Source organism: Rhipicephalus sanguineus, chromosome 5 (genome assembly GCF_013339695.2).
Source record: "Rhipicephalus sanguineus isolate Rsan-2018 chromosome 5, BIME_Rsan_1.4, whole genome shotgun sequence".
NCBI lineage: Eukaryota > Metazoa > Arthropoda > Arachnida > Ixodida > Ixodidae > Rhipicephalus > Rhipicephalus sanguineus.
This window is the reverse complement of record NC_051180.1, coordinates 201,089,258-201,161,346: the sequence shown is the minus strand read 5'-3', so window position 1 is coordinate 201,161,346 and position 72,089 is coordinate 201,089,258. Positions and strand designations below refer to the sequence as shown.

At 46.6% G+C, this 72,089-nt stretch overlaps 1 pseudogene; it reads left to right on the top strand.

The window, feature by feature from the left end:
• The first annotated feature begins 19,606 nt into the window (after positions 1–19,606).
• Positions 19,607–30,531, top strand: LOC119395183 (moesin/ezrin/radixin homolog 1-like; annotated as a pseudogene).
• Positions 30,532–72,089: the final 41,558 nt, after the last annotated feature.

The following is a 72,089-nucleotide window of genomic DNA, read 5'->3' as shown; positions in this document are numbered from 1 at the left end:
CGCAACGAGTAGGTTTTTGAATGTGTCCAACCCATTACAAAGGTCTCTGCCATAATTCTTCATCGTCATCAGAGCACAGCAAGCCGACCCAGCCAAGTGGAGCTCCGCCATCAGAAGCCCCAACAAGGGGGATCAGCTTTGGGCCGTCCAGAGAGCCCACGATGCGGCGGTCAGGCTAAGCCTGCCCGTCGCAACGTGGGAGAAGCCCACTGCGCGCTAGTCGCGTCTCTCAGGACTATATTTAATAAAGTTCCACCATCCATCCATCAGGCACAGCATCAACAAAGTGCGCATAATGCCTTACATGCATTTAGCAGGTACCAACGCTCTCCGTAGAATGACGAAAAATGGCACAGTGCCTGCTGCCCTACTTCTCAAAAATTACAATGATTTATAGCGTAGTGGGTTCGTCGCAAATGCACTTGTATTGTTTGCCAAGGAAGCCCATAACCGCATGATCCACTTCCTCGGGGTCTCAGTAAAATTACAATGATTTATAGCATAGTTGGTTCCTCGAAAGTGCACTTGTATTGGTTGCCAAGGAAGCCCATAAGCACATGATCCATTTCCTCGGGGTCTCAGCAAAGTTCTTCGCCCCCCCCGTCTCTCTCCCACGTCAACGTATGTTATACAGCATGACGGGAGAGGGAAATAGCGACCGGGCTTTACCCAATGCAAATTACATAACTGGTGGGCCGTTTAACGATTCCAACCCATTACAAAGGGCTGAGCCATAACTCTTCATCGTCATCAGTCGTCGCGTCAACAAACTGCACATAATGCCTTACATACGTGTAGTTGGTGCCTCGCTTCTCCGCAGAATGACGAATAATGGCTTAGTAAGCGCTTCCCAACTTCACAAAATTGTGATTTATGGCGTAGTGGGTACGTTTCTAGTGCACTTGTATTGTAGCCCTAAGAGAGCTTAACGGGCTCTAGAAACGCCGCTCTTCCAGCTTTCGCTGTGACTGTGCTGCGGGTGCAGCGCAGGCCTGGCGTTTTTTGTTGATATGTGCTCTTTATTTTCGTGGCGTATGAGCAATAAACTTGAGTTGTTAGTCAGCGCCTGTGTCTGTGCCTTTTCTTGTGCCTGTTCGTACTCGTCTCTACGCGCTGTCTTCGCCTCGGTATGAACAACCAACTAGCTCGAAACGTGTTATTCCAGTTCATTTCTAGTGCATCGAGCATTCCTTCCTACGCCTTGCACGATCCGCTCCGCCTGGTACCACTCACCGCAGCTCTTACGTGCAGAGCACGTTCGCTCAGCTTCTGCATCCGCAACAGTCTTGCCCCCTGATATTCTGGCCCTGTTCGGAGGTCTTCCGCCATCGACAGGACATCGAGTCCTTTTTTGCAATCTAATACGGACTGAACTACATAGACAACGGCGCATTTTCAAGGACCACTTGTGGTCGCAGCGGCGAGCCTCGAATCCAAACAGAGACTCGGGGGAGTTATGCCGTCAATTTGGTCGCCTACTGGATCGGACAACTGAGCATCTGTGGCAACTCATCCTCCCATGTCTTCGTTCGCTTCTTTCGAAGAAACCGTCTTCGAAAAGAAACCATGTTCATCTACTTGGAGGAGCCACCGTTCCAAAAGAGGTGCGCGACGTTCTAGCTCGTGGTCCCAAGTTTGCTTTTGAACGAAATTGATCTGCCCCAGAGCTTCTAAGCTTGGTTAGGGAAGTGTCTCGACTCGTTCCTGAGGCTGAAGTAGAACGTTGCGTTTCCCGAGCGAGGGGACGTGTTGTCTCTTCACAAGCCGGCTAACACGAGACTGCCTCTGGAAAAGACAGTGACCTTCCTCAAAGACAGTTGCCTTTTCCTTCTCCCTGCCGACAAGCAAGGAGGCTTTGTGGCTCTACCCAAAGGCGAGTACCTGACCAAAGCCCAATAAGCCATCGCTTCATCATTCGATAAGTGCAGCAACGTGTGCCTAAACAAGGTAAAGAATAGAGCCAAAAAACTGTGTGAACGCCTAAATCTTGGCAAGTTACGTAGTACAATGGAGAGCAACAAACACATATGTTTAGAAATGTATTTCTCTGTCAAAACCCATAAGGTCGATTCTCCGTTTCGTGCCATTGTCTCTGAGACAGGCAGCTGGCAGAAGTCTGTTGCTTCCTTTTTACAAATGCAGCTAAAGCTCCTAGCTATTGAGGACCCTTTTTTGGTAAAGAATGCGGAAGCAGTGGAGAAGTTTTTAAAGGGTAACTGGTGACAAGCCCTTAGTAGGTTTCTCGATTAACATAAAACACTTATATTATGCCATACCTCATGAAGGCTTGAACAGTTGTATCAAGGACTGCATTGACCAGCATGGAGCTGTAAAATTCTAAAATGGCAGTAGCATGTCAGCTGCCGACTTCATAGAGCTGCTTTCCTTTTACCTGAAATCGACCTACGCAGAATGAAATGGTTCGTTTTTTATTCCAAGAATGGTATATGTATAGGTTCGTCTATTGCACCGATCCTCAGTGACCTTTTTCTGGCTTTGCACGTAAGAGCTTTCAAACGAGTTCTTGCACGATGGCATTGTGAAGCGAGTGTTCAGATTTGTCGATGATTACCTTGTAATTCTCGATTGTCGTCTGGAAGCCATCCATTTGGAGGCTCCAAGTATTCTTTCTCAGTTTTCAAGTGTTTTAAACCCCTTGATTGTCATCCACGAACTGCCATCCAATGGTATCATCAGATATTTAGAATTAGGTTTATATTTTACCAGCAATCATGTGTGCTGGGCATTTGAGCCTCGGGCTAACAAACCAATCCTTCCCTTCTATTCAGCCCACTCGAAGTTGGTTAAGCGCAGCATGATACATTCGTGCTTCACCAGTGCTATCAAGAAATCGTGCGAGCACAAGCTAAAAACTGCTTTTTTGAACCAGAAGTGCCGCCTTGTACAGGCTGGGTACCCCACAACCCTCCTATCCTCAGTGGCAGAAACATTGTTAAGGACAGATAAGACTCGCGCGAGAGACAAAGATAGAAAGTGTGCGGTCATTCCCTACGTACATGGCATCTCCCACAACCTGAGAAAGATAGGCAGCAGAAATGGATACACGTTCTGTTTTCAGCTCCTGACCGCTTCTCAGGTCTTTGCAAACGAGTGAATCAGATGGGTCGGATGAAGGTTGGCTGCACCACTAATCATCGCGTCAAGTTTGTGTCATGTACTGAGGCAGTCGTCTATTCTATTTCCTTGGCTTGTGGACGCACTTACGTCCGCCAGACCGGCCAATGCCTTAACAAAAGCTTCTTAGAACATAAATACAATGTGACCGTGCGAATTTCAGGACACCAGGTCATCCACTGCCGAGATTGTGAATGCGCGCCCCAATTCAACAACACGAAGGTATTACGCAGGTCTAGCGATAAAGTGACCCGAGAAATCATGGAGGCCCAAAATATCGTGAAATTACAGGACAGCTGCGTAAGCGCCCTTCAATAGTCCTTTCAGATAAAGAGCTAGCCTTCTTATCGGGGGCTAGATAATCACGGTCCCACTGGTTAACTGATTTGACTGCCCTATCAAGCCTTGCTTCTTTTGCTGTGGCTCTCTTCGTATTGGGTTTTTGTTGATACGTGCTATTTATTTTCGTGGCGTATGAGCAATAAACTTCAGTTGTTAGTCAGCGCCTGTGTCTGTGCCTTTTCTTGTGTCTGTTCGTACTCGTCTCTACGCGCTGTTTTCGCCTCGCTATGAACAACCAACTAGCTCGAAACGTGTTATTCCAGTTCATTTTGTAGTTAACTTCGTGTTCAAGATCTAGATTGAATGTGCCGCTGAAGAATATGTTAGTTTAATCTGCATACAATATAACTTGGGAGAACATGAGATATCACACAGGTGGTTTATATAATTTATGAACAATAGGGGGGCCAGAATTGACCCTTGCAGTACTCCTCTCATGTTTAAGTAAGTGGATACACTGTTGTTTATGCAAACATATTGATGGCGGTTCGTTAGATAGTCTTTTATTAACTCAAGAACCACACGACGTACGCCATATTCGCTAAGTTCACCCGTTCAGACTTCATGACATACCGAATCAAACGCCTTCCTAAAGCCTATGAACAAACCGAGTGAGTACAGTCTATGTTCGATGTTTGTGATTAGTTCATGTTTAATATTAAGCAGAACTGCTTCACAAGATTTATTTTTTGGAAAATCATACTGAGCGTCACTGATCACATTATACTTGTCAAAGAATTTGTGCAAGCGTACGTTTACTGCATTCTCAAATACCTTAGACCTAACAGAAAGAACGGATATTGGCATGTAGTTTGTGGATTGCCTTATATCACCACCCTTGAAGACAGGGCATACTCTCGCTATTTTTAGGCGGTCTGGAAAAATGGCAGTTTCAAAAATTCTATTTAATGTATAAACGATCACTGGAACTATAATATCAGCTACGTATTTTAGCGGAGTTGCCTTGATCTTACAGTATGAATAAATAAAAAAAATCTCATCAAATCCAGCGGCTACGTTATTCTTAATCAGGTTTACAATTTGCATTACTTCCTGTGATGTCACTGCTGATAGTGATAATGAGTTTGTAAGCCCGTAACCTTTTATTGTAACACAGGGAGCTATATTGCTATCGTTTTTGTATTCTGCACTCGTCACAAAGTAATCATTCATCTTATTCGCTGCGTCACTATCAGATAAGGCGCCTGTATTAGTATGAAAACATACCGGTGGTGCTGCTTTTTTCTCCGACATTAGATTCTTAACCTCGTCCCACACCTTCCTACTAATTTTTTATTTTCGTAAACAACTTTTCATAATATGTTTCCCTCGCACGCTTTAAGTCGGTGTTCAACCTATTTGGGTATTTTATAAACTCTGACAATTCCTCCAGGTTCCGTGACCGAGCAAAAGTGTGCTACATTTTATTTTTTGTTTTAATCATTTTCAATAGCTTTTCATCAATCTACGGCTTCCTTGCACGTTTGGGTTTTCGGTTTCGCAAGGTCATTGAAATGCTTCATTATAACATACTCTAACGTTTTCAAAAAAAACGCCAGGCCTGCGCTGAAACCGCCGCGCAGTCACAGCGAAAGCTGGAAGAGCGGCGTTTCTAGAGCCCGTTGTAAGCTCTCTTGGCGCTACAATACAAGTACACTAGAAAGGTACCCACTACGCCATAAATCACAATTTTTGTGAAGTTGGGAAGCACCTACTAAGCCATTATTCTTCATTCTGCGCAGAAGCGAGGCACCAGCTACACGTCTGTACGGCATTATGTGTACATTCTAAAAAGACAGGGCGTGCAAACACGGACACAAGACTTCTGTCTTGTGTCCGTGTTTGCACGCCCTGTGTTTTTAGAATGAATACTTACCAACTAGCTCAGCTCTCTGTTATTATGTGTACTTTGTTGACGCGACGACTGATGACGATGAATAATTATGGCTCATCCCTTTGTAGTGGGTTGGAAGCTTTAAACGGCCCACCGGTCACGTAATTTGCAGTGGGTGACGCCCGGTCGCTATTTCCCTCTCCCGTCATGCTGTATAACATACGTTGACGTGGAAGACAGACGGGGGGGGGGGGCGAATAACTTTACTGAGACCCCGAGGAAATGGATCATGCGCTTATGGGCTTCCTTGGCAATCAATACAAGTGCCCTTCGAGGAACCCACTACGCTATGATTCATTGTAACTTTACTGAGACCCCGAGGAAATGGATCATACGCTTATGGGCTTCCTTGGCAACCAATACAAGTGCACTTGCGAGGAACCCACTACGCTATAAATCACTGTAATTTTTGAGAAGTAGGGCAGCAGGCACTGTGCCATTTTTCGTCATTCTACGAAGAGCCGTGGTACCTGCTAAAGGCATATAAGGCATTATGCGCTCTTTGTTGATGCTGTGCCTGATGACGATGATTAATTATGGCTGAGCCCTTTGTAATGAGTTGGAAGCATTGAACAACCTACTCGTTGCGCAATTCGCATTGTGTGACGCCTGGTTACAGAATACGCGTCGTACGACGCTTGGCGCTTATTTTACTCTTCTACCACGCTATATAGCATATGTTAATGTGGTTCCTTCCCGACATGAAGCCTGTATAGGACCTTTTTGCAAATCAGTTTCAAGCACCGGCATGGCTCAGAGGTTGAATACTGGGCTCCCACACAGAGGGCCCAGGTTCTAACCTAGTTCCATCCCGGCATTTTTTTCTTATTTCGTTTTTTTTTCTTATTTCGAGCGATACTGGTTACGGACACAGGCGGCGGCGGCGGACAACTACGGCGCCAAAAACGGCCGGTAAAATGATCTCATAGCAGCTTTCGCTGTAAAATGCCTCGTATGCTGCATTTAGGTTTCTTTGCTCAAACACGCATGTCCAATCGACTGAATGAATATGTGAGCGAAACACTTCCAAGCCTGCAGCACTAATGCTGCGAGATAAGGCTTCCACTGTGGTTTCGCGTTTTGCTTGCATATTTGGCAGTAAGCGAGAAATTTGTAGATGGTCGCTTACGTCAGCTGTTAGCAGTCCAGAAAAACAGTCTCGAGAACGAATGTTTGTTACACATATGTCGAGTGAAATTGCACTTTTTTCAGTTAATCTTGTGGCTTTCGTAATAACATTGGCGCATGCAAAGGTGTGTATGATTTCAATAAACTTTTCAGCTGCAGTGTTACTCGATAACATATCTATGTTGGCGTCCCCCATTACTACAAGAGGCATCGAAAAGAGACATAGAAAGGAAGGCATGCGCTCCAAATACTAAAAAAAAATCTGGTTTGTTGCCCATTAGCGGTTGATACATTACTGAAACTAATATTTCTGTACACAAACGACATACATTCAATGTTGTTGTTTATTACTGAAAACTCAGACATAATTGCATGCCTTAATGACGTTTTAACATAAATTTCTATGCCACCACCTATACCGCTTGACCGCACGAGACAATTGTATGAGTAACCGTGGAAATGTGGCGGTTTTTCCGTTTCTGTTAGCCAGGTTTTCGTGTAGTACAGTGGCCCATTTTTTTAACCTGAACGCGCGAGCATCGACCGCCAAGTTGATAAGCGCCGTACAACGGAGTGCAGCGGCGAAATGAACGAGAATACGCGCATGCGCGCAATGAGCAGTCTTGGACAGCTGCCGTCCGCGGAAAAGCCTAGCCGACGGCAGTTGCCCACGACTGCTCATAGCGCGCATGCGCGTATTCTCGTTCATTTCGCCACTGCGCTCCGTTTTACGGCGCTTATCAACTTGGCGGTCGATGCTCGCGCGTTCAGGTTAAAAAAATGGGCGGCTGTACATCAGAATATCAAAGCTGTTGGTGAGCGGGCCATACAAGACACTAAGTTGTTGCTCTTTATTTCCAATGCTACGCGTGTTTAGGTGTAGAATTTTAAATGGTTTAGAATCACATGCAAGCGTCTCGTTAAAAGTGGCAACACCGTAAAAGCTACACGCTGTCCATTGCGTATGCGGCACTCTACAAGTACACCAAGAAGACCCCGCACTAGGTTCCTTCGTTCATCTTTTCAGTGTCGCTAAGGTATGCACTCCTCAACACTGGTGAGTTTTTATCCTTCCTTGCAAAGCACTTTGCCTCCTGCAGTCAGCATGAATTTCCATCGTACTTCCTTCTTTCTTTGTTCTGTAGCGCCGAGCAGTTGCTTGCCATAGCGGGTTAGGTGTTCATTCACATAAACTCTGGAAGGGGATTGGAATCCAAGTTTCTTTGCATCTAACGTTGGTTTCCAAGCTTTACTGAGGAAGGCATTTTTTTGTTCTACGGATGAATTATGTTTGATTCCGTCGTGCCGAGCAGTGGGCACGCGATGACAAATATCAATGTCAGCAATTTGTCCGATTATACCAACTGGTTCACCCTCAAGCGGAATGCCCTTAATCTCAACATTGTTCGAACGCTGATAATGTTCCAGCTCTTGTAGTTTGTTTGTCAGTTTCATATTTTAGGCACGAAGTTCTCTGTTTTCTTTCAATACATCCTGTAACTGCTTCGTGTTTTCACCGATGCCCTCAAATCTTTCTTTTAAGCCTCTGATTTCTAGCCTAAGCTCACGCTTGAAATCTTCGAACGCCTTATTAATTTCTTTAGCCATTGCAACAGCAAGCCAACAGCAACGACTATGCAAGCAAAACGAGTGACAAACTGTTCGGCAGCAGTGCACAGTTCTAAAGTATAACAGGATTTTTCAAAATGCCGCCTACCTGTAAAAGCAAGTGCAATATTTAGGTGCTGCTCAGGCGCGCACCAAGGTCGATTCAAATAGGTCACGAAGCTTCGGGCGAAAAACGGTTCAGAACCTATTGCCAACGACACCAGCAAGGGGAGTTATGGGTGCTGCGATTGAAGCGCGACTATGTTTGGAGGGAACAAACACTAATAGCGAAAAACCAAGTTTTATTCAAACGTAAAGCAATCTTTATGTTTTACAAATTACATTTATTTCCCGAACAATATTATGTAGGCGCAATGTGCCAAGAATGTACGACAGTGTTTAATTCTTACGAAAAACCTTTTTCTTAGCGCCCCCTGAAGAGAGGCGCACGTCATTGTCATTCAGTGCAGCCCTTGCCGTGCATGGAAAGGCGCGCTCGTAAGTTCGTCTGCGGCGACACGCCCCGTCAGGTGTTCTCGTGTTTCGCACTTGCATGCGTTCTGTGAATTATTGTGGTGAGAATTTGATTTTGGTGTGCGCGAAGTTGCGAAGTGCGTTTCATCGTTGGTGAACGTGTTGGCTACGGTGTTCAACGGACAACGGCACGAGGCGGCTAACATTTCACGCCGAACGCTTTCCTCGGTACTCGTGGAAACGATGTGGTGTCCAAGGATGCAATAGCAACACGCGTACGCCTGGCGAGCCCTCTCTTCTAGATAAGACACCGGGGCAACGGTTCCGAGTAGTGTGCTTGCTGGATTTTCATGGATCAGTATTCCTGCTGCCCGGTTTCCTTCGTGAACAGGGTTGCCAATGGTGGCTACTTTTCGCGAAATTGGCGAATTTGAGAGGCCCGTGGCGACCTAATATATGAATGGTGACATGGCGAATTTTTGGCGATTTTCGGCCTAGGTCTCCACCGAGTTTTGAATCTTAAGCTCAGTGTCTTCCCAACGAATGAGCGGCAACATTCTCAGTACTTTTCTTGGTTTTAGACCCACGAGTAGAATGTGCAGATCACGCGTCATTCGGTATATCCGTCCTGTAACTCGTGTGTACCTCCTCAATTCATCTAGAGAGATAATAAAACGTTTATTTGATGTTCTGTGAAAATAAGATCAGTGAGTGGGATCCCTAGTTCGGGATGCCATCTAGATGCAGGAGGTAGTGGAACGTCCCCCAGCGACATTCTAGCAAAATGTAAGACAGCGGACTGCCTTGCGAACCGCGAGGGGGCAGTGATTGACTATAGGTTTATGGCTTTAGGTGCTTTAAGTTTATCTGAAGTTTCGCATCTGAAGGGGCAAGACGACGGGTTGGCCGCGTGTTCCGACCATTTGTTCCGCCAAAGCTCCAACAGCTCTGAATAGCTTGGCGACTTATTCACTGTTGCAGTACCCCCAGTTCAGCTCGCAAAGACTATTTGGAATAGCGAAGAGAGGCGGATACTGCGGCTATTTCTGCAATAAAAATTATTTATTGAGGCATTTTTCACTGTTCTCGGCGAGCGTGTGCAATAAAAACAATTGTTATGTAGCATTTTACATAGTTATACAGCAGTAACGCATCGGGTTGACGCGTGTAGATATAAATAACTATAAGAAAGGGTCGGTGATGTCCGGTATCATATTAGTTCACAGTGAAAAGGTGTAAGACTCACTAATGATCTGTTCCTGTAAGAGTTCTGTCGTGTTACTTTCAATAAACCTTTTAATCCTTTTAATTCATATAAGGGTACGTAAAGCTGTCTACAAATAATGCTTTCACGGTTTTCGCCCAAGGTTTATACCCCACTTTTAGCTTCGAAACGAGAGGACAGGGATGGAAGGATATCATGAGCGTTTCGTTCATTCGCCCTTGCGCCACCACGCACATCTTGCGGCTAGTCGGAGAAGCAGCACCATGCACTCCTATGGTGAAGCGGGCGATACGACTGGCATCGAGACACGTCAATATAATTTAAGGGTCTTGGGTGGTACTGTACTGTACGGGGCTATACGTGAGTGGAAATTTTTATTACTGGGTATGCCGCACATATCTGGAATGGCTACTTTTTTGCGAAATTTGTAAAAAAATGGCGACTTTTGGCGACTTTTTGCTCGTCGTTTGGCGACATTTACTCGAAAGTCAGTGGCAACCCTGTTCGTGAACACGCGGTGCCTACTATATTTCCTGTTATCGGTGAGGAGATCGCTAAGTTATCTGTCGCGCTACAATTCGCATGTCTTTATTCGTTACACGCAAGGTTAATTTGTCGGAACAAAAGGCAAAACATAGTGCACGTAGTGTGCGCACTTTTTGTACTTATTATGACATTTGTTGCTCATTGTGTAGGGTGTGTGAAATTGCGTTATTGTTACCATTGAATAAAACTGAAATATCAATATTTTGGCGTGACCAGGCGTCATTTCTTCTCGTTAGAACTGAAGCACACATGCAATGAGCTCTTTAAGTCCCCTGCGCATTTGTGAAGCAAATAAGCGACGCTGCAAACATGAGAGGTACGCTGTTGCCTACTTTATTCACGCTGTGGAAGATGACACGAACGCAGAATAAAAGCTCAGAGAATAAAGTTTCCTGGTAAAACCAAGGCGAATTGCACGACGGTACACTTAAACACCGCTCTTTAGTCACGGGTCGATATTAGTTTAGCTATCTTTGGCTTCACGCGCATTCGCCAAGGGCTTACCAGCTCACCGTAGCGCGAGTCCTTAGCGATCAGGGGCCTAAGAAAAATATTTTGAGGTGAAATTTCGCGCTAATGCCAACAAAACGACGTCAGTTTTTTACCAGATATTGCGTCACATCCGCTTTATTTTTTTTCCGCCGGAAGTGTTCCCTCCTCACACAGATGGCGCTAAGCCCCATGAGCAGCTGATGAGCAGCCATTTTCTGAACGTATGGGCTTCTACGGAAGCTTCGCTACCATTTACATTTACTTTGCGCACACCGCTGCCGAACTGCGTCGAATTCTCGTTGCGCTGGTCCTTTTAAGCCGTCGGCACTTTAGGCAGTCCTCGTAAAGTGGGCGTTGCCTCGTCTTTCATGCACGAACACAGATGATGCAGGCGGCACCCTAGGCTCGTCGCGTAGAACCGCCTTCAACTGAGGTGGGCCGCAGCAGTTCCTTTCGCGGTTCTGAGAGTACTGTAAAAGCAAGCGCAATATTTAGGTGCTGCTCAGGCACGTACCGCTGCCAAACTGCGTCGAATTCTCGTTGCGCCAGTTCTTTTAAGCCAGCAAAACGCCAGCGTTCAGGAAACACCGAGGTGTCCTGCTGTCGGGTCGTCGGGAAAGGCCTGGAAGACTTCTGGTCGCAATTCTGAAGGCACCACGAGAAGGTACTTTGCTCGAAGTGGTGAAAAGTTCTTCTTTTGGAGAACGCCGCTGCGTAAGAAAAACAACGCCAGTGCTCGCTTGAATACTTCCGGAATGAAGGCGGCCTTGCCCTCGAGGTGTTCCATAAGGCCTCTGAGTTCCGGGTCGGATCACCGTTGTTCAGCGAAGTTGTCGGCACCCTATGGTTCCTAAAAAGTAGTCATTATCCTGGTCGTCTTGCGGCGGCGGGTCCACGGAGGCACGAGACAGGCAGTCGGCATCAATGTGTTCTTCTGGACTTGTAAACGCCAGTAATGTCGAATTCTTGAAGTCTCAAGCTCCATCGTGGAAGGCGGCCTGCAGGGTCCATCATGTTAGCTAGCAAACACAAGGCGTGGCGGTCGCTCACAACTTTGAAGGGCCTGCCGTACAGGTAGGGGCGAAACATGGATGTAGCCCAGATGATGTCTAGGTGCTCCTTTTCTGTTGTGGAATAGTTGATTTCTGCCTTTGATATCGACCGGTTATAACAGCTGACAACCCTTTCCATACCGTCGGTGTTCTGCACAAGGATGGCGCCGAGTCCTACGCTGCTTGCGTCGGTGTGGATTTCCGTATCGCCTAATTCGTCGATATGCGCAAGGATCGGAGGCGTCTGTAGGCGTCGTTTCAATTCTTGAAATGCTTGAACTTGCAAAGTTTCCCACCTGAATTCCACGTCGGTCTTCGTGAGTTCCGTCAGTGACTCGGTGATCCGTGAAAATTTCTTGACGAAACGTCTGTAACTGGCGCACAAGCCCAGAAATCGGCGTACGGCCTCCTTGTCGGTTAGCGGTGGGAAAGCAGCAATGGCAGCTGTTTTCCGTGGGTCCGGGCGAACTCCAGATTTTCTAATGAGATGGCCCAAGAAAAAGAGTTCGTTCTACGCGAAGCGGCACTTTTCTGGTTTCAGGGAGAGTCCGGAGCTCTTGATTGCTTGAAGTGCCGCTTCAGGGCGCCGGAGGTGCTCGTCGAAGTCGGAGGCAAACACAGCGACGTCGTCCAAGTACACGAGGCACGTCTGCCACTTCAAGCCAGCCAGCACTGTGTCCATAACGCGTTGAAAAGTCGCAGGTGCGAGCAAAGGCCAAAGGGCATCACCTTCAACTCCGTCTGGTGTTATAAAGGCAGTCTTTTCTCGGTCCCTCTCGTCGACTTCTCTCGTCGAACACCACGGGAGACGCCCACGGTCTCTTGGACGGCTGCATGATGTCGTCCCGCACTCTAAGAAAAAAAAAGAGTATGTGTGACTGTTTTCGGGGAGTTCTGACTTGCCACGTATAGGACTCTGTTTAAATAGCCACGGTGACTCTCTTGGTGGGTCAGGGTCGGCTCGCTCTAGGAGAGTCCCCTGACCCTCTAGGAAGAGTGGAAAGACTCTCATCCGGAGGATCACGTTACCACTTATAGAAAGTCAGACGACTCTTGCCGGTAACGCTCCTACGGGGGTCAAGTGACCCACACCGAAGCATCAAGCGACTCCACAAGTATTTTAAGCTACTCATTTGACCCTTGCTCTACTTTTGCGCGGCTACTGTTGAAAATAGTGGAACTCATTTGAAGCAAGTCCAATAATACTTGCCGTTCTGCCCAGCGACTGTAAAAAAAGAATAGTTCAGTTTTAGCATTAATTTAATAAAACTGTCAAAACAACACATTTTCCAGCAAAGTTTGGGTATTCCTAATTTACATGCTTCTATGAGTTAGCCAACTAAAATGTGTGACTGTGATGTGCAGAGTGTCATATGGTGCTAAATAAACAGCAGAAATCGCCATCATGTTTCCATATTTATTCCTTATGATTAAGAATAAATAAAAAAGTGGTGACGGCTTGAGGCATCAAACTTGTGGCTTGCTAGGTTGTCGTTCCTGTCCAGCGTGAGCACCATGAAAAATGGTATCTGAAAAGCAGAACGTGATATTATGATGAGAAAATGAAATTGCAGCAAATGTTTGCAAAACCTACACAATAAGTGGTTCACACAGACATAATAAAGGCTAACAAGAAAACAACAAAGCACATCCTCCGGCAGTCAGGGGCATGCCGTGAGGGGTTATTGACCGCACGTTTTAGAAACGTAACCCATCCTTAAATACTCAGATAAACAGATGCGAGTACGAGGGCCCGATCGACACCCAGCGCGTGCGTACGCCGTCTACGTCGAGATCAGACATGTCATATGCTAGAATTAGCGCACATAACTCCCACAGTCACGTACACTCACTCGCTTCTGTTATAACGCCCAACGTCATCGCAGTGTATGCAAACCACGGAAACAGTAAACAGAAACGAGGGAAAAGAGTGCACGGCGGCGGCCGCACCAACGCGCGCCGTCGAAAGTCTAGAGCTTTTTCACATTACCGGCGAGGCATGTCCAACTTGAATGACTACCGCGTACGTTCTCAAAGCCACCGTACTATATCTGCACCTCAAACAACCGTCTTTAAGCCAACAAAAACCATTATATATAGTGCGTCTGAGCGTTCTGTACACAGGTTTTTTGTTTTCATGTTCCCACACGCGGAAGCACGCTGCACACTCAAGGTCGATGGAAATGTTATTATGAAGTAGACTAAAGTGCATCTCAAAACGACATCTTGCACCTTCAGTAGTGCAGACACAACGTGCGATCAGCAAGAAATGACCCTCGATAATTGTTTGCATCGCTCACTTTCTGAGAGCTTGTACAGCAACGCGCATAACGGTGGCAACTCGTTAACTGACAGCTTTAGTTGGGCATCCGCAACAGCCCCGCGGACGCAGGCTGCTGTTGGAAATGGCTGGCAGATAACTCCAGCAAGGCTGCTGCGGACGCCCAGCTAAAGCTGTATAATTAGTACCTACGAAAGTAGTACACTTACCGTTAACTTGCGCTAGTTGTCGGTGTCCGCAGCTCCATGAATATTCCGCCCTCCAAGCGTCACTTCGTGCACGGAGACGGCGTCAACACCACCAAAGACGCGCAATCAACGCAACCACGCAACGCATCCCGATAGACGAGGAGACTGAGATGACTGAGACGACTGAGAGAGGAGAGCGGCGCGCCAACCCCGTCTGCGTCGGCGACCAAGACGCCACAACGGCGCCAAAGGGCAAGCGCGCGATATGTATGGCGTATACGGCGGCTCTTCCGTATACCGAAGCCAATCGCAACGCGCTTCAGGAGGGTCCAGTGACTCCTTCCAAAATGCTAACTCTCTTTTTCTGCCTGTACCTTCCGAAAGGGGTCAGATGGACACCCGAAGAGAGTCACGGTTCCATGACCCTCTTTTGACTCTTTTTTTTTCTTAGAGTGCGTAGCATTTCGTCCACCTGATTCTTAGCGGCGGCGCGTTCTCGTGTCGAAACTCGTTATTGGCTCTGACGGATTGGTCGGGCACTTTCTTTTGTTATGAAGCGTTGTTTCGCGTCTGGGGTCTGTCGAATTCTTGACGACGACGAGAAGCAATCCTGGAATTGCGGGAGCGGCGCTTTGAGCTGGTCTTGTTCTTCGGGAGGCCCGGGTTGATGTCAAAATATGGTTTGGGACCTCGATCCGTCGAAGCTGCTTCAGTTGCATCGAGGAGGCTGAAAGCATTGCTGACGTCCACGAATTCGTCGATGTAGGCGACCGTCGTACCAACGTTGAGGTGCCTATATTCGTGGCTGAAGTTTGTCGGCACCACCCTAGCTTTGCCATCACGCAGCTCGGCTGCGCCTTTTGCGACGCAAATCTGACGGTTCAGGAGCAGGTGCTGATCGCCCTCGATGACGCCTTCAAGGTCTGCGGATTCTTCGGTGCCGACGAAAATGATGACGCTGGAGAGAGGCGGAACGGTGGCGTGCTCTCCTATCCCACTCAATGTGTGGTTCCCTGTCGTCGTGTGTGGCGGCAGCTCTTTTTCTCAGGTTAGTGTTATGGACTCAGACCTCACATCGATGACGCCCCGTGGTGACTGAGGAAGTCCATCCCAAGTATCACATCCCTGGAGCAGCGCTGTAATATCATAAAGCTCACAGGATATGTCCGGTTATTGATGGTGACTCTTGCGGTACAGTCTCCAGCCGGCGTTATTACATGGCCTCCAGTGGTACGGATTCCAGGGCCTTGCCAAGCACTCCTAACTTTCTTCAACATTGTGGCGAACGCTCCACTGACGGCGGAGTAGCCGGCGCTGGTGTCGACGAGAGCGGTCACGTTGTCGCCGTGGAATAGTACGTCGTCTTGCGTTTCGGTTAGGTCGCGGCGTCGGCTCACGGCTAGGTCGGGTTGTCCCGCTGCTTCTACGTCGCGTTGACAGGTATTCTTCATTCCCGGAGGTTTCATTGTCAGGGCTCCGTATGGTTTGCATAGTGTTCTTACGATTTCGTCGCGGCGTCGTCGTCGACGGAGGAGGATCTTCGGTATTTTGTCGTACAGCAACCGCACCTCCATCGGTTGCTGTCCTTACTTTCCCGGATATGATGTGGGAAAAGACACTTCTGTAGGGTTTATTGACGCAGAGCGCTAAGCCGTCCCACCATGGTGATAACAGATCGGTCACAAGCCACCGTCAACGTTCTTCTAGTCGCGGCATCACCCATTTTTCGTCTTCATCCAGGCGCCGCGTGAGCATGATTTCCAACATCCGCCGCGGCCAACAATGTCACTTTCACAGTTCCAGAGGGCAAAGAAGTTGAACCGTCTCGTGCGTTCCGTGCCGTCTGCTACTCTGACTTTACATTCTCTGATGTCCCCATCGTTCCCCTTTAAGACTTCAACAACTCTAGGTAATTTCCAAAACGTGATAGGCACTTTGTTATCTCTAATAATGACAACATCACAACACACTAAGCTGCTTCCGAGCTTCTGTGACCTGCTGTGCGTGCTTCTTAGCCTCAGTAGGTATTCCTTGTACCAGCGTTGCAAGCATTCGTTTAGTTTTTGTTGTCTACGTCTCCATGCGCGCAGCGTCTGTGTGCGGCCTCCCGAGTTCTCGCTGATATGTGCGTGTGGAAGGGCCGTGAGACGTCCACCTGACAAAAAGTGCGAAGGAGTCAGTACAGCTGCTTCGGCAGTATCATCAGAAATATATGTTAGTGGCCTAAAATTTATTACTGCCTCGACCTCCTTTAGTAACGTGTCAAGCTGCTCGAAGCTGAAGCATCCTTTTCCTAGAGTTTTCATGAGGAAGTTTTTAACTGCTCAAATCATTCGTTCCCAAACACATCCCCACCATGAAGCACGATCAGCAATGAACTTCCACGTGATATTACTGGATGCACAAAAGTTCTGTACCTGTACATCATGTTGCACGTTGCAAAGGCAATGGCTGGCTCTCCGGGTCGTTCGGCTCCGTGAAGGGATATCTTGTGTGGGACTGTCGCCACATGATCCAGTGTACAAGAGCTCAGCTTATGCAGGATCGAGAAAGGCACCGAATGGCGCCATGTACGTTGCAACGAACAGTACCCAGCATCCACTTGCCACAGAGGTTCTCCTCTAGACGTTCCGTGCTTGTCTGACGACTCCTACTCATTGCTGTTACGTCCGCGGTGTTTTGGACAATGGCAGCCAACGAACATTCTTCAGGGAAGATGTATGCAAGAAACTTAATTTATCTCCCATCCGAGATATGGATTTAGTGGTTACCACGTTTTGACGGGCTCGATCACAGCATGCTCAGCGGGCTAAAGTAGTGAGCATTGCGCTTCGCAGCCAGCACGAAAATATCTTAGCAGAGATAGAAGGGATCGTCGTGCCGTTCATCTGCGAAGATATCATCGAAGTGCCACAAGATAACAACTTGTTCCGCGCCATTGTTACGGAAGGCAAACCACTAGCAGACGCAGTAGTTTTCCCTGGGGTCACAGGTAAACCTAAAGTGAGTCTCGTCGTCGGTTCCGACCAGATGTGGAAGCTCATGCTGAATTCAAGTGAGGTGAAATGGAACACCGAAAACCAATCTCTGGTAGCGATCAACATGAACTTCGGACGGACTCTTCAAGGACCCCTGGCGTTCTCAGAAGTTAGGCGGAAGATGAGCAGTCACATATGTGTTTTACGAGTAGACGCATACGACAAGGAAGCACTGTCCTTCCCTTTACAAAGATTCTGGGAAATCGAAGCAATCGGCGTTGTGGATACACCATCAGCCAAACAAACAGAGATTTTGACGAAGTTTAGTGAAACCATCAAGTTTCAAGACGGTCGCTATTAGGTGTCACTACCATGGAAATCGGAGGTACCAGAAATGAAAAACTTAAAAAGGGACCGAACCTGAATTCCGACATTCTAAAGATGCTAATAAGCTTTCGTTTGTATGCATTCCGACTTACAGCGGATGTACAGAAGGCCTTCCTTCAGCCGAACAAACAGAGGTTTTCATGAAGTTTAATGAAACCATCAAGTTTCAAGACGGTCGCTATTAGGTGTCACTACCATGGAAATCGGAGGGACCAGAAATGAAAAACTTGAAAAGGGACCGAACCTGAACTCCGACCTTCTAAAGATGCTAATAAGCTTTCACTTGTATGCATTCCGACTTACAGCGGATGTACAGAAGGCGTTCCTTCAGATATCTATCACAGAAGAAGACAGCGATGCGCTCCGCTTCTTGTGGTTTGAGAAGGTACCGGCCAAGGACCAACCGCTCCCACGAGTCGAGGAGATCAGGATGACTCGGGTGCCTTTCGGAACAACGTCGAGTCCGTTTTCCTATTGGCTACGCTTCGGTATAACTCCAACCACATAGATTCGAAATACAAAGAAACAGCTGTTCAGCTAAAGGAAAGCTTCTATGTAGATTTGGTATTCGGCGCTTCAACTCCTCAGGAGATCTGCCACTTGTACGACCAAACAACCGAGATCATGAAATTAGCAGGAATGAACATGCAGATATGGTCGACCAACGAGGACAAGCTGTGACAGACACTACAGGAAAACGGAGGGTCAGCGATACAGAATACACCAACGAAGGTACTCAGCTTGTACTGGAACACGGAGGAGGACACGCTACGTGTAAGCCTTGAACCTCACCTGGATATTGTCAAGAATGGAAAACCCACGAAGCGAACGGTGCTCCAAGCGACGTCGAGAATTTTCGACCCATTGGGATTTTTGTCTCCATTCACCATCAGAGCCAATATCCTGTTTCAAGATATTTGGAAGCAAGGAATGGGCTGGGATGGGTCACTTCCGAAGGCTCTCGAAGAAGAGCGGAAGAAGTTTACAACAGAGATTGAAGACATAAAAATTTACCTTTGAAGAGGAGCTCACTGATCAAAAATACGATGTGGGAAAAGACCCTTCTGTCGGGTTTATTGAAGCAGAGCGCTAAGCCGTCCCAACATGGTGATAAAAGATCGGTCACAAGCCACAGTCAATGTTCTTCTAGTCGCGCGCATCACCCCTTTTTCTTCTTCATCCAGGCGCCGCGTGTGCATGATTTCCAACATATGGGCTAGGTGACCGGCCCCGGGTTGGGCCAGAGTATGGTCGACCTTGGGGGGAGATGTAGCGGCCTGGCGACGGTGAACGGGAAGGTCCTCGGGGGGTCCATTACGCTCCTGCTAGATAGTCGGCGATGTCACGTGGCTGTGCACCTCGTTCTGGACGTGGCGCGTTGATGGAAAATCCACGCAGGCCCATCTCGCGGTAGCGGCAGCGGCGGTATGGGTGGCCGGCTTCTCCGCAGCGATAGCTGAGTGGACGGCGGTCGGGGGTACGCCACACTTCGGTCTTCCTCGGAGCGTTGAGCTGACCGACAGTCGGGCGGTATGGCGTCGGTGGCGGCGGAACCGGAGTTGTGTGGCCTCTTCCCGTGGACGCTGAGGGAGAGCGCTACGATGCGTTGAGAGCAGCGTAGCTAATAACCTCCAGATCGACAAGCCAGGCTGTCTAGGCAATGACAGGCTGTGGCCTCAGAGGGTCATGGATCAGCACAAGCTCACAAGGAACGGTGGGATGTGAGGATAACCAACTGGTGGGGGCAGCACAAGGAACTTCACAGGGATGATGCTATGATAGAATACCTGACGACCGCCCAGGATCTTGAAATCTATGGCGGCAACTACTTCGAAAACACGAACAAAAAGGGCCTGAACATCTACGAGAAGGACGACGACCTGACACCCAAGATTGGTTTCCCATGAACGAAATCAGAAACATCTCTTTCAACGACAGGAAGGTCGTCAAGCCCATCGACAAGAAGGCGCCCGACGTTGTGTTCTTCGCCCTCCGGCTGCGGATCAACAAGCGCATTCTGGCGTTGTGCATGGGCAACCACGAACTCTACATGCGGCGCAGAAAGCCTGACACCATTCAGGTGCAACAGATGAAGGCGCAGGCTCACGGTGAGAAGCTGGCCCGCAAGCAGGAAACGGAGCAGCTTCGCAAGGAGACGGAGGCCCGCGGGATGGCCAAGAAGAAGCAGCAGGAGTACGCGGAGCGACTGCGACATATGCAGGCAGAGATGGAGCAGGGGTAGCAAGAGCTGACCACGGCGCGCGACGCCATCATGCGGCTCGAGGAGCAGCTGCGGCAGGTGCAGGCGGCCAAGAAGGAATTCAAGCGGAAGCAGCGCGAGCTGGAGGACATTCTGTATCTTTCTGGCTGTATCTATGGAGCTCTATATGGCTCACGAAACTCTCCTTTAGAGAATGACTGCACGTTTTCTGGAGCACGGCGCGCAGTGCCGCGTACACGATACCGGATTTCACCGTCTTCGAATGGCCAGACGAAAAGTTCAAGATCGCCTTTAAAGAGCGTGGCTTATATAACCAGCACAAGTGGTCCTTCTCAAATCTAAGTCTAATGTCCAGGAACTGAAGTTCCGCGTCAGCGGGTAGCTCACAAGTAAATTTCAACCCCATACCGCATGCCGTAAAAATCCTTAGAATACTATCTATCCTGTTATGCTGACTGTCACATTCAGTGATGACCAAGAAATCGTCAACATATCGGAAGACCCGTACGGCCAAACTACCTAAGCTGTGGGCTATTACTTTGTCAACGCGGCTAAGGAAAATATGGCTTAGGATCGGGGCCACCCTCGACCCAATACAGATTCCTGACTTCTGAGCAAAGAAGTTCCCTCTCCATTCAACCAACATGGATCGCAAATAAAACGACAGCATTTCCAGAAAACTTTCCACAGAAGTACCACATTTGTCATTAAAGATAAGCTCGTCATTATCGTCAAGGTTATTTAACGTTATTCAACGTTATCGTTATTTGCGATCCATGTTGGTTATGGTTGGATCCATGGTTGGATCCATGTTGTTACAACCTTACTGTGACCAGAATCAAAGAGTAAAAGCTCTTTTTGAGCACGCGGAGAACACTTTTAGCAAATATACTGCCCCCTGAAAGCATATTATTATCTAAAAACTGCAAGCTGTCATCAATAGCAAGTTCAAGAGTGAAGGTTAAGCCCTTTCCATGGCGTTTGAACAGGTTTAAAATATCCTCAACAGCACTGGCACTCATCTGGAAGGGATTGGTGTTTAAAATCACGAGAAAGTCGTCTCTATATCTATAAACTCGTAGAACTTTCTCGCTCTCCAATAGGTTATTCAAGACACGGTCAATAGCAGCTAAAACATATTGCAGAGTATGGGGCAACACATGAACCAATAGAAATTTACTTTCGCTAGACGAATTCCGCTGTCAGAAGAAACATAAGTTGAGGATAGGTAGTACTCTAGTAAGGTCATAAAGTTGTCGACCGAGATACCGGTAGGATTCTGGAAAGCAACATCTTCGTTCTTTTCTATACAACAGCACACGGTAGGTGAAAGGGCATCGTGGGAAACGGAGTAGAACAAGTCATCTACATCTATCGACAAGGCATACTTGCAGGAATGAAGAGAAGCCAGAAACGCTGTCACTCCGCTTGAATTTTTTACAATATAGGGATCATCAATAACTAGACCGTTTAAGTTTTCTAACGAAAACTGACTTACCTCCTGCTGCCAAGTATTCTTCTCAGTAACAATACTTCTTAAACGCATGTCGACCTTATGGTTTTAACACTAAATATCGATAATAGACTTGCATAACCCTGAAAGTTGCAGCTCCTTACACAAAGAAATAGCTTTTGTTTTTACCTTGCTCAGGTTTACTTTCGCAGGAACGAAGTTCTTGCTCAAAGCTTCAGTGGCTTTTTGACGAAACGTCGCTGAAGGTAGACCACAAAACCACTGTACCTATCCGCTTGAAGAACACGTTCATTATCCTTGCAGAACTTCACCACATCCCTCATTTTTCCGTTGGGTCTTAGGTGGGAACGCTTGGCAGTCTTCAATAGGCTGTCCATGCCGTCCAAAAGGACACCTCTCCTTGTCGTCATTCCCTGCTTTGTCAGTCACACGCCTGTAGAGCGCAAGCAGTTTGTGCACACGCAAAGCTGGCTGAAGGCTAAACTTGGGACCTTTTTTTGAGGGCCGTGGAGACGCCTTGTGATACCTGAACATGGCCAAGAACAGTGAGGTTACCAGGTTTGAATTACTTGCGCCTTGGTCCTTTCGGTAAGCGGAGAACGAGGGACTTCCACTGGAACTTCGTAGTCTGAGCCGCCATCTTCTTGAATATTTTGCAGGTCATGTCACAAAAACCGCCGGTGTTTGGCTTGCAGCAAACCGCTCGTAGCCAGTCGTACAATAACCACTCTTGTCTCAAAAACTCAGACTCCAGGATGCGGCAAATTCGTTTAGCATGTCCAATCGATGGTTGCATGCAACCAGAAAGAGCGAGCACGTCCGCTGGAAAAACTTTCTTGCGAAGACAAAAGACCAAAGATCTTGCCCGACATGTTTACATCACAGTGTGGTTGATGATGGCAAAAGGCTGCACAGAAGTAGGTAAGACGCCAATAGAAGAGCCCACTGCAAAAGAAATACAGCTGAACAAAATACGTCGCTGGGCTAGTTGGTTCATAATCTTCAAAATTCGTTAGCGCGAAATTGACCATGGCTACAAGGGAACACAGATGCACAGGACAGGCGCTACTCGCAACTAAGCTTTATTCAGAAAAGTCTCCCTAGCCGAGTGGCGCGCGCAGGCGCAATGCACATGTCGATTAACAACACTTAGCAGAATCGGAAGAGCAGTGGTGGAGCGCATCGCGCACGAATGCTTCAACGGTCTTCTATTTCCAGGGAAGCCTGGTGTTTGATTTGCGCGCCTCGAGACTACCTGGCTACCTTTGCTGCCACCACTACTGGAAACTTGCAACAGATAACACGGCCAGCTTGTCGAGGGGCGTCATTGCGTCAGTTGACTGCAGCGGCGGAGCGCATCATGCACGAAAGCTTCAATGGTCTTCTATTTGCAGGTACTAAAACGGACAACTCCACCAGATCGTCAAGGCTCCGGATGGTTGTTTCTGCCGGAGGATTCTTTTAACACGAAAGTGTTTTATGCCGGGGTCCACCAAGATTTCAGTGACGTATTTCCGTCACGGAAATGACGTCGAAAAAATATACACAATCAGATAGCAAAAAAAAAGCTACCGTCAACGGGCATCGAACCCACGACCGCTTGGTCCGCAACAACAAATGCCGGGCACGCTATCCATGCGCCACGGTCACAAACTCTGGAAGCTTTACGAACGCGCCGTTTATATCTACCACTCTCCCGGTCGGCGAGGTGGTGTTGACCTCTGGGAGTGGTAAGGTAAAGTAATTCGTCATTGTTGTGGCCTCCGCGACTAGCACCTGCAACGCATTTACGTGTCCGTCCCATTCGGCGCGTTTTCAATAGAAGTTGAATTATGTCAATGCCTTAACACACCGCGAGGTGGCGACCTTTGCCCAAGCGTCGTAAAAGCGTCAGCGTCGGCGTCGCTCATAGCAACACGCTAATCCACACCAAGCATAGCTCTGCGAAGTGCGCCTGCCTCACCATGGCTGTAACACTGCGTTCCCCGCTCACGCACTCGCCCCGAGAAAAATCGCGGCCGGGCTACCGGGGCGGCGCGACGCGCTTTGCGTTTCCCTCTAGTGCGGCCGTGGTGTTCAATCACATTTTAACATGCCGCGGGATGGCGACCAAGTTCTGCGTCCAATATGCGACGCTCTTCTGGCTATCACACCTCGTTCTCTGATTACGCTTTCACCGTTAACTACTATAGCTACCACAAGGGTTTGTGTAATCATTTAACATGGACGTTAGTCGTCGCGATAGAGATGTACCACCAATCATCAAAGTGGGTGCATCCACGTTAAACGGAGCTATAGCTGCCATACATCAATATACATTGTGCAAACTCTCTCATATCAATGTAAAGTAAACATTCAGTTACTTCTGTACGGGCAAGCTTTACTTTCGTGTTATTCCGATTCCTATGACGGAGGGATCAACCATCTTTTTCTTCGGTGATTCTACCTGACATGGACATTCTGCTTTTTATGAACAGGGACGTCTGGTGTTTGATTTGCGCGTCTCGAGACTACCTGGCTACCTGTGCTGCCACCACTACTGGAAATTTGCAAGAGATAACACGGCCAGTTTGTCGAGGGGCGTTCTCGCGTCAGTTGGTTGCAGCGGTGGAGCGCATCGTGCACGATAGCTTGAACGGTCTTCTATTTGCAGGTTGGTCAGTTTTCTGTCATGCAAACCTCCTGTTTTGCGCTCCGCTGCTGCTGCCAAACTGGTTGTCTGTGTTTGTACGTGCTGTGTTTGTTCCATAGTTTCAGCTTGTACGTAAGAGCTACATAACATGTCACGTTGTTGCGCGTGCCGTTCTGCAATTGGCGAGCATGACACAGTTTTGACGTGCTCCGAGTGTGGATTTACTTTTCATAATGGGCAGTGTTCGGGCTTGAGTGAGGTCAAACGAGAAGCTTCCAAGAAAAATTGGAAATGTGAGACGTGCCGAGGAAAAGGGGGCAAAAGTGTTGGGCCTGCACATTTCAGGTAAAGAATCCGGGAATCATGGCGAAGCTGGTCGAATTGGACAAGAAACTAAGCTTGCTTCTGGACGTCCCTAGCAAAGTGAATGGCATCGAGCAATCTATCCATATGTTATCTGATGAGTCTCATGAAATTAAGAGACGTCTCGATTCCCACGAACAAGTCATTAACAATCTAAAGCGAAAGGTGGAAAAAATGGAAAGTATCAGGCTCCTAAGAACCTCAGTTAGCTTCAGGGTGATATTGACGCCCTTGAATGGCATAGTAGGTGCCTAAACCTAGAAATACATGAAGCTCCTGAGACTGAGGATGAGAACTTGCTGTCCAAGGTGAACGAAATAGCACAACGGCTAGACATGGAGTGCTCATCGGAACAGGACGTTGTGGCTATACCCAGGCTGCCAACTCGGTTGGGAAGAACACGCGCGTCAAGAGCTACGAAATGCTTGGCTGGCCAAGAAGCGATCATTCAGAGATAGTTCGATGAAGCTCTTCATCGCCGAGAACATGACAACTCGATCCAGAAAGCTTCTGGCTGCAGCTAAGGAATGGGTGAAACATTCCGTATACAAGTACGCATGGCACACAAACGGGCATGCCCTTGTGCGCAAAGAGAATGGAGCCCCTGCAGTAGTCATTAATATCGAGGATGAGCTGTCAAAACTCACTTACTCTTCCCTGCTGAGGTCCCTTGCTGCTGATTCTTTGACAGCATCATGAATCCCTTAGGGTTCCTCTCTAAACAAGAATGGTTTGCCCACGTCGAATCTGAACAAAAGGGAATTAGCTGTGTTCGCATTAACGCTCAATCCGTCTCCAAGAAAATAGCCGAATTCGAAAGCTTCTTCGTAGGGTCAGATAAGCTGTGTGACGTCGTCATGATAACCAAAACTTGTTATACAAATGACAGTCACATCTTTCAGCGTTCTCACAAGGAAACGTTCTACCTGAGTGGGTTATCAAGACGCCGGGGAGGTGTGTCCTTACTAATATCCGACCTGTAGAGAAGCCTTGGGACGTGGTAATGGGTTACCCTCTCCAGCGCCTTCTAGTGGGTCATCCTCTTTGGTTGCTTGAAGAAAGAACGCCGCTCGCGCAGGGAGTTCGTGCCTTGCCGTGACTGTCGCCATTACTCATTGTCGTTGAGTGCTGTCGATTAAACACCTTAACAGACCATATACATTGTGACATACTTGATTTTTCGCCAATGACGGACAATTTCGAAGTGCTGTCTATTCAAGGAGAAAAACGTATTTTTGTTGTGTGCTACCGTCCTCCCAATGGTATTCTCGCCCATTTTCTTGATTTCTTTGATGAATTGTCATCACTTGCAAACGAAAACCGTGAGAGTTTAATTATTGGAGGAGATTTTAATGTGAATATTGCCTCGGATACAACACGACGGTCTGATTTTGAGAGAGTATTAACCTCGAATGGTTGTATTAACACAATTCACTCCAGCACTAGAGTAACAGTAAATACGGAAACTAATCTTGATTTATTTATAACGAATCTCTCCCCCATGTGCGTCACAAGTGCTCTTTTGAGTAGTGCCATAAGTGACCATATGCCTATTTGCATGTTTGTCAAAACTACAGTAGCTAAAACCTTGCACAGAGGCACTAAAGAAGCTTTCCACAAAGTAACCGAGGATATCCTAACAACTTTTCAAATAGTTGAAGCAAATTAAATGGGATGATGTTTTGCAAGAAAAAAACGCTGAGTCTGCTTATAATGTATTTCTTAGTAGGTTTGTTGACTGACGTTTATAAAAACATTTTGTTTACAAAATAAATAGCAGAATAAATGCCTAAGAAAGCCATGGTTAACGAATGCTCTTTGCAAGAAAATTAAGAAGCGTGATAATCTATATACCAAAATTATTAAATCTAGAGAACCTCTTGGTTTAAAAACATTTAAGACTTTTCGTAACACACTAACCAAATAATTGAGGAATACAACCCAAGATCTTTTCGATCTTGGGTATACAACCCAAGATCTAAAAAAGCCTTACTACCGCACAGTAACGCTTACTCGAAGCTTGACCAAGCGCGGTATCGCAAATACCTGCTTGAACTCAGGCCTCAATAAGACTTGCAGTCATGCTCTTTCCGAAAGTTTCTGTGCCCAAGTTCTGAGACTAAAGCGTGCGGGTTACCCCCCAGAACTTATCACTGCTGTTTGTGACTCCCTTCTGCAAAATAATAAACGTTCGAAAGCAAACGACAAGCCTTACAAAGCGGACATGCCGGTCAAGGTCATCCCATATATGCACCAAGTGTCACACAATGTTAAACGAATAGCAAGGAAACACAACGTCCAGGTTGTTTTATCCGCTCCTTCCAAACTCTCAAAGTTGGTGTGCCTTGACTAACAGTAAGAAGCGACGTGTTTGCGTCACGCAACACCGGAACAAGATTACAGTGTGCGTTTTTAATGTCGTCTACAGCATTCCCCTCAGTTGTGGTCGTCGCTGCATCGGTCATACCGGCCAATGATTTAACGAGAGAGCTAGAGAGCATAATTTGAACGTGCGCAATCAAACTGGAGGATTTCTGGGTGAGCATTGCAAACGCTGTGGTTTTACCCCTGATTTTCAACGTACACAGTTCCTTGAGAAAGCGAAACATAAGATTGATCGCGAAATCGTGAAAGCCTTTTCAATACATAAGGCAGGTGACAACTGCGTTAGCAGGCCTTCGATCTGTTTGTCTGACGCTGAGATTGATTATCTCAAGGGTTCTACTTAAGCGTGCTTCTCATTTGCACTTCTCTTTTGTTGTCATGTAATATTTCATCGTTTTATGCTTTTACACGCGAAGCGTCCGCCAGTCATTATTTTACTCTTTCTTCTTTTTTTTTTCTCTTGCACGCATGCTCCACCTGAAAGTCCTCTGCTATAGCTAAACAAATTGTTAGGATTGTTGTTTATCGCTGCTTGTTACTTCTGAGGAAACGTGGCGGTCACAACGAGCGATTATGGCCCATATAAATTCAGTGGTAAAGGCAATACAGTTCAGTTGTAAGTCAGTGCTCGTGGCGTCTACTATGTGTCTTTGTCCGTCTGTTCCTAGCGCTGCCCCAAAGAAGTTCGACACATTTATAATCTGTGTATTTGAACAGAGATATTTCCCGAAAATATGAAGGTCGCACAGGTAGCAGTGTTATATAAAAAATATGATAAGTTAAAAAAATATCGCCCCATGTCGATCCCGCCTGTGTTTTCAAAAGGTCTTGAAAAAATACGTTCAACAGAGGATTCTTCCTTCTGCAAAAAAACACAAAATAATTTCAAATTTTTAATATGGGTTTCGTAAGAACAGATCCACTTAACGAGCTCTTCTTGATCAAAAAGAATTTATATTACAGGACTTCGAACATGGGCTAATAACATTAGGCATCTTTGTTGATTTTACAAAGGCGTTTGATCACATTAATCACAAAGTCCTACTCTACAAGCTAGACAAATATGGCATTAGAGGCGTTCCTCTTCAACTATTCCAATCCTATCTTAGTAATAGACGCCAGTTGGTTTATGTAGGCAATAATGCATCCGCAATCGAAGACATATTTTGCGGAGTCCCACAGGGCAGCATCCTGGGCCCGTTGTTCTTGAATTTGTACGCTAATGATATTATTTCCATATACGAAAAGGCAAAATTTATAATTTACGCAGATGACACAAGTGTTTTCATTTTAGCCAGTTCTTACAATAGTTTATTTACCATGGCCAATGATTTCCTGTGCAGTTCGTCCCATTGGTCTGCAGAAAACTGTTTAAAGGTAAATACGATAGAAAGAAAAGCTGTAATCTTTAATACCAAAGGCGTAAGCCTTCCTTCAGATCAAACATTAGTGTATAGATCTACAAATATAGAAATTGTGTGTTCTGTAAAGGTACTAGGGGTACATTTTACAAATACTATGCAATGGGACGACCATGTATGCTCGTATGCTCGGTACTCTAAAAACTTTGCCACATAACAGGTGTTTTAAGTTGTTACCAATACACTTTACCTGTTCCGGTAAGATTGTTATTTATAATGCTTTATTTGTGCCTCATATTCATTATGGGCATCTAGCATGGGGTACCACGACTCAGTTTAACTTAAAATATTTCGTATGCAGAAGAAAATAATATGTGTCGTCGCTAACGTACCGTTTCTGGCTCATCCGAAAACCTGTTTGAGAAATAGCACATGAATAAAGTCCATAACATCTACAAAACTAGGCTCTTGCGCGAATATTATTTTAGTGCTAAACGCAACAATACCTTATTGGAAGAACTTGCAGACCTATCTGTCAATTTATACCGTTTTAACACTCGTACTCCAGAAGTGTGGAAGGTTTCGCACTTTAGTACGAACTATGCTTACCTAATGCTATGTAACAATCTCCCTAGACTACTATACTCATACTACAGAGCAGGCTATCATTTACAGCACTTAACATTGCCACAATTTAATATGTTAATGCGCTACCCTCTCTAGTGTTTTCAGGAAGTTAATAATGTGTGATATGTTTTTTCTTACATTTCTTGCATATGTTATGAAGTACATATCTATTTTGTTCCCGCTTTATCTGAGTAGTGTAATCCATTGTGCAAATGTTTGTTTTGTTGTCGTTTTGTTTTCCCTGTTCATTGTATAACTGCCGTACTTTACAGCCACTGTTTTAGTGTAATATACAAAGGGTATTATGTGCTTTACCATATGTAGCCACACTGTACTAAGGGGGTAAGGTCTGCCTCAAGCCGCGTTGTGCGGCTTTTTTCCCTCATCCACCTTTATTTACCACTATACTGTACATGTGCATAAATGGAAAGCAATAAATCGCTAAATCAATAAATCAACAACCAAGTTTCTAAAACAGTTTTTCTTTACTACACAACACAACAGAAGTGTCACTGATACAATCACTGTCTTTCTTTTTATTGTGATAAGCCTCCATTAGTTCTCTCGCCAGCGCATTGCCACTTCTGCCCAGAATTCGAATGCTAGTCAGCACTGCCTCACAGGCGCAGGTGCTACAATGCATAGGTAAATGAAAAGTCAAATTATTTTTAACAGATCGCTCGCGTTCCCGTGCTCGATCGTTGACGCAACGACCAGTCAGTCAGATATAAACCTCGCCACAAGTGAGTGGGATTACGTACACGACACCTGCGGCGCTTGTGGCGTTGGGCCTGACGTGCTTCTTTCCGCACGTCGGTTTTTTAAGCGGTCCCGAAATGCGAGGGCATAGCCCAGCCAGTTTATGCGGCGTTGAAAAAAAGTAGGTATATTGTACCTATTTGTCACATTTTTTTTTTTAAATTGCGTGACACTTTGTGCACATACGGCACCACTTCCGACCTTTTTCTGCACGAGCAGAGTCGGGCCTCTTGCCCTTCAGTTTCTGAAGGAGGGTTTCGGACACAGCAGTCAAGTTCGAGCAGGAGAACCCAGCCGCCTGTAAGCGCTCAATCTGGCTGTTAAAACTATCCTGAGCCAAGTGAACGCTGTACTCAAAACATGCATAGATAAAGGTCCTCCGTTCTGTAGCGGACAATTCAAGAATTACCTCAGAAATCTAGAAGTAGTGCACGTTGCTTCAAGTCCTTATCATCCACGTTCCAATGGCCTGACGGTACGAGCGCTGCAGGAAGCCATGAAGCTTGTGAAGAAGTGTTCCTTTAACATGCACAACTTTCATACAGCTCTGCTTGAGTGGAGCAACACACCCCGTGATGACGTGTTGAAGTCACTTGCGCAGAGACTGATAGGAAGTCAGACCGTGACCTTTCTGCCAATACAAAGCAGCGACCTGGAGCTCCAGACAGTGCCCAGCAGCACGGTCCACGGACGACTTCGCCGCGTACGTCGAAAGCAGAAAATCTACTACAACCGCGGCGCCAGGGAACTACCACCTCTGTCACGTGGCCAGGAGGTCACTACCTACAGCACCATCACGCGGTCCTGGTCACCAGCAGTCTTCCTGCGGCCAGCGGAAAACCGGGCTCCGCGGTTTTGCAAACTGAAGACGGTAAGAAAATTCGTCGCACAAGAGAGCATGTCAGCATCATGCCACCTCAGGAGGCCGCTGCCACCGTTCCACCGCATCGAGAAGCCGCAGAACCCACCCAAGCCCTAAGCCACAGCACAAGGCGACGACGCGAGGCTTGCTGGTGCCCGCAAGCAGAGAGACGTCAAGGCTTGTTGTTGGTCCAGAAAGGGGAAGATGCAGCAGAGCGGCGCCAGCATGATGTCGCGAGGCCAAACATGAAGCACGATGCACACGTGACCTCTGCGTCACGTCTCTGCTAATATAAGATCAATGTCGCCTCAGCAATAAACGCTTTTCACTGTTCGGTTACCTGCTTGCTTACAAAGGGTAGCAGCGGCTTATTTGCTGGAGGCTGGTACTTCCAATAGACATGGTTACTTGCGAAAAATAACTGTATATCTAAGAACCTTATGAATGATTTGACCGAAAGTTCGTGAGTCACTTCAATTGGAGCTAAAATGCAGCTAGACGTTGTCAAGCTTTTACTAACGACCAGGCAGGTGTCACTAGAGTTCTTGTCAGTAGAAAAAGTTATCTGCAAACCGAAAAACTCTTATAACGCCACTACTACCCTGGATAAAACTGGAAATAGATCCACCTGCCTGAGCTAAAAATGTCACTTAAAGGGACAATAAAGAGAAACAATGAATTGGTTTAGATTGATTAAGTGTGCTCGGAGAATTCTTGTGTAGTTTATTTCACCACCATAAGTTTATTATTAGAGGGGAAAACCAAGTTTAAAAGTTTCATTTTAAAATTTCGCGTCGAAATTTGTAATTCGTGACGTAAAGGTTTCAAAGAGCATATAACGTGTTTTGGCGCCACTGGCTCGACGAAATTTCCACAACCTCGTTATGTGAAGTCTCTGGCCCCCTCAGAGGACAATGTACTTCGATTTAACCGATTAGGAACTACGTAGGCCCAAGCAGGCGCCGTCAAAAATATGTGACGTCACGGCAAATAGTGCGGGAATTCTAAGGTGGCGTCGCCAGCTGTATTTTCTTCTTGCGCGTTTTCTCGCCTATTAAGCGTCTTCTCGCAGCAAGCGTGGTGTTTTTGGCATCGTGGAAGACTACTTTACTAATGCGAGAAAAATCGTTTTGCTCTTTAGTGTCCCTATAAAATGGGAGCTAAACATGAACCTATGCGGACGCCACTCTTCTGCAGGTAAAGACGGCTGTCCCATGCAACGTAGGTGGACCTGAGATACAGTTCTCAGAGTGCCATGAATTTACCTTCCGGTACAGCCACGTCATTTTGAAATGCCAAAGAACCGGGTTTGTCTATGCATTCTTGGACACATAGAAGCAGCTTCTTCTTCGGTATTGAAAGCCGAGGTCCTTCAAGTCTAAAGAACATGCCTTAAAATTGGACCCTGTCTTCTCGGAAAGGCATTTACAACATCAGTAGAATTGTGGACCGGTTAAGGATCATCCAGCTGAGTAGCTTGAGTTTCTCTTGTAGAAAGACTGCGCGAAACTTCTGCCAGGTACTACGTTCAGACACAATTACTCTTAAGGGACAGTTTAACTTGTCTGGTACCCTGCGTGTGTGTCTCTCTCTTGTTCATCGTCGTCTTCGCGCCTTGTACGTCCGATCGTTTAATATTGTTATTGCGCGACGTGGCTGTATGATGTCCTAACAAGCACAGCATGACACGCATGTCATGTACGGCGTGATTTACACTACACTGTCATGGTGCGCTTGCGGAAGTTTCGTTAACTGGATATATACCAAAATTATCATGGCATGACATGAATGCCGGACGATCATAAGTGGCAGGTCATGCACTGTATATGCCAGAATATACATTTAATTTGCATGGTATATACCAAATAGTGCATACATGCGTGCATGAGAAACATGTGATATATAGTGAACTGGATGTCATGACATGAATGACATCGTATGCCTCGACAACAAATAAAAAGGGGATATATGCAGCTCTTTGCTGGCTGCTTCGCATTACACTGATTCCCACAGTGTGTGAAATCTGCCGGATTTTGTTACGCCGTACACAATGAGCACCAAGTGTCATAATAAGTGAAAGTGCGGGGACACTACGTGCACTATGTTTTGCCTCATGCTGCGATAAATTAACCTTACGTGTAATGTATAAAGGCACGCGAATTGTAGCGCAAAAGAAACTTAGCAATCTGTTCACATATAACAGGGGAAAAAAAGTGAAAGCTTGCGCTCAGCCGCGCAAGGCTTGAGACAGAGTGAAGCTGGCCGAGCACGGCGCGCTCGTACTCTGCTTTCCGGTAGGCTGGATCCTGACGTAGGGCTCGCATATGCTCGGCATTCCACTCACGGTGATCCGCAGTATCTTCACGTCGTATCTTGTTCTCCTTTGCCTGCCCGCGTATTCTGGATCTGCTCGTCGCTGCCGTTGCCGTTCTCGTACAGCGACAGCCTCGCTTCACGATACACTACTTCTTCCTCCGGACCACGTACTTTCTTTACGCGCCTCATGGCTGTATCTGATCGAGTGGCGGAACACGGTTGAGCGAGGTGTCTCCGTCGCTGGGCGTGGGTTAGCAATAGCAGCTGCGTGGTTCTCGCTACTGCGCATGCGCGGCTTGGCATAACTTCACGAGGTTATGCCAGGAGGTCTAGCAGCTGGGGCGTCGCTGGTTGCCATGGCTACACCGCGGCTGGCTTTTCAAGAAATGCGCACGCTTTCACGCACAATAAAAATGAACTTATCACCATTATAATTCAGAAAACGCATGCAAATGCGAAACACCAAAACACGTGATGGGGCGTCTCGTCGCATACGAACTTTACGAGCGGGCCTCTCTGCAAGGAGCGCACTGAATAATAACTCCATGCGCTTTTCTTCAGAGGAAGCTAAGAAAACAGTTTTTTAGTGTAATTAAATACTGTCATAAATTATTTCCACAATGCACCTAAATCAAACTGTTCGGGAAATAAATCTAATTTGTAAAACACAAACATTGCTTCGCCCTTGAATAAAACTTTGTTTTTCATTATTAGTGTTTGTTCCTTGCACATCTCGTAGCGCTTCAGTCGCAGCCCCCACAACTCTCCGTGTTGATGTCTGTCGGGCTTGGGGTGCGATTCTCGATGTATCCACATTGTGGATTGTCCACTTCATCCTCCATAGATTGGCTGGAGCTCGGCGAGCAGCGCGCCCCCTGTTTCACGTCCTTCTTCCGCAACGTCTTTTTTAACGTTTTCACAACTCTCGACGCAAATGAGAGGGACGGAGACGCTTTGTCGCAACGAATGCTGCCCCCAGAGATCCGCTTTTGGACGCACATCGCAGAGGCCTTGCATGAACGTTAATCACCTTAGCCCCTGAATTAGGTTTAACGCGGCCGCCCGCCTGACGCACCTGGTACGCATGACGGTACGCATGCCCTGCATCGTTCTCAAAGATCTGAACACGTTCTTACAGAAGCTCAGATTTGTCAAGTTTGTTTAGGTGTCCTGTTATTGTAGATTTCGTCCACTTTCTTTCTCTTTATGCTGGGAATGTGCTGGCGGGTTAGGTGCGTCACGTGGTCAGGAGCGCCATGACGTGGCAGCTTTTTCGAATAACTGAATGCGCTCTGCCGAAGTGGATATGTCCGCAAAAGTGCATACATCGAGAATAGCTCCTATGCACCGCTTCTCGACCGAAGCTTCGTGAGCTATTTGGATCGCGCTACGAAACGACCGCTTACTCCTTCGTCATTCCGAAAGCGAGCAGAGTGCTTCGGCGGCCTCTACTCGTCTGAGCGCTCGAAAACTGCATGCCACTCACCCATATTACCAGTGGCACCAGCAGAAGTTTCGATTCATCGCCTCGGTCTTCCTTCGAGGCAGCACCTGACACTGATATCGCGGTAAAACACGCTTCGTTGTGTCGACGGTAAATGTACGTAATTGTCTATGGACGCGAAGTTCTCAAAAGCGAAAAACTACCTCTGTGTGTGAACAGTTTTGTTATAGAGGGCGCTTTTAGGGAAATTGTCGCGGCAGTCAGGGACCTGTCATCTTCGCACACGACGTCGAAGCTGCAAAAAAGTGAGGAACTCTTTGGCTTCATGAGTATAACGGGATAGGGAACCTTCTCAACTGCCAGCCTGCCTTCGCTTCTCGATGGACACCTCAGCAGTGCCGCAAGGAAAGAAACGTCTGTGTGCGTAGCGTAAGCCCTTTGAAACTGTTGTAGCATGCCTACTGTAAGTACAGCTGCACATTGCCCACTACGCCATAATTCTTCCTTTGCCAATTGCCCCGACACAGTGGACTAGTGGTTATGGCGCTCGACTGCTGACCCGAAGGTCGCGGGATCGAATCCCGGCCGTGGCGGCTGCATTTTCGATGGAGGCGAAAATGTTTGAGGCCGGTGTACTTAGATTTAGGTGCACGTTAAAGAACACCAGGTGGTCTAAATTTCCGGAGCCCCCCCACTACGGCGTCTCTCATAATCATATCGTGGTTCTGGGACGTTGAAGCCCAGATATTATTAATATTATTCCTTTGCCAATTGGCAAAGTACCCTCTGCGCGCCCGTAAGGCATCTGGTCACTTTGTTGATGCTGTTGCTGGTGACGAGTAATAATTATTCCTGAGCGCTTTGCCATGGGTAGGACCAGAGTCCCTCAGTACTTTTGAAGGTCAGGAAGATTCCGAGAAAAATGTTTGATTAGGGACAGGCACAGCCACTAGGGGCCTCCTCGTCTGCGTGAGGGCCTCGGAGCGGTGTCGGCGCTGTAGTTCTACGCCACGTATCGGAACTGAACAACGTGATTAAATGCACCAGTGAACGTTGATTATATCTTCAGAGTGATATTAGCTTTAAGGAAGTTCCGGGAAGCTCTAACACAGAGCAATTTAGCGTCGAATGAGGCCTTGGAACTAGAAATTATCCGGCAACAAACGCATGCTGCTTTGGCTGTGCGATATACTGCCGATTTGAAAGCACGCTTCTTCCGTTTTCCTGAGGCATCTAGTGGAAATATGCCGATGAATCAGTGTCCTTCGAGGACTGTGGCGAATCTAATTGCGTCGCGGAAGTGCAGTGGTTGTAACTCTTGGCTGCGCATAACAAATCTTTCAGGCTATACACCTTGTGTTCGTATAAGAAGATATCTTAAAATAGCCTCGTATTTATAGAACCAACAATTCGTTTGAATCAATCAGTGCTTTGAATTTAGCGATTAACGAGGAGCAAGGGATACTTCATACGGCTTTTTCCTGGTTTTCGTGCTCTCTATTGCGTTGCTTTATCACTGCGGCGCCGTGTCACGTTTAAATTTCGGTTGCCCATGCAATACTGTGCAGTTTTTACAGTCATTCTTTACTGTCTTTAAGGCGAAAGCCTTGGATGCCTCATCAAACACGAAAATTGACCGTTGGCGTCCCGCGTCGGCAGCGTTAACACGAGTGAAAAAAAAATCATCACGGGATGACGTCACCATATCACGTCATCATGACGTCACACAACGTGACGTCACACGTAGACGTCATGACATGACATGGTTGCTTTGCATTGCCTCCGTGATCTTTGGCCTGATCACGGGGGCAGTGCCACACCACCGTATGTGCAGACAGGGGCGGGGGAGTATGAATACATCGACTGAAGAAAAAATTACACCATTTCCCGCTCAAGGGGACCATGAGGCGATGCGAAGCCGGAGCACTTGCACGATCGCGTTCCGTTGGTGTTCTTTGGGCATGCTACCGACCTCGCGTCGTGAAACGCGAAGAGGAACGCTACGCGCGTCTTGTCTTCCCTCTAGCCTGGCCGTTATTTCTCACAGGGCCAGCGGGGAACGCGGTCGGCAGGCGTGCGAGAGGGGGGCAGCGTAGCAGAGGAGGGAGAGGGGGAGGGGACGCGCATGCACTGGTGCTCATCGCGGCGTTGCGCAGGAGAGAATTTCGGCCTGTCTAGCACGCGTTTCAGAGGAAGAGAGGAAAGGGGAAGGGAGAGGGTAAGTGGAGAGGGGAAGTTGAGAGGGTATGCGCATGCGCGGTAAGGGTGGTCACGCCGCACACCACCACCACCACCGGATTGAACTCCGCCATAAGATACTTCGCATCTAAACGAAGATGGCTTTCCGCCTTCGAGTCGTCTTCGGCGCATGCGTGAGGGTTAGTTTATTCCGCTCTTCAGTTGCGACTCCGACTACATTATCCTCCTTTGTTCCTGTCACTCGTAGGCGCCTCGGTCTTCATCAGGTGTTGATTACATATACATTTAGCGCGTAAGAACCAGGCTTGTTTCACGCGACGGTTAGAAATCGTTTATTGCTCCACCAAATCCTATTGTTCATTATTTATGTTAATGCTACCGCACAGCTCATTTGGGACACATCAGTGAAACTGCGATTGTACGCGTGCTTCACACCAGTGTAAAAACGGGATCAAGTGGGTCTTAGCAATGCATTTTCATGCTTTTGTGGTTCGAGAACTGAGTGGAAAATGAGTATCAATTACCAAAAGTCTCTACAAATGACCTTTACTAATAAGAAGCAGCCGCTAGGTTTGAGTTATAGTTACAATGGGCACAACCTGAATTCTGTGAATACCTTCAAATATCTTGGAAGTACCTTTACTCAAATCTAAAGTGGCACCTTCACACTGAAGCCACTTGCGCTAGGGCACTTAGCAAATCGGGATACTTAAAACTGACCCTCAAGCTCTCTACCAGGGACTGTAAATTGACTGCTAACAATTCGCTCGTCAGGCCGTTGCTAAAGTACGCATCAGTGGTGTGGTCACCCTACACTACACTTGACATAAATAGGCTTGAGGCCATACAAAAGAAAGCAATACGGTTCATTTTCCGCCGATATGACCGCAATTTTTCGCATTCATCTGACGCTTGCGCTTTATCGTTAGAACCCCTGGATCATCGACGCACGCTTCAGCGTATCGCTTTGCTCCATAAGATTGTACGCGACCACAGTTGCATTCGAGCTCTGATTAGTTTCAGTCATTTCACTAGGGCTGCCACGCGCCGATCACACCCACTTAATATTCTTCCTTTTCAGCCATTTGTGAATTGTTTTGAAAGGCCCCTCACCACCCCGCGTTCAAAGACGAGGGAGTAGTTTCCTCCTCGCCATCGCAACCTTTCCTACAGGCAATATCTTCCCCTTGCCGCTTATTTCTTAAAATCACGTGTACCATGTCAGCACTAAGCGCTGACCCTATGAAGATTTCGCGCTTGTCGGCTACACGCTCTTATCTCAGCTTTCTCAGTCTGAAACACACAAAAAAATGAAGTGCAATCGGCTGATCGCGCACGATAGCTACGCGAGGTAAGGAAGAACCAATGGGCGGCTGCATGGCAAAGCACAGCAGCAGGTGATTCACATCTGGTATTTCGCGCGTGTGGACCAATCGAGAGTGCGAACTATTCGCCGCGAGATCGACCTATAGGAGGCAGCACCGTCGCCGTGTTAGTGTGGAGAGGCGGTCGGCGGCGCGTATACAAATGCACACAGCGGCGCTTCGTTGTGAGCTGTTTGAGCCGATTGTCGGCGAATAAAATGCGTTGATTGCAGCTTACTGGTAATATATACGCTCTTCATTGTTGAATCGATGCACGAAGATCATCCAACGTTACTATTACTAGTGAGAGAAGCGCAATCTGCCGATGAAAGGTATGCTCACCCTGGGTGACAGTCTGCGCTTATGCACTATACGACGTTTTTTGTTGTTTTCTCTGTACGTGTTTATCTTGTGTTCTGTGTACTACGCACTGCTGTAGCACGCCTGAACTACTTAAGTGTTTACTTCTTCTTCATTTGTATGCCAGCCCATATTCCTGTGCAATGAGTTCAATAGCACTGTTCGCGCGAATACGCATACGCATGTAAGAGTGTTTAGCACAGAGTTTTCATCGATTGATTATGTGCACGACTGATGCAACAAAGGTCCGGTTATTTTATGGAAAATGGGCTTTTTTTCTCAAACTAATCATATCCGCTGCCTTCCATCAATTTGTAACAACTCCACACAAGCGCTCAAGATAATGTAAAAGAAAAAAGGATGAGGTTTTGCGTGACACTGTACGACAAAAATGGCACGCCATCCGGATTAATTTTAAACATCCGGGTTCTTCAAAGCGTACCTAAATCTAAGCACACGGGTGTTTCTGCATAAATTTCGCCCAAAGGTAAAATTGCGCGCGGGAACTCCGTTTTATCACTGCCGTGTCATTCAATTGTCTTTTTTTTAGGGGACAGTTTCAGTACCGAAGTGTCAGTCTTCAAGTCTTCACTTGATAGAAATATTTTGCTGTGGTGGGACCACGACCATGCAATAAAAGGACATCTTAAGCACAACTAAAGCTCATCATGAACTACAGTGCCGCAGTTATACACCTAACAACAACGCGAAAGTGCATGAGCCTCGATTTTGTTTACCACCGAGTCGCTAAAACACGTCATTCACACACTATTTAATGCTCCTTATGTTTGGGACTATGCCAAGCGCACTTTAAGACATGCTTGAACGAGAAAGCGGCACCAACACTGAAATGATTCTGGCGAACGAAGGGTACGACACCAATACACAGCCGTCTCTAACGTCGCACTCACTGATCTTATTACAATGCGCATGCAGCCGAGCAAGCCCATTTGCTTCTGTACACCATGTTGGGTATACGTAAGAGCAGTTATACTCGCGCTAACATAACAGAACAAACCACCATTTGAGAACTTGCAGGACGTACGTGCAAATGCAAACACGACGTGGCTAGCAGACGACGCAGGGAGCAATCTACACTAGGCGCGCTTCAGCCAGTAGCCGCCAGGCGGCAACTCTGCTCGATCTCGTGGCCAATACAGACGTCGCGTGGATCACTGCTCTGTGTCAACCAGGGCGCCAGAAAGACGAGAAACGCCAGGAGAGAACATTGCGCTCGCTTTTTCTATTTTCAGAGGCTGGTGAGGGGCGCTTTAAGCATTCTTTTTTTCCAACCCTTCTCGACATTCTGAGCAGCCTAGATGGTTCCTTGCGGAAAAAACTGCATGAACAGTTTGTGCAAGAATTGCCGAATTACGTAGTGTGGTACTTTTAATATGCATTGTATGGTTGTTTAATTTACTAACTCATGTACCCCCTCCTGCTAAGTCTTGTCTACCGAGACAGCAGTATGGGTAAATAAATTAAATAAATAAATAAATAAATAAATAAATCATGAATGTCTATGAGTCCAGCACTTGCAACTAAATATCTTTATTTAGGTCAGACGTTTGTTCTAGTACACATGCACAGAGCATACCATGTGTGTAGATCTTACAATTTTGCTCTGTAAGCTGGCGAGCTCTGGACTTTTTCGCACCATCCAAATACGCCAGGAGGCCGTCGAAAATCCTCTGCACAGCGTGCGGCAAAAGAATCGGTACATCGCGCTTTGACGTCACAACACCACCTCCGAGTAGTCCACGCAAACAATGTCACTCGCATCGCTTTTCGCAGACACGCACATGCGGTGAGTAAAATGTGAAACCATCAATTTCTTTTCGTGGTATGGCGCGCTTCCACTTTTTCCGCCGCTTGCTGTGTCTAGGCACCCAGAACATCGACACCCAGGTACGCAGCATCCTTTCCAAGCTGCCGGCGCCACACACTAGGCACAATACAGGAGAGAAGGTCAAAGCTGCGTGCTGACTCGCCACGGTATTTTGCACTGACACCGGCAGCCGCCTGCGCTGCCGTCTGCCCGATGCCATGGATGCATAGATGCTATGAGCGTCCCCTTTATAACGGGGCAGTGACAAGTGTGCCACCAGGCTCGACAAAAAAAAAACGTTTTCATTTTTTCATGCTGGCCTAATGCCTCAACTTCCATCAAATCTATGTTACTACAGAAAAAAAGCACGTAATTTCATAGCCCAGCTCTCTGCCCTTTACGCCATTATGTCCTTATTTTCCCACTACTTATTTTGAAAAAGTTCAAAAAGTTAACAGCGCATAGAACGATTAGGAAGGGACGAGACAACAAAGGTAAAGAGCGCTATTTACCTCTGTTGTCTCGTCCCTTCCTAATCGTTCTATGCGCTGTTAACATTTTGAAATGAATCCACACCAACTTGCCCAAGCGTCAACCCTTGCCTACTTATTTTGGTCCTTTCTCTCTAATTTTGTCCCACCAATACTCTAACCAACTCTTACTTACAGGCTGGACGCAGTGCCGCCCCGCGGCCACCACTTGAAGCGCACAGAGGTTTCCCATAGAGTTACGGGGAAGCTTCATAACCAGTAAAGGTATTGAAGAACTCTCGTAGAGCCCTCCGGTTGTTCTACAATTCACATGTTTTGAAGTCTGGTGATACTGTACGCTCCTACCACGCAACATGCACGCCCCTCAACCGTACATAAGGAGCACCCCGGATCCACACGGACTCAGTTGCGGGCTAGCCACTCGCCAAAGCATGACCTCAAATGCGCTCGTCTTTGCTTGTTTACATGTGAGACGGCGCTTTTCATGTTTTCGAAGCGATGAACTATTTCTTATAGTCGTGCCGTGCCCCAACACACTGTTGTCTTTATCTTGTGGTTGCTGGTCTGTGTTGCTGAAGTTGGCTAGGAGCGGTGATATTGAGACAAACCCCGGTCCCGCTGTACTTAAAGAAAAAAAAATTGATCAAATTTTGCAAACATTGAAAGAACAGACGAAGACACTTGCTGATATAAAACGTGATCAACGTGCGCTTGAGAAGGAAGTAAGAGATAATGGCAGCGTCATAAAAAATTTCAAGAATGATTGTCTACGATTGAGTCATCCCTTCCGAAATTGACCGAAACTAAAGAAGCGGTTTCTGCTTTAACTGAGCAAATAGCTGTGCTTTCCCGGAAGGTCGACGATCTGGAAAGTTGGCAACGAAGAAATAATTTGATCATCTATGGTCTTCCCGAGAACCAAATGAATCAACCGATGAATTGTTTGAAGCTGTAAACCAATAACTTTTTTCTGTAATAGGTGTAAGCCCATGTAGAGTAGAACGCATGCATCGACTTGGAAAAAGGCGAGACCATTCCCGGCCTGTAATATTTCGCTTATACAACTCCAAAGAAAAGAGCGATATCTTGACGAAGTGGTCAAAATTGAAAGAAACAGGTGTTTCAGTGAGTGAAGACTTTTCAAAGCGAGTACTTTACTGTCGTAAACGCCTTTGGGAGAGTGAAAAAGAAGAAAAACGAAGCGCGTGCGCGCGTGCGCCTTGTTCATGACAAACTTTACGTGAACAGGGATGCATATTCCTGGGACGAAAACACCGTTTCACGGAAGCCACACATAGTGGCTGATAATCTTGAAACCACATGAAAATCCAGGAACGTGGGCACTACTCCTGATGCAGTGACGGTTATTAATCTGAACGCGCGCAGCGTCTTGAATAAAATTTCAGCCATTGAAAGTGTTTTGCTCGGGTATGAACCAGATGTACTCATTGTTACTGAGACATGCTTAAATGAATGCATTGAGAACTGCGAGTTTTTTCCTCCAAACTATATAGCTTATCGTAGAGATCGCGGATCTAGGGGTGGTGGTGTGGCGATTATCTGTAAATGATCAACTGAGTGCACAGAACGTTCTTCACCACCTGAAATTGGATGTATTGCATGCGACATGACTTTATACGGCAGTTCGTTCACATTCATTGCAGTGTATCGTCCTTCCGATTCTTCGGAAGACTACATGCTATCTTTAAATGACTTCTTACATAGCGAATTTCAGAACTCAAAAAGAAAAATTGTAATTGCCGGTGATTTTAATCTTCCGCATTTAACTGGCTGGAGCATAAAGGGGGTCAAGTTGATGTATTACCATCCCGGGCTCTTCTAGATGGGGTGTTCTCGCTCAATATGGTTCAAGTTCTACAGGAGTACACATGGGTACACGAAATGGGTGGCTCTCTACTTGATCTTGTATTTTTGAGTCCATCACTGGCTGAACAAAAGTACACTTGTGAAGTGATGGAGGGTATTTCAGATCACAGTATGGTGATTCTTCAGCTATTAGGCTTGCGTCATGAAGCGCAAGCCACAAAGTCTGTACTAGTACCCAATTACTCTAGAGCTGATGATGTTTCGATTCTGGACTTCTTTGACGTTGCAACTATGAAGATTTTAAGCGGGCTGCTGTATCTGATAGTTCAACGGTTGATGATGTGTGGAAAAGGCTTAAAGAAGTGGTACACACACTAATAAAACGATACATACCTGAACGAAAGAAAAGGTTCAAAGAATGAATCCGTGGGTTTCGCGAAAAATTATTCACATGAAGCGTCAACTAAGGCGCATGCGGGCAAAATGAAAAATAGTAAAGAAATTCTCAGATCGGCTGACGTCACGACGCTCTCTTTGTCGTTCAAAGCTGAGTTGGCTGACGCAAAGAAGCGATACATGAATGAATCTTTAACGCAGTTTATTAAAACCGCACCGCAGAAATTTTGGTGGTATTTATCGAAAGAAAAATCGAACACTGTGTACTTAAATAACGAAACCGGCACTGTTACCGATAGCTTTCAGTTAGCCTGTACTTTTAATGATGATTTCGAATCTCTTTTTACGAACGATAATCGTATATTGCCCGAATTCAGCTTAGGTTGTCCTGCCTCGACAATAACTGATATTGTCGTTACACAGGAAGGTATTTGTAACCTTCTTCTAAACCTTGATGAAAAGAAATCAACTGGCTTAGATGGCATCCCGAATGTCTTTTTAAAAAGGTATGCTGAATGGTTCTCTTATTATCTCACTGATATATTTAACAAATCTTTGCGTGACGGAGAGGTCCCTAATGACTGGAAATGTACTAAGGTCGTGCCGATTCTTAAAGGAGGTGCTAAAGACTGTGTAAACAACTACAGTGTAAACAACTACTAAGCACTTAACAGAATTTATCGAAGAGCGGAAACTAATTGGAGAACAACAACATGGTTTCAGGCGAGGTTTCTCGACAGTGACAATTCTTACCGAGGTTTCACATTTCATTAATCAAATCTTAGATGACAGAGGGCAAGTTGGCATTCTTTTTCTTGATTTCAGAAAAACATTCGACAAAATACCACATCCAAAATTGCTGCATAAACTTAGCACGATCCTGCAGAATGATGAGCTCATAAATTGGATAGCGGCTTATTTGACAAACAGAGAGCAAGCGGTTTCCATTAAAGTCACAATTAGCACAAGACAGTCGGTAGATTCAGGAGTTCCGCAGGGCTCTGTCATAGGGCCACTGCTGTTCTTACTGTATATCAATGATATGAACAGCGGCTTCTCGCCCGATGTTTTCATTAAGCACTATGCTGACGACACAGTCATCTACTCAAAGGCAGATTTGAACTACGACCAGGAAAAGCTTAATGAACATCTGGGCATGATAGGCTCTCGGTGTAAAATATGGCAAATGGAGTTGAACCCAAGCAAAACAGTTTTAATGCCGATTACAAGAAAAACCAAGCCTCTCTTATTTCGTTACGTCATACATGACGAACCGCTCTGCCGTGTGTCACAATATAAATACCTGCGTGTTTACGTCACAGATAGCTTGAACTGGAACCGCCATATAGACTATATCTGTGATAAGTCGCAAAAAAGCTTTGGATGCTTCGTCGGAGGCTTGGTGACGCGACACCTGAAGCAAAAGTTATAGCGTATAAAACCACAGTACTTCCGTTGCTGGAATATGCATGCCCGATATCGAAGCCATATACGCAAAATAATATCGCTAAATCTGAACAGGTTCAAAATAGAGCCTTAAGGTTTATTTTTAATTCCTACCGTAGAGCGCAGTCTGTAACAAGTCTCAGAACAAGGGCTCATATTCTTACATTGCACGAAAGAAAGAATATCAACAGCATGAAATTCTTTTTTCAGATATTCCAGGGTATATACAAAACAGAGATAACAAAAGTTTTCACTCTAGACACGTCGCATTCGCGGACAAAGTACGCCAAACACATTAAACCTTTGAAGCATAACACAAAATATAAGAATTCTTTTATTGTATCCGCTATTGACACATCGAATAAGTTACGGAATGACGTTGTACTGTGTAGCAATGTTAAAGATTTCGAATGTGCATTGTTGAAATAAATCTACTTTTTTTTAATGCCGGTTTCAAATGTTAAACTGAGCTGCGAAAAGGTACCTGCAATGTGCGCATTGAATGTTGGATTTCTACGCATTTCTTTTATTTTCTTTGTGTCAAATTGTGAGGTGTTGTTCCCCTTTTGTATTGACTTTTGAAATTTGTGTGCCCAGTTGAGCAACTCCTGTTTTGGCAAGTATGCTAACAGTATGCATAAATAAATAAAATAAATAAACCTGGCGTGTGGTACATGTGGTAATGACACTCCTCCATTTACTTAACATTCATATCGCGCTTTATATGCGAAGCGTTTCTTAACGAACCTTTGTCTCTTTGAGCGTTTCTACCTACGTATCTATCTATCTATCTATCTATCTATCTATCTATCTATCTATCTATCTATCTATCTACCGCCTACTGTCTGAGGGCTCTCCTGATTGCCTCCTGAATTTGGTGTAGATCAAACTTGGCATCGTAGCGTAAGTGGATTTGACGAATGAAACTGTGTGGTCGTGACACGAATAACGTGAAAATCATTTCGCGTACGTCTTCAAACCCTTTCCCCCAGACACGTGTGGCACATACCCGTTCATCATGGGCCGTGGTGCACGCGTATGCGCCACAGGTGACTGACAGAATGAAAAATAGGATCTCAGCAGGAATCGAACACAAGCATTCTGCATGGCAATCAGGTATTCTACCACAGAGCCACGTCAGATCTATAAACTGTTTTGAAAAAACAGCCTATGCATGTGAAATGTCCTAGAGGTACATTTACAGCGCAAACGTAAAGACGCACCACAAAGAAAGAAACGACACACACAAGCGCTGACTATCAACTGACTTTATTAAGGCGATTGTCAATGCATTTATACCTCCAAGGCAGCCTTACCGCACATGCGCCACGCAATCAACATAAAAACAAAACTATAACAAGGTGGAAACAAAGAATCGGTGTATTACATACGCGATGAAATGAAATCAAACTCAGATGAGTGCAGGGACAGAGACGTGTCGCTTATGCAAAGATGAGCCCTTTTTCTGATATGATAGGCTTCTAATGCCAGCCGCGCATGCTCATTGTGGCTCCTGCCAAGGATCGACGTCCCTTCAAATCGTGCCTCACAATTGCAGCAAGCGTTAATGTGAGCCACAAGATGGGCTCCTTTATCTGCATTCTTGTTAATCTTTTGCGCGTGTTCCCTGAGCCGCTCGTTGACGCATCTTCCAGTTTGACCGACATAGGTCTTACCACACGAGAGCGGGATGGCATAAACCACGCCGACGGTACACGGGACGTAGGTCACACCGTGTCGTATTTGGCATCCTTCTCTGCTCAAACCGCAGGAGCGGGAGCATAGCTTGGACAGCTTGTTCGGGGCAGACAACGCCATAGAGACACCATGCCTGCCTGCCACTTTCTTGAGCTGATGGGTGATCCGGTGCATATACGGGACCACCACAGGCCTCACTTTGTCCCGAACGGCTTCCGCCCTCTTGGTGGTTTTCCTTTCTGGATTAGCGTTTCAGCCACTGCAGTCAAAAGCGACTTGGGGAACTCTGCAGCCAAAAGTCGGCTGATCTGATTAGTGAAGCTATCTTGCATCTTGTGAGTGCACGATTTTCTAAGAGCCGATTCCATAGCAGACATCGCAATTCCTCTTTTTACAATTTTAGAATGAGCAGACTTAAAAGGTAAAAGGTCCTTATTAGCCCGTGGTTGATAAGACCAACACACATGGTGTTCACAAAATTCAAGCCTTAGTTCTAAAAACTGTAAAACACCATTCCGCGGGAGCTCAAATGTAAAAACTAGACCTCGTCCGTGTCGGTTAAAATCATCTAAAATCTTAGTCACTGAGTCCTGGTAGGAGGAGTCTAGAGATAATAAAACCAAAAAATCGTCGACGTACCTAAAAACCTTTAAAATCTTCTTCGTGCTAAAACCATTGCTTAAGGAGCATCCCACGTTTGCCAAAAAAATATCTACAAGGATAGGAGCAAGACAGGAACCGATACATATGCCATTACGCTGCAAATATGTGAAATGTCGGTGCAACGTCAATTGTGGTTGTTGTGCTTGCTATCTAATTTTACAAGAAAGCAATAAACACTACATGATACTCCTACGATGTGTAGACTCCTACGATACAGGCGTCTTATCAGATTAACGGCTATCGTTCCAGTGTTGGCTCCACTTTTATAGCAGTCTAATAAACATTACATTTGTATTCCTATGATTCAGCAATCCATATTGAAGCATTGCTCGACCCGGAGGAATACATTAACGAAAGTTACGTACGATATTCACATCATCGCACCGTAAAGTGCTCTTAGTCCGCCAGAACGACGCAGTGTCCTCTTCATTTCTTACGAAGCTGAGCGATAGCCTTATGCTGACCGAGGATGATGCCAGAATGATTGACAGCTGCTTTGTAGACTAGGCTACGTAGGCCACATACGCCCAGGTAGTATATGAATATGACAAGCGCCATCCACTGATGTTGGTCTACGTAGCACTATCCAGGCCTACCAGCCTCGACGGCCAATACCTCACCAACGCGAAGGGTGACTTCAGATTCAGACATGTCGCCGGCTCTATTGACAGAATGTGAGAAGAGCCTGCGCCACTACTGACAGACGATTTGTCGACGAAATGACCGAGGCATCCACGATTTACAACAGCTGTACTCATACTTCACTACACATGGACCCCTTCGCACCGCCATCACGATCTGATTCGATAACACAGTCAGCACCAGCTGCTGGCGCTTCCTGATCACGGGGATGATGACCTTGTTCAAGAACTGTCAAGAACTTCTTCCACACAGGCACACGGGTTCGTGAAACGTGCGTGCGTTCTCCATCAAAAGGTACAAATATCAGCACAACATGTAAGCTCACCGCTTCTGGTGTTGGTACAATACTCACGTTGCCGTTGGCAGCGTTACCCAACTGTAGACAACTGGTTATATAATAAATATGCGGCTATTTGACATATATGTGTGCGTATAAAATTTATACAAATATTTAGCGTCATTTTGTACCATTTCGCTCAGCGAAAAAAATTACGCCACAGTCACGTTCCCGCCGCATGCTTCGCATGATATCGATTCCCATGATACGTGGGATCTGCCGAATTTTTTTTTCTCGAAGCGATTTCGAGGACAGGCGTGGCTGTGTGCTAAAACACCCGCTTGCCACGCAGAAGGCCTGGGTTGGATGCCCACTCGAACGGAAGATTTCTTTACTATTTATTTATTTGCGTATATTTAGATGTTTCGCTCACGGACAACTCTGATTTTTTCGCTCATACGGAGACCCCAGAATTTCTGCGAAACGATCATTAACGCAATCGCGTTAATACATTGCGGAAGGTAGAATGACATTGAAGTGATTGACAGAAACTCCTGAACTTTTTAAATGATTGACCAGAGGTTACAGCGTTATCACCTCTGGTTAGATGTCTCCAAAAACGGTTTGGAAGATGACAGACGCAGTATTACAAACCATGAGTCTTGTCGATACTATCTTGAAAGTAGGCGGAAAAAAATTCATCACGACGCAAAGTACCCATTGGTCAAGGTTCTTAAAAAAATGTTTTCATGTTTTCGAAGCGATGAACTATTTCTTATAGTCGTGCCGTGCCCCAACACACTGTTGTCTTTATCTTGTGGTTGCTGGTCTGTGTTGCTGAAGTTGGCTAGGAGCGGTGATATTGAGACAAACCCCGGTCCCGCTGTACTTAAAGAAAAAAAAATTGATCAAATTTTGCAAACATTGAAAGAACAGACGAAGACACTTGCTGATATAAAACGTGATCAACGTGCGCTTGAGAAGGAAGTAAGAGATAATGGCAGCGTCATAAAAAATTTCAAGAATGATTGTCTACGATTGAGTCATCCCTTCCGAAATTGACCGAAACTAAAGAAGCGGTTTCTGCTTTAACTGAGCAAATAGCTGTGCTTTCCCGGAAGGTCGACGATCTGGAAAGTTGGCAACGAAGAAATAATTTGATCATCTATGGTCTTCCCGAGAAACCAAATGAATCAACCGATGAATTGTTTGAAGCTGTAAACCAATAACTTTTTTCTGTAATAGGTGTAAGCCCATGTAGAGTAGAACGCATGCATCGACTTGGAAAAAGGCGAGACCATTCCCGGCCTGTAATATTTCGCTTATACAACTCCAAAGAAAAGAGCGATATCTTGACGAAGTGGTCAAAATTGAAAGAAACAGGTGTTTCAGTGAGTGAAGACTTTTCAAAGCGAGTACTTTACTGTCGTAAACGCCTTTGGGAGAGTGAAAAAGAAGAAAAACGAAGCGCGTGCGCGCGTGCGCCTTGTTCATGACAAACTTTACGTGAACAGGGATGCATATTCCTGGGACGAAAACACCGTTTCACGGAAGCCACACATAGTGGCTGATAATCTTGAAACCACATGAAAATCCAGGAACGTGGGCACTACTCCTGATGCAGTGACGGTTATTAATCTGAACGCGCGCAGCGTCTTGAATAAAATTTCAGCCATTGAAAGTGTTTTGCTCGGGTATGAACCAGATGTACTCATTGTTACTGAGACATGCTTAAATGAATGCATTGAGAACTGCGAGTTTTTTTCCTCCAAACTATATAGCTTATCGTAGAGATCGCGGATCTAGGGGTGGTGGTGTGGCGATTATCTGTAAATGATCAACTGAGTGCACAGAACGTTCTTCACCACCTGAAATTGGATGTATTGCATGCGACATGACTTTATACGGCAGTTCGTTCACATTCATTGCAGTGTATCGTCCTTCCGATTCTTCGGAAGTCTACATGCTATCTTTAAATGACTTCTTACATAGCGAATTTCAGAACTCAAAAAGAAAAATTGTAATTGCCGGTGATTTTAATCTTCCGCATTTTAACTGGCTGGAGCATAAAGGGGGTCAAGTTGATGTATTACCATCCCGGGCTCTTCTAGATGGGGTGTTCTCGCTCAATATGGTTCAAGTTCTACAGGAGTACACATGGGTACACGAAATGGGTGGCTCTCTACTTGATCTTGTATTTTTGAGTCCATCACTGGCTGAACAAAAGTACACTTGTGAAGTGATGGAGGGTATTTCAGATCACAGTATGGTGATTCTTCAGCTATTAGGCTTGCGTCATGAAGCGCAAGCCACAAAGTCTGTACTAGTACCCAATTACTCTAGAGCTGATGATGTTTCGATTCTGGACTTCTTTGACGTTGCAACTATGAAGATTTTAAGCGGGCTGCTGTATCTGATAGTTCAACGGTTGATGATGTGTGGAAAAGGCTTAAAGAAGTGGTACACACACTAATAAAACGATACATACCTGAACGAAAGAAAAGGTTCAAAGAATGAATCCGTGGGTTTCGCGAAAAATTATTCACATGAAGCGTCAACTAAGGCGCATGCGGGCAAAATGAAAAATAGTAAAGAAATTCTCAGATCGGCTGACGTCACGACGCTCTCTTTGTCGTTCAAAGCTGAGTTGGCTGACGCAAAGAAGCGATACATGAATGAATCTTTAACGCAGTTTATTAAAACCGCACCGCAGAAATTTTGGTGGTATTTATCGAAAGAAAAATCGAACACTGTGTACTTAAATAACGAAACCGGCACTGTTACCGATAGCTTTCAGTTAGCCTGTACTTTTAATGATGATTTCGAATCTCTTTTTACGAACGATAATCGTATATTGCCCGAATTCAGCTTAGGTTGTCCTGCCTCGACAATAACTGATATTGTCGTTACACAGGAAGGTATTTGTAACCTTCTTCTAAACCTTGATGAAAAGAAATCAACTGGCTTAGATGGCATCCCGAATGTCTTTTTAAAAAGGTATGCTGAATGGTTCTCTTATTATCTCACTGATATATTTAACAAATCTTTGCGTGACGGAGAGGTCCCTAATGACTGGAAATGTACTAAGGTCGTGCCGATTCTTAAAGGAGGTGCTAAAGACTGTGTAAACAACTACAGTGTAAACAACTACTAAGCACTTAACAGAATTTATCGAAGAGCGGAAACTAATTGGAGAACAACAACATGGTTTCAGGCGAGGTTTCTCGACAGTGACAATTCTTACCGAGGTTTCACATTTCATTAATCAAATCTTAGATGACAGAGGGCAAGTTGGCATTCTTTTTCTTGATTTCAGAAAAACATTCGACAAAATACCACATCCAAAATTGCTGCATAAACTTAGCACGATCCTGCAGAATGATGAGCTCATAAATTGGATAGCGGCTTATTTGACAAACAGAGAGCAAGCGGTTTCCATTAAAGTCACAATTAGCACAAGACAGTCGGTAGATTCAGGAGTTCCGCAGGGCTCTGTCATAGGGCCACTGCTGTTCTTACTGTATATCAATGATATGAACAGCGGCTTCTCGCCCGATGTTTTCATTAAGCACTATGCTGACGACACAGTCATCTACTCAAAGGCAGATTTGAACTACGACCAGGAAAAGCTTAATGAACATCTGGGCATGATAGGCTCTCGGTGTAAAATATGGCAAATGGAGTTGAACCCAAGCAAAACAGTTTTAATGCCGATTACAAGAAAAACCAAGCCTCTCTGATTTCGTTACGTCATACATGACGAACCGCTCTGCCGTGTGTCACAATATAAATACCTGCGTGTTTACGTCACAGATAGCTTGAACTGGAACCGCCATATAGACTATATCTGTGATAAGTCGCAAAAAAGCTTTGGATGCTTCGTCGGAGGCTTGGTGACGCGACACCTGAAGCAAAAGTTATAGCGTATAAAACCACAGTACTTCCGTTGCTGGAATACGCATGCCCGATATCGAAGCCATATACGCAAAATAATATCGCTAAATCTGAACAGGTTCAAAATAGAGCCTTAAGGTTTATTTTTAATTCCTACCGTAGAACGCAGTCTGTAACAAGTCTCAGAACAAGGGCTCATATTCTTACATTGCACGAAAGAAAGAATATCAACAGCATGAAATTCTTTTTTCAGATATTCCAGGGTATATACAAAACAGAGATAACAAAAGTTTTCACTCTAGACACGTCGCATTCGCGGACAAAGTACGCCAAACACATTAAACCTTTGAAGCATAACACAAAATATAAGAATTCTTTTATTGTATCCGCTATTGACACATCGAATAAGTTACGGAATGACGTTGTACTGTGTAGCAATGTTAAAGATTTCGAATGTGCATTGTTGAAATAAATCTACTTTTTTTTAATGCCGGTTTCAAATGTTAAACTGAGCTGCGAAAAGGTACCTGCAATGTGCGCATTGAATGTTGGATTTCTACGCATTTCTTTTATTTTCTTTGTGTCAAATTGTGAGGTGTTGTTCCCCTTTTGTATTGACTTTTGAAATTTGTGTGCCCAGTTGAGCAACTCCTGTTTTGGCAAGTATGCTAACAGTATGCATAAATAAATAAAATAAATAAACCTGGCGTGTGGTACATGTGGTAATGACACTCCTCCATTTACTTAACATTCATATCGCGCTTTATATGCGAAGCGTTTCTTAACGAACCTTTGTCTCTTTGAGCGTTTCTACCTACGTATCTATCTATCTATCTATCTATCTATCTATCTATCTATCTATCTATCTATCTATCTATCTACCGCCTACTGTCTGAGGGCTCTCCTGATTGCCTCCTGAATTTGGTGTAGATCAAACTTGGCATCGTAGCGTAAGTGGATTTGACGAATGAAACTGTGTGGTCGTGACACGAATAACGTGAAAATCATTTCGCGTACGTCTTCAAACCCTTTCCCCCAGACACGTGTGGCACATACCCGTTCATCATGGGCCGTGGTGCACGCGTATGCGCCACAGGTGACTGACAGAATGAAAAATAGGATCTCAGCAGGAATCGAACACAAGCATTCTGCATGGCAATCAGGTATTCTACCACAGAGCCACGTCAGATCTATAAACTGTTTTGAAAAAACAGCCTATGCATGTGAAATGTCCTAGAGGTACATTTACAGCGCAAACGTAAAGACGCACCACAAAGAAAGAAACGACACACACAAGCGCTGACTATCAACTGACTTTATTAAGGCGATTGTCAATGCATTTATACCTCCAAGGCAGCCTTACCGCACATGCGCCACGCAATCAACATAAAACAAAACTATAACAAGGTGGAAACAAAGAATCGGTGTATTACATACGCGATGAAATGAAATCAAACTCAGATGAGTGCAGGGACAGAGACGTGTCGCTTATGCAAAGATGAGCCCTTTTTCTGATATGATAGGCTTCTAATGCCAGCCGCGCATGCTCATTGTGGCTCCTGCCAAGGATCGACGTCCCTTCAAATCGTGCCTCACAATTGCAGCAAGCGTTAATGTGAGCCACAAGATGGGCTCCTTTATCTGCATTCTTGTTAATCTTTTGCGCGTGTTCCCTGAGCCGCTCGTTGACGCATCTTCCAGTTTGACCGACATAGGTCTTACCACACGAGAGCGGGATGGCATAAACCACGCCGACGGTACACGGGACGTAGGTCACACCGTGTCGTATTTGGCATCCTTCTCTGCTCAAACCGCAGGAGCGGGAGCATAGCTTGGACAGCTTGTTCGGGGCAGACAACGCCATAGAGACACCATGCCTGCCTGCCACTTTCTTGAGCTGATGGGTGATCCGGTGCATATACGGGACCACCACAGGCCTCACTTTGTCCCCGAACGGCTTCCGCCCTCTTGGTGGTTTTCCTTTTCTGGATTAGCGTTTCAGCCACTGCAGTCAAAAGCGACTTGGGGAACTCTGCAGCCAAAAGTCGGCTGATCTGATTAGTGAAGCTATCTTGCATCTTGTGAGTGCACGATTTTCTAAGAGCCGATTCCATAGCAGACATCGCAATTCCTCTTTTTACAATTTTAGAATGAGCAGACTTAAAAGGTAAAAGGTCCTTATTAGCCCGTGGTTGATAAGACCAACACACATGGTGTTCACAAAATTCAAGCCTTAGTTCTAAAAACTGTAAAACACCATTCCGCGGGAGCTCAAATGTAAAAACTAGACCTCGTCCGTGTCGGTTAAAATCATCTAAAATCTTAGTCACTGAGTCCTGGTAGGAGGAGTCTAGAGATAATAAAACCAAAAAATCGTCGACGTACCTAAAACCTTTAAAATCTTCTTCGTGCTAAAACCATTGCTTAAGGAGCATCCCACGTTTGCCAAAAAAATATCTACAAGGATAGGAGCAAGACAGGACCGATACATATGCCATTACGCTGCAAATATGTGAAATGTCGGGTGCAACGTCAATTGTGGTTGTTGTGCTTGCTATCTAATTTTACAAGAAAGCAATAAACACTACATGATACTCCTACGATGTGTAGACTCCTACGATACAGGCGTCTTATCAGATTAACGGCTATCGTTCCAGTGTTGGCTCCACTTTTATAGCAGTCTAATAAACATTACATTTGTATTCCTATGATTCAGCAATCCATATTGAAGCATTGCTCGACCCGGAGGAATACATTAACGAAAGTTACGTACGATATTCACATCATCGCACCGTAAAGTGCTCTTAGTCCGCCAGAACGACGCAGTGTCCTCTTCATTTCTTACGAAGCTGAGCGATAGCCTTATGCTGACCGAGGATGATGCCAGAATGATTGACAGCTGCTTTGTAGACTAGGCTACGTAGGCCACATACGCCCAGGTAGTATATGAATATGACAAGCGCCATCCACTGATGTTGGTCTACGTAGCACTATCCAGGCCTACCAGCCTCGACGGCCAATACCTCACCAACGCGAAGGGTGACTTCAGATTCAGACATGTCGCCGGCTCTATTGACAGAATGTGAGAAGAGCCTGCGCCACTACTGACAGACGATTTGTCGACGAAATGACCGAGGCATCCACGATTTACAACAGCTGTACTCATACTTCACTACACATGGACCCCTTCGCACCGCCATCACGATCTGATTCGATAACACAGTCAGCACCAGCTGCTGGCGCTTCCTGATCACGGGGATGATGACCTTGTTCAAGAACTGTCAAGAACTTCTTCCACACAGGCACACGGGTTCGTGAAACGTGCGTGCGTTCTCCATCATAAGGTACAAATATCAGCACAACATGTAAGCTTACCGCTTCTGGTGTTGGTACAATACTCACGTTGCCGTTGGCAGCGTTACCCAACTGTAGACAACTGGTTATATAATACATATGCGGCTACTTGACATATATGTGTGCGTATAAAATTTATAGAAATATTTAGCGTCATTTTGTACCATTTCGCTCAGCGAAAAAAATTACGCCACAGTCACGTTCCCGCCGCATGCTTCGCATGATATCGATTCCCATGATACGTGGGATCTGCCGAATTTTTTTTTCTCGAAGCGATTTCGAGGACAGGCGTGGCTGTGTGCTAAAACACCCGCTTGCCACGCAGAAGGCCTGGGTTGGATGCCCACTCGAACGGAAGATTTCTTTACTATTTATTTATTTGCGTATATTTAGATGTTTCGCTCACGGACAACTCTGATTTTTTCGCTCATAACCAACGACGCCCACGGAGACCCCAGAATTTCTGCGAAACGATCATTAACGCAATCGCGTTAATACATTGCGGAAGGTAGAATGACATTGAAGTGATTGACAGAAACTCCTGAACTTTTTAAATGATTGACCAGAGGTTACAGCGTTATCACCTCTGGTTAGATGTCTCCAAAAACGGTTTGGAAGATGACAGACGCAGTATTACAAACCATGAGTCTTGTCGATACTATCTTGAAACTTGAAAGTAGGCGGAAAAAAATTCATCACGACGCAAAGTACCCATTGGTCAAGGTTCTTAAAAAAATACTCCACTATGTTCGTACTCACTGTCACAGAACTGGGCAGCGTGAGTCTGCGAGATGAAGTATGCCGACGGAGGGCAGCACAGCACCCAAGATTTATTTTAAAGGTTAACATTTGACAGCGTTCTGTGCGGTTGCGAAGCATATATGATTGGAAAAGTGACAACAACCAACGTATTCATTAAAATTAAAACACATTTTTCTTAACCCGACGTTACGGGTCCAATTCGGACCCTTCTTTAGGGGTGACTGTTGGGCACCAGAGAGCATCAGAGTTGATATAAAAACCTTCTTCTCTTCAAGTCAGGGAGTCATGCTTGATTTGAATGACTTGCCGTAATCCATTGAAATAGACACTCGGCAGCGCACCTGCAGACCGGTTCGCGTTGCCGGGTATTGCCTGAATGTGCCAGGACTCCACCAAATGCGGCTTGTGGTAATTGACCTCGAAGTCGCCTACGCGGGAGTTGTCGCTACGTGAGCGTTCCGTGAAAACTACGTGACCACCGCACGCAGAATCGCAGTGTTCAAGACGCACCTAGACCTCTACGTGCCGGCACCAGAACCTGGTGCCTCGGAGCTTTCGCATCAAACCTCTCGTCTGCACCATGCAGCGAGGGTCACAGAGTGTTGGCCCAAGCCGAATGGCGCTTAGTGATCGCACGTGTGCACGAATGCAGAGCACCGGTGAGAAGGATGCATCTGGACTTATTCTTCCTTCGTCAACAACTGAAGCACCGCCTAGGTGGACTCTTTCCCGCTGTGAACTATTCCGTGATGCCGGTCGCCTCGAAGCGCAGCGGAGAAACAGCGCATATCCCAGAGTAAGAAGCTCTCAGCTCTGATGCCGCCGACAGCAGTCACCGAGCTCCAAAGCCTCGGAGTTGGTTTTCAACTTCTCGTCCGGAAGTTGTCGACACCGGAGGCTACCGTCCATGCTAAAGGCCACAGCTTCAATTGTTGGGAGGTCGACCTCCCTTGGCGGAGATAGCGGCAGCTGTGGAGGACGGGATTCATCATCTTAACTCAACGTCTAGGAATCAAGTGAGGCTGAAAGGGTTTGGCATCCTGGCACATGGCCTAAATAAAAATTACACCATCTCCCGCTAAAGGGGACCATGAGTCGATGCGAAGCCGGAGCACTTGCACGATCGCGTTCCGTTGGCGTTCGTTGGGCATACTACCGACCTCGCGTCGTGGAACGCGAAGAGGGACGCTACGCGCGTCGTATCTTCCATCTAGCCTGGCCGTTAATTCTCACAGGGCGAGCGGGGAATGCGGTCGACAGGCGGGCGAGAGGGTGGCAGCGTACGAGAGGAGGGAGAAGGGGAGGGGATGCGCATGCGCTCGAGCTCATCGCGGCGTTGCCCAGGAGAGAATTTCGGCATGTCTAGCCGGCGTTTCAGAGGAAGAGTGGAAAGGGGGAGGGAAAGTGGAGATGATGAGTGGAGAGGGTATGCGCATGCGCAGTGAGGGTGGTCACGCCGCGCACCACCACCACCAGATTGAGCTCCGCCTTAAGATACTTCGCATCTAAAAACAACCGTCCAATCTGTCTGAGGAGGAAAAAGGAGCCCTACGAGAGCTGCGCGAGGACACCGCAATTGTCATCTTCTCTGCGGACAAAGGGAACGCTACTGTCGTCCTTGACAGGCGAGACTACGACCGCAAGGTCCAAGACAACCTTGACAGTGACACAGCAAACTAAAGTATGACCCTACAGCACAGGTACAGAGAGACCTTAACAAGCTCCTAGGAAACGTGTTCGTGAAACACCCGGATGCCAGAGCTCTGCACCTTCGTTTGTTGTGCAGTAGCGGTAGTGCACCAGGCTTACTACGGGCTTCCCAATGCCCATAATCCTGGTGTTCCCTTGAGGCCGACTGTGGATTTCACATCTTCGCCACTTCAAGCCCTATTGAGCTTTTTGCACAACATTCTGGCTCCCCTCGTGGGAAACACGGCGACGAACGTTGAAAGCAGCAGCCATTTTGTTGAGCTCCTTTCCCCGATATCGCTTTGCGAAGATGAATGCCTCGTGTCCTTCGACGTGGTCGCCCTCTTCACGAGTGTACCCGTCCAACTAGCAGTGGCCACAGCGAGCGAAGCGCTAGAGTGTGACGAGAACCTCGAGGCAAGAATAGGCCTGATCATCGACGAGCTGAGCTACCTGTTGAACTTTTGTTTTAACAGCACGTACTTTTTCGTCAACGGAGATTACTACAAACAGCTAACTGGTACTGTGGTGGGGGCATCAGTGTCTCTAACGACAGCAAACATCGAGATGAAAGCAGTGGAGGGAAGAGCACTGCAGTCGGCCGGCATAACTCCGAAGGTATTTTTTAGGTATGTCGACGACTGTGTCTGCATCCTAAAATCTTCTGCTGTAGACGCCTTCACATCCCATCTGAACTCTATTCAGCCTGCCATTTAGTCCACCGTGCAGCGGGAAAAAACTGGTTGCCGTTCCTCGATGTCCTCGTGACAAAAATGGGTGGTTTGCTGCAGTTCTCGGTGTACCGGAAGCCAACCCACACCTGTCGCTACCTCGACACCAGCTCCAATCACCTTTTCCACCATAAACAGCGGTGGTATCTGTTGTGTAGGGCAGGAGCGCGGCGTAACCCGCGGCGGGCCGACGGATAGGCCGAACGACGAGAGGGCGCGTGAAGTAACGACGCAGAGACCAAGCTTCGGCGAGACTGACAGGAGACTGCTCTCCCGCGTTTATTGCAAGTGGTTTTAAGGAGGGAGAAGAAAGATTATTGGTCAACGAGGCACGGGTCACATGACCGGCATGACCACGCCGGATTGGTGGTAGCAAAGAGGCATGGCAGAGACTCAGCTCCCCCCAGTAGCACGAATAGAGAGCACAACAGCACTGGTGTCTTAGCATGCCACCAGGGGTCGCACGACACAACATCGTCCCGCCCTGGGAAGAACTGCATTCTTGAAGTATAACTGTGGCACATCAGCAACACTAAAAAATTCACGTTCGAGTTCAGATAGAGATGGCACCTGCAATAACGCAGAATTTCAGTCCTAGGAGCACACAAACACAACCTAGGATACAGAAAATAAATTTCACCGACACCTAACACAAGTGCCAGCTTGCACTGTTCACTGAACATTCGCACAAGCGCACTAGAGCTGTAGGTTGGGGCTTACGCGTCCGCTGCGGGCGACGTGACCTAGGCCCTCCAGGAAGACTTTGCGTGTGGCGGCTGTCTGGAGCCGACTTCGAAGACCTGTCCCCATCTCTCCAAGAACTTGGCGGATTGCGGCTGCCGTGGGCAGGTTTTGAAAACCCAGTCGCATTACTTCTCTCCCCCGTGTTGGAATTCGGCGCATTTACTGTAGGTGAGAAGGAATATCCAGGAATTTCCTCCTGAATTCCCAAAGGGTGATACTGGGTCGCAGGCAATTCAAGCAGCGCTTCAGCAGATGTAGAGTCGCACTGGACAGCATGGCCACCACGAATAACCTGTGCAGGGAACACCTGGTTGCTGATGCGCACTACTGAATGCAGCTGCCGACCGCGTCCGTCGACAATGACCTCGTCCTGGAGCCGGCGCAGCTCGCTGGCGTCCTGCTGCCGTAGCGCGAGAGGCAGCCAACGCAGCATGGCAGACAGTGGCACGATGTGCTGCCGCCTCTTTGCCCAGTGGACGTAGTCATTGACACGTCCCAGGGCTCCGTCATGCAGGTGCTCGAACCCCGGAGGTACACCTGCAGGAAGCTGCGAGGAAACTGGTGTAGCCAGACGACAAGTCAACGCTGCGCCGTCGATGAGGAGTCCCAACTGCTGGATGGCGTCGAGCCCCAGCAGTGACGTGCCGTGTGCTGTCACGTAGAAAGTGACAAATGCCCGCTTGCCATGGTGCTCCAAGTCTGTGCGGAAATAGCCCAGGACCGGTATGCGGTGCTTCGAAAAATTTTTGAAGTGGACTGACGCTCGCAACAGGCGATGCTTCGAAGCGAAAAGCGCGTCGTAGTCCCTCTTCGTCATCAGCGATGCTGTGGCTCCGGTGTCCAACAACAATGATGTTGTGGATATGTCCTCATACGACGACAGGGATATGCAACTCCCTTCGGCCAGTCGGCCCGCGATACGAGCGCCCTCACCGGGTACACTCCTCCTCTCCCTTATCCTCCGCTGCTCCGCGATGCGAGCGCCATCACATGCCCGCGCGCTCCTCCTCACCCTTACCCTCCGCCGCTCACCACGGCCTGACGATAGACAAGCGCCTCCGATGGTTCCCGGCGGTGCGACGTGTACGACAGACGGCGCGTCGCGTGGAATCGGCCGTGCGCCAACTACTCGCAGGCGGCAACGGCTGCCCCGCTGCCTTCGCCTGCACCATCTACGAGGCGATGGCTCTGTCTGCCATCCACTACGCACTGCCGATCTGCAAACTCCAGGCGCCACAGTGGCGACTGATCGACCAGGACCACCGCCGAGTCATCCGCATGTGTCACGGAATGCCTCGTGGCTCTCGTGTGGCCGAGACCCTCGCGGAGGCTCGTGCGTGGCCTGCGTCGCTCACGGCGGACCTGCGCGCATTGTGCCACTTGCAGCGTCTCGACCGAGCGCCTGATGCAGGTCCCCTCCTCTCGCGGTTACGTGCTGTGCCAAACTCACGTGTCGGCCATCTTATCGACGTGTACGACGGTGTTGCGGCTGACGACCCCGCACGCCTTTCGCGCTGGCCACCCCCTCACCGTCGAGTGCCCCTTCGAGTGAACTTGCACCTGCCGGGCATTCGATCCAAACGCCACACCCCCATCAGTGCCATTGCTCAGGAGGCCGCGGCGCGGATGTATGAGGACCTGGCCGGGAGGATGCAGGTGTTCACCGATGGGTCCGTCCTGCAGGATCGCTCAGCCGCGGCCGCCTGCATAGTCCCTCAGCTCAGCTCGGAACGACAGTGCCGCTTGCGATACTGTGCATCCTCAACAACAGCTGAGCTAGTCGGGCTCCAGCTGGCTGCAGACCTCCTGCGCAATTCGCCGGCCGTCACGAGCGCAGCAATCTTCTGCGACTCGAAACCTGCCCTCCGCCAGCTCGCGAGGGAGGAACGAGGCCCCCTTCTTGCTCAGCGTGCCGCTCTCAGCCTGCTGGCCCTCCAGGAACGAGGCTGTGATGTGGTCCTTCAGTGGCTCCCTTTACACGTCGGCATCGCGGGCAACGAGGCTGCAGACGAACTCGCAAAACGAGCACACACCGCCGAGACTTCGCTGACGGATTACGCCAGCTCGTTCGACTCGGCACGCAACAACCTTCGCCGGGAGCTGGTGCGCGAGCATCCTGACGCACGGGTCGCCTCCGGACACCCACCTCCTCCCATCCCAGCCACTGGTTTCACTCGCCGCGAGCGCGCGCTTCTTCTTGCCCTGAGGACCGGTTCTGTGTGGCCCGCGGAACGCAGGCATCGTCTTCGCGGCGCCGCTGCACCGAACTGCACCGATTGCGGCGCGATCGAAACCCTGTGCCACCTATTCTTTGACTGTCCTTCTCTCAACACTGCGCGGAAGCGGCTCGCCATGAAGTAACGCCTCGTCGGACAGCCGTGTGCGACCCTACAGGACTTGCTCCATCCCACCGGCCACGTGCACCGTCGCCGATCAGCCCTTGCGGCTCTACAAGCTTTTCTCGAGGATGCCGGCCTAGTCGAACGAATTTTCTAGCCGCTCAACACGGTGACTCGGACGCCCGTTCTCCTGCCCCCCCCCCACCCCCTCACTGTTTTGTTTTTTTTTCCCACTCATACCTTTCTTTTTCTTCTTTTACCATACTCTTTTCACTCTCGCTGTCCCTTTAATCCCTAATCCCCCGTGAGTGTATCGGTTGAGGTGTCCTCACTTGAGAGACAGTTATCGTGCACTCCACACCCAATTTCCATTTTAATTTCCTTCTTCCTTTTAAGAATCACCTCCCCCCCCCCCGGTTTCTAGGCGCGGCGCAGCTGTTGCTTGGGGGGAGGACGAGCGCGCACGGAGAGATAACACCTGTGCGCACTCCGGCCAGGGATGCAGCACAACCCACGACTAAGAAATGGATTCGCATTTAAAATTGGAAATGTGAGACGTGCCGAAGAAAAGGGGGCGAAATTGTTTGGCCTGCACATTTCAGGTAAAGAAACCGGGAATCATGGCGAAGCTGGTCGAATTGGACAAGAAACTAAGCTTGCTTATGGACGTGCCTAGCAAAGTGAATGGCATCGAGCAATCTATCCAGATGTTATCTGATGAGTCTCATGAAATTAGAGACGTCTCGATTCTCACGAACAAGACATTAACAATCTAAAGCGAAAGGTGGAAACAATGGAAAAGTATCAGGCTCCTCAGAACCTCAGTAAGCTTCAGGGTGATATTGACGTCCTTGAGTGGCATAGTAGGTGCCTAAACCTAGAAATACATGAAGCTCCTGAGACTGAGGATGAGAACTTGCTATCCAAGGAGAACGAAAGAGCACAACGACTAGACATGGAGTGCTCATCAGAACAGGACGTTGCGGCTATACACAGGCTGCCAACTCGGTCGGGAAGAACACGCGCGTCAGGAGCTACGCAATGCTTGGCTGGCCAAGAAGCGATCACTCAGAGATAGTTCGATGAAATTCTTCATCCCCGAGAACATGACAACTCGATCCAGAAAGTTTCTGACTGCAGCTAAGGAATGCAGCTAAGAAGGAAACATTCCGTATACAAGTACGCATGGCACACAAACGGGCATGCCCTTGTGCGCAAAGAGAATGGAGCCCCTGCAGTAGTCATTAATATTGAGGATGAGCTGTCAACACTCACTTACTCTTCCCTGCTGAGGACCCTTGCTGCTGATTCTTTGACAGCATCATGAATCCCTTAGCCCTTTCGGCCCTGGCGTCGTCAATTGACGACACCGCACAAAAAGTTCCCCTAGCACCTCGGGAACGAAACCAAAACTGTTTATTCGTGCGGTACTAATTCTTCAATGATCCCCACTGCGATCGAAACCACAAGTGTGGGATTCTTGTGGGGTCGCGAGCTACAACAAAGAAGAAGCTTGACCGAAGTCGTGGATGACGCCAAAGCGGGTACGCTGAGGCGGGTAGGCGCCATTTTCGGGTCAACGTACCGAAGCTGTTTGAATGAGTATCACACTGAAAAATTAGACGTGGCTCACATTTTGTGTGTTCTAGTGAGTAGCATGAAAAAAGAGGCCATTTTTCTCATTTCGCAACCGCTGAGCCCTGATGACGTAATTTGATGCAATGTCTGTAAATCCATTAATACTTCCACCACTGGCTCGATTTTTCGTTTTTGGTCTTTTGAGATCCTAACTATTAAGAAAACACGCACAAAAAGGTATCCGACCAAATAAAAAATCTCCAACAAAATAGCCGAATTCGAAAGCTTCTTCGTGGGGTCAGATAAGCTGTGTGACGTCGTCATGATAACCGAAACTTGGTATACAAATGACAGTCACATCTTTCAGCGTTCTCACAAGGAAACGTTCTACCTGAATGGGTTATCAAGACGCCGGGGAGGTGTGTCCTTACTAATATCCGACGATATACATTGTGACATACTTGATTTTTCGCCAATGACGGACAATTTCGAAGTGCTGTCTATTCAAGGAAAAAAAAGTATTTTTGTTGTGTGCTGCCGTCCTCCCTATGGTATTCTCGCCCATTTTCTTGATTTCTTTGATGAATTGTCATCACTTGCAAACGAAAACCGTGTGAGTTTAATTATTGGAGGAGATTTCAATGTGAATATTGCCTCGGATACAACACGACGGTCTGATTTTGAGAGAGTATTAACCTCGAATGGTTGTATTAACACAATTCACTCCAGCACTAGAGTAACATTAAATACGGAAACTAATCTTAATTATTTATAACGAATCTCGCCCCCATGTGCGTCACAAGTGCTCTTTTGGGTAGTGCCATGCACAGCTAGAGCCTTGCACAGAGGCACAAAAGAAACTTTCCAGAGAGTAACCGAGGATACCTTAACAGCTTTACAAATAGAGTGGAAGGAAATTAACTGGAATGATGTTTTGCAAGAAAAGAACGCTGAATCTGCTTATAATGTATTTGTTAGTAGGTTTGTTGATGTTCATAAAAACATTTTGTTTACAAAATAAATAGGACAAATAAATGCCTAAGAAAGCCATGGTTAACGAATGCTCTTTGTAAGAAAATTAAGAAGCATGATAAGCTATATGCCAAATTTATTAGATCTAGAGAGCCTCTTGATTCAAAAACATTTAAGACTTTTCGTAACACAGTAACTAAAGAATTGCGGAAGGCACGAGATGCTTATTTTCTGCAGATGTTTTTGTCTTGCATGAACGACTCAGGTAAATTGTGGAACAGACTAAATGTTCTTATGAAAAGAAAAGACAGGCGGGACGCAGTTGAAAAAATTAGTTTGAACGGTAGATTGCTGGTAGAGGAAGATTTGGCAAATGTCTTCAACGACTTTTTTGTAAACAGAGACGTTGACCCCAATCCGACCATGCCGCGAAACGTGTGCATTGCACCAAACGAAAACTCAATATATTTGCAGCCAGTCATGCCTTCGAATATATGTTCTGTTTACTTAAAACTCAAAACATCTCGCAGCTGTGATGATGACGGTCTACAGATTAAACTTGTAAAGCTTGTTATATATGACATAGCAACTGTCTTGGCACACATTTATAATCTGTGTATTTCAACAGGTATATTTCCTGAAAATATGAAGGTTGCAAAGCTAGCAGTGTTATTTAAATATGTGATAAGTTAGGATAAAGTCTATCGCCTCATATCGATCCTGCCTGTTTCTTCAAAAGGTCTTGAAAAATTCTTCTAACACAGGTTTCTTCTGTGAAGAACACAAGATAATTTCGAATTCGCAATATGGGTTTCGTAAGAACAGATCCAGTTAACTAGCTCTTCTTTATCGAAAAGAATATATATTACAGAATTTCCAGCATAGGCTGTTAACATTAGGCATCTTAGTTGATTTTACACAGGCGTTTGATCACATTAATCACAAAATCATATTCTACAAGCTAGACAAATATGGTATTAGAGGCGTTCCTCTTCAACTACTCCAATCCTATCTTAGTAATAGACGCCAGTTGGTTTATGTAGGCAATAATGCATCCGCAATCGAAGACATATTTTGCGGAGTCCCACAGGGCAGCATCCTGGGCCCGTTGTTCTTCAATTTGTACGCTAATGATATTATTTCCATATACGAAAAGGCAAAACTTATAATTTACGCAGATTACACAAGTGTTTTCATTTTAGCCAGTTCTTACAATAGTTTATTTACCATGGCCAATGATTTCCTGTGCAGTTTGTCCCATTGGTCTGCAGAAAACTCTTTAAAGGTAAATGCGGGAAAAACAAAATCTGTAATCTTTCATACTTTCAGATCAAACATAATTGCATAGATCTACAAATATAGAACTTGTGCGTTCTGTAAAAGTACCAGGGGCACATTTTACAAATACTATGAAATGGGACGACCATGTATGCTCGGTACTACAAAAACTTTGCCGCATAACACGTGTTTTAAGTCGTTACCGATACACTTTAAGCGTTCCTGTAAAATTGTTAATTTATAATGCTTTATTTGTGCCTCATATTCATTATGGGCATCTAGTATGGGGCACCACGACTCAGTTTAACTTAAAATATTTCGTATGCAGAAGAAAATAATATGTGTCGTCGCTAATGTACCGTATCTGGCTCATACAAAACCTGTTTGAGAAATAGCACATGAATAAAGTCCATAACATTACAAAACTAGACTCTTGCGCGAGTATTATTTTAGTGTTAAACGCAACAATACCTTATTGGAAGAACTTGCACACCTGCCTGTCAATTTATACCGTTATAACACTCGTACTCCAGAAGTGTGGAAGGTTCCACACTTTAGTACGAACTATGCTTACCTAATGCTATGTAACAATCTCCCTAGACTACTATACTCATACAACAAAGCAGGCTATCATTTACAGCACTTAACATTGCCACAATTTAATATGTGAATGCGCTCCCCTCTCTAGAGTGTTTTCTGGATGCTAATAATGTGTGATATGTTTTCTTTCTTAGATTTTTTGCATATATTATAAAGTACATATCTATTTTGTTGCCGCTTTATCTGAGTAGTGTAATCGATTGTGCAAATGTTTTTTTTTTGTTGTTGTTTTGTTTTTCCCTATCCATTGTACAACTGCCATACTTTATAGTCACTGTATTAGTGTAATATACAATGTGTATTATGTGCTTTACCATATGTAGCAAAACTGTGCTATGGGGGTGAGGTCTCCCTCAAGCCGCGTTTGTGCGGGTTTATTGCCTCATCCACCTGCATTTGCCACTGTGTTGTACATGTGTGTAAATGGAAATCAATAAATCAAATCAAACCAAACTATTCAGATTATCTTGGAATCTCCTTATGGCTTTAGCGCGCAAACGCGAACAGTTGAGATTATTCTCAGACTAACGCGGCCACCAGCGATAAGGTTCGAATGTTCGATGCTGCGTGTATAAATGCCGGTGCCTTACCGCAGAGCAGTTTTTTCGACGGCCGACGCTCTGTTCGCCGCTATCAGTGTAGATTGTGCATTGCTGTAGTTTGATTTGCCTTTTCTCGGCCACAAGTTCGGCCAAATAAAAGAGTTTCATCCTCGACACGCCGATATCTGCCTTCGTCGACGTCAGGACCCCGTGACAATATACGTGTTTTAAATACGGCCTTTGGAAATCAATAACAAAAATAGCAGGATGTGGCTTTAAGCTAATAATATCCGCACTACAGGGGCGTAGTGCGGAAATTTTTCAATTTTCCTTGCGTATATATACACGCACACATACAAACGCACGCACGAACATACATGAAGTATGGTTGAACCCCCCCCCCCCGAAAAAATTCCATCTACGCCCCTGCCTCACTATAACCTACTTTAAAGCACCAAAAATATTATGTCATGCTCATCCGTTTCATCATGTTTATTTATTCATGTTCACAATGTTCATTTTCGACCTGCAAGTGCATGCAGAGGCTAAACTTGAGTATTGTAGCATTATTTCACAAATTTCGTTTCATACTCTGCATTACTTCAACACCTGCCCGCGCAAGCACGGGCGTCACAATTGGGTTATGACCGAAATGAAAATCGTCTAGTGGGGCTCACTTTCAGCACCATCGACCCGCCACGTGGATGATATCCTGCGTATATGAGGAATGGTTAACATGATGAAGAGTAGTTAACAGGCTACCGGAAACGTGACATAACGCAACACGTTTCTCCTTGTGCAAAGTGAGCAGAAAACGTGAATGAACAACAAAGAGGTGGTCAATGACTTTGTCATCGCCCGCAGTCTTTGCAAGCTCTCGCGCTACGAGCTCGACCCCAGCCCTGTGGCGCAAGAGTAGTTGCGAAGCTGCCCTTTTCTTCATCGGTCTCGAGGGCAACGAGAGCGAGCGTCACCGGCGCTCCGTTGGCCGATGGTGCCTTGGCGCCATCTGTATGAAAAGTGGCGAAACTGCCAGATGGCGCCTTCGTGAGACGTTGTGCTTATATTTAAGTTCCATCTGCAAAACCTAAGCAGAACCAGAATCACGCGTTTTCGATAGCCTTTTTCAGCATCATCATTATTGCAAAAAACGATACATTTCATTAAATGTAGATAAACGTAATTTTTAATATACAGCCGTACTACGTTGTAAAAAATAAACTTATGCGCGCGTGCTCTGCCGGACCATTCCCGCGTACAGTGGTTCTGCTGTTTTAGTCGCATTCAGCTGCTTTTTAAATGCGAAGCATTTCTTAGCGAACGTCTGTGGCTTTGAGCGTATCTATGTGCCTATCTATCTATCTAGCCGCCTACGACATTGTACTCTCCTGGCCGTTTCGTGAACTGGATGTATACAAAATTGGTGTGGCATAACGTGACCTTATTACGAACATAAGTGACAGGTCATAACATGAAAATCATGAAATGCATGTCATGAACAGCATGATTTACATTCCACGGCCTTGGAGCTCTTGCGGCCGTTCCGTTAATTTCATGTATACCAAAATTGGTATGGCTTGAAATGAGTTCATGAAGAACATAATGACAGGTGCTAACGTGCAAATCATGACACGCATGTCATGTGCGGCATGTATACATGACATGGTCTCGGAGCGCCCGGCTGTTTAAATGAATGGATATATACGTAAACTGGTATGACGAGACATTTCTGTATGATGACCATACCTGACACGTGGTAACATGAAAATAATGATATGCATGTCATGCACGACGTGGTTTACATGCCATGCTTATGGCGCACTCGCGGTCGTTTTGCTAGATTGATATACACCAAAACTGGTATTGCGCGATGTGATGTATGAAGAACATGAATAATAGGTGGCAACGTGAAAACCCTGACATGCATGTCATGTGTGTCATGATTTATATGCCACGCTCATGGTGAATAAGCGGCCGTTTCGCTTGTTTGACATATACCAAAAATGGTATTTCCTGATTCTACTGTATGACGAACGTAAGTGAGAGGTGGTAACATGAAAATCATGACATGCAAGTGATGTACGACATGATATACATGCTACGCTCATGGCGCACTCGCGGTGGTTTTGCTAGATTCATATACACCAAAATTAGTATTGCGCGATGTGACTGTATGAAGAACATGAATAACAGGTGGCAACATGAAAACCATGATATGCATGTCATGTATATCATGATTTTCATGCCACGCTCAAGGTGAGGGTGATGGCCGTTCGCTTGCTTGATATACACCAAAATTGGTATCGCGTGATGTGACAGTATGACGAACGTAAATGAGAGGTGGTAACAGAAAGTCATGACAGGCAAGTCTTGACATGATTTACATGCCGCGCTCATGGTGCGCTCGCGGCCGTTTCGCTAGATTGATGCGCACCAAAAATTGGTATTGCGCGATCTGCCTGTATGAAGAACATGAATAACAGTTGGTAACATGAAAACCATGACATGTATGTCATGATTTACATGCCACGCTCATGATGCATTCGCGGCCGCTTCACTAGCTTGATAGAGGCTCCGTGCAGACGTAACTTTGCAGCCCGAGCGAAGGTGCCCCTAGCGGCAAAAAAACGCACGTTTGGCGGGATGCTCTCACTGCGCTCGCAATGGGGTGAAATCGAGGAGCGATGCCTTTTACGATGACTAGACTTGTCGTGCTTTTCGCGCTTGGCCGGTGACCAGAACGACGGTCCGTCCGCGTTATCAACGCGATCAGTCAGTCGCAGGTAATTGACAATAAGAATAATGTAGCATAAGACATTGGTCCGCGATTGCACCGCTGCTGGCTCCAGGCTCCCGCTGTGACGGCGAGATGTATTTTCGCAACAGTTTGTTGTGTGTCGTTTGCGCTGTTCGTAGGAATGCCGAACTCCGGGAATAATTGCTGCGTTGTTGGGTGCAATAACATCTACAGGAATTATCCGGGCAGGCGTTTTTACCGGCTTCCATTTAGAGAATATGAGCGGAATCGGCGTGAACGGTGGATCGTACTCGTTCGACGACAAAAGTGAGTTTTGTGTATAGATGGGGCATTTTTTTTTTCTGGGGCGGGATGCATTTGCCCTTCATTATTGATCTGCCGAGCAACACCTCTTCCACCACGCTGTGAACCTACCCCGCCTCGAGGAGGTCCCTGCCACTTCTTCACGTTAGCTCCTCGGAAGAAACTATCGATATCACGTAGCTCTCTGAATCCAAACGTAATACACCATCTCCCGCTAAAGGGGACCATGAGGCGATGCGAAGCCGGAGCACTTGCACGATCGCGTTCCGTTGGCGTTCGTTGGGCATGCTACCGACCTCGCGTCGTGGAACGCGAAGAGGGACGCTACGCGCGTCGTATCTTCCATCTAGCCTGGCCGTTAATTCTCGCAGGGCGAGCGGGGAACGCGGTCGACAGGCGGGCGAGAGGGGGGCAGCGTGGGAGAGGAGAGAGAAGCGGAGGGGACGCGCATGCGCTCGAGCTCATCGCGGCGTTCCGCAGGAGAGAATTTCGGCATGTCTAGCCCCCGTTTCAGACGAAGAGTGGAAAGGGGGAGGGGAGAGGGAATGTGGAGAGGGTACGGGAGAGGGTGAGTGGAGAGGAGGTGTGTGGAGAGGGTATGCGCATGCGCAGTAAGGGCGGTCACGCCGCACACCACCACCACCACCGGATTGAGCTCCGCCTTAAGGTACTTCGCATCTAATAATAATTGGTACGCGTTGCAGTGCCATGGCAAGCAAAAAAATCACAGCATATCCACGGAGTGAATGATGATGAGTGGGCGAAGCTGCGGAAGTTCATCGGTAAGCCGTGAATCTTCCGTCAATTCTGCCCAGTACATCATCACTGACGTGAGATCGAGCGCGTTTATACTAAAGGTTCGATGAGTTATGACGACTTGCAGCTCACTTTAATTTTACATGTACGCTGTGAATTTTCATTGTTTAGAAAACCATTGCTTTAGAAAAATCTGGCGTCTTTCGTTAAGCAGCTGGCGTCTTTTCGTTTTGCTTTAGAAACATCTGGCGTTCTTTCGTTCTGCTTTTACAAAACATCTGGCGTCTTTCGTTGGTTTGTTTCATCAATCAACGGCGTTTTGAACAAAATTGTTATTGTTTAATCACGCACAGGAGAAATCTCACCAGGCACTACCTTGGAGGTAAACAATGGCTGCTAATGGGAATGAGAGACAGAAGAAGTCGGCTTTTGGCTAACACTTACACTTCTACTTCTACTAACGTTTCCTACTGGAACATGCCAATGGCTGCTAATGGGGAATGAGAGACAGAAGAATTCGGCTTTTAGTTAACGCGCACGCTGCGAATTTTTTATTGTTCAACAACGCACAGGAAAAGTCTCCCACCGGCACCACTTTGGAGGTCAAAGCGTAAGACTTGTTACGGACTACGACTACGACTACTACTATTACTACGACGACGACGACTACGAGGGACGAACGGGTGCCGCCTTAAGGAGCTTCGCCCCTAAAACACGAGCCGCGACGATGAACTCGGTTACACTGGTTAAGTCGGCGGAGCGAATGCAGTGACATGGCCGTTCGATTGAAAAGTTTTTTTTGATTCAGCGGCCGTGACAGTGTAATTGCTGGTATCGCCAGTTACAAGCTGCCGCTAAGTTCACTGCCGCGTTCGCCCGAGGGTGATAAGCTGTGATTGTTTAGTGAGAGTGACGGCCCGCGTTAAACGTGCGCCGTTTCGCTTAACGGGCTCGTCACCTCCATTGTCTTCTCCAGTTCATGCATATTATGTTGCCACGTTCGCCTGAGGATACACGAGGTCTCGCGAAAAGAAGCACACCCGCGAACGCTACGTTGTCTTGACAGCCTTTTGACACTATTTGACATCTTTTGGACGAAACTGAAAAAAAACGCCTCAAGCGAAGCCCCAAAACACGGCGCAGTGGCTTGCCGCCAGCCTGCGTTGTCTGCTCACTTATCCCGCCATATCTGCTGCCGTGGCCGCTTTGGCGCTAGGAGGCAGCGCGCGACTGTGGCGGCTCCTAACGTATGCACGGTGCCCATACACCAAAATTGGTATTGCGCTATGTGACTGTATGACGACCGTAAATGAGAGGTGGTAACAGAAAGTCATGACATGCATGATATATACGAGATGATTTACATGCCACGCTCATCGCGCACTCGTGGCCGTTTGGCTAACTTGATATACACCAAAATTGGTATTGCGTGATGTGACAGTATGTCGAACGTAAATGAGAGGTGGTAACAGAAAGTCATGATATCCAAGTCATGTACAACATCACTGACATGCCCCGCTCATGGTGCGCTCGCGGCCGTTTCGCTAGATTGATGTACACCAATATTGGCATTGCGCAGTGTGACTGTATCAAGAACCTGAATAACAGTTGGTAACATGAAAACCATGACATGTATGTCATGATTTACACGCCACGCTCATTTACACGCCACTGTTTATTTGGCCGAACTTGTGGCTGGGAAACTGAATGTTAATTTACAGCAATATACACTGTATGCACTGATAGCGGCGGACAGAGCGTCGACCGTCGAAAAAACTGACAAGCGGTGAAGCGCGTCGGCTTTTATACAGGCGCTATCGAACTTTCCAGCGATATCGCTGCTTGTTGCGCATGTTCTAGAATAAGCTCGAGCGTTCGCGGCTTGCGCGCAATCTTAACAAAACGATCTACTACAATAGCGAAGCTTCTCGAACACTGCAGCGTGGACAGCGTCGAGTGTTGATAACCGTCCTTGATGGCCAAAACCGAATACAAGAATTGGGCGTGGCATTGCCCCCCTCTGAAAAAAGCATCGTCCCGATGTCTAAAACAGAACGGGCGGGGGGGGGGCAATGTATGCAACAATAAATAACTCAATAAAGCTCAATAAAGCAAGAAAGTACAATAAACAATAAGCACAAGCAAGATAGTACAATAAACATTAAGCACAAGCAAGAAAGTACAATACTAAAGCAAAAGTCCAGTCCTCAGATTAACTAACGCGCGTAATATGGCTTCAGGCGCACGACATGAACGACTTCAGGTCACGCACGGCGCCGCTGAGAGTTCGTAATGCCGTCAGGGGCAACTCGTAGTCCAGTGCGCCGAGGCGACGAAGTACCCTGTACGGTCCGAAGTAACGTCGAAGAAGCTTCTCACTAAGTCCCCGTCGGCGTATTGGTGTCCATACCCATACACGGTCAC